Below are 72,089 nucleotides of genomic sequence, written 5' to 3'. Positions count from 1 at the left end.
TTCTACAAAATGAAAATATTCTGGATATTTGTTGCTCAACAATGTGAATATACTTATAACTCACGAATTTTACACTTAAAAATGGTTAAAATTATGCATTTTATGTTTTTACCCATAATTCAATTTGTGTAAATATAAATTATTGTTGTTACATGCCTCTTCAACAGAATAAAGGAAAAAAATCACATGATAGTCACAAATGATGCAAAAAAATACATTTGGCAACAGTAACTACCCTGTTATTATGAAAACATTCCACAAATTAGGATTGGAAGGAGACTGTTTGAACATAGTAATAGCCCTACATAAAAATACCACAACTAACAACATGCTCAGTGTTGAAAAATTGACCGTTTTTGTTCTAAAATCAGGAACAAGGATGCATTATTTCCGTGCTTCTATTCACATAGTACTGGAATGTCTAACCAGAGCAATTAGGCAAATAAATAAAGAAATAAATGGCATGAAATGTGTGGTGAAAGAAGTAAAATATCTGTGTTCAGAGATAGCATAATTTTATACATAGAAACCCTAAGTATTCCACACAAAAAAACTCCAAAACTGTTTAAACTAATAAATTGAACCATAGTGGCAAAATCAACATGCAAAAATCAATTTTGCTTCTCTATATTGCCAATAAAACATTCAAAAAGTCAATTAAGAACAATTATTTTTACAGTAGCATTGAAAAGAAACATTACTTAGTAATAAACTTAATCCAGGAGGCAAAAGGCTTGTACACTGAAAAACAAAACAAAACAAAACAAAACATTGGTGCAAGAAGTGGAAAAAACACAAATAAATGTGTAGACATTTGACATTCATGGATTGAAAGACTTATATTGTTAAGTCATTAATACTAGCAAAGCGATCTACAGATTCAGTTTGATCCCTATTAAAATGATGTATTTTGTGGAATAGAAAAATCGAATAGAAAAATCAAAATGTATCAAATACCTTAATGTAAGAGCTAAAACTATAAAACTATTAGAAGAAAACACGAGGTAAAGAGTCACAACATTGAACTTGGCACTGATATCTTGGATATGACACCAAAAGGACAGGCAACAAAATAAAAATATGCATAAATTTTATTTTATGAAAGTTAAAAATTTTTGTGCCTCTAAAGACACTATCAACAAAGTGAAAAAGCAACCCACAAAATGAGAGAAAAATATTTGTATAACATATGTCTGTTAAAGTTTTAGTTTCCACAATATATTAAGAACTTCTACAACTCTACAGGAACAACAACAACCCAGTTAAAAATGAGGGAAGGCCTTGAATAGACACTTCCAAAGAAGATATATAAATCGCCTATAAACACATTAAAAGATGGTGTCAACATCAGTAATCATCAGGGAAATGCAAGTAAAAGCCACAATGAGATGTCCCTTCACACCCATTAGGATGGGGATTATGAAAAAAAAAAGAAAAAGAAAATAAGAACAGTTGGAAAAGTTGTGGAGAATTTGGCACACTCTTGAAAATGTAAATGGTACATCATTTACAAAAACTGTACTGTGCTTCCTCAGAAAATTAAAAATGGAACTATTTTATAATCCATCAAGTCCATTTCTGAGTATGTATACAAAATAATTGAAAACTGACTCAAGCAAATATTTATTCATCAATGTTCATAGCAGCATTATTCACAGTGACCAAATGATGGAAATACCCCAAATGTCTACTGACAGATTAATAAATAAACAAATTATGGTATATACATGTAGTGGGATATTATTCAGCTTTAAAAAGCAATGAAATTCTGATACATGCTACCATATGGATGAATTTTGGAAATATTGTGCTAAGCCAAACACAAGAGGATAAATATTGTGTGATTCCACTTATATGAGGTACCTAAATGGACAAATTCATAGACACAGAAAGCAGAATTATGATTACCAGTGGCCAAATTAAGGAGGGTATGGAGAATTATTGTTTAATGGATGCAGAGTTTCAGTTTGGGATGATAAAAAGTTCTGAACCTGTATAGTGGTAATGGTTGCACAACAATATTAATGTGCATCATGTCATTGAATTGTACACTTTGGTGTAGTTATAACAGTAAGATGAATATTATACATATTTTATCACAATAAAAAATAGGTATAAGCATTTTGAAACATTCATTTGACGAACATTTACCAAAATGCTATTTTATGCCAGTCACTATGCTAGGTAGGTACTTCATTGAGAATTAATGGTCAGTTGTTATGAGTATACAGCTTGGGATCCAAACCTGATTCTACCACTAGCTAACTCTGTACTTTAGTAAATACTTTTTCCTCTATGAGTCTTAGGTTTTTAATTGTAAAATAAAGAAGTTTGATAAAACCAGACTTAAAATTTGCATGAGAATAATTCAGAGTACTTGGTAACATACCAATTCCTTGTCCCTATTCAAGGGATCATGATTTGGGGAAGGGCAGTCTTTGAAATAAATTTTAAACAAGTAGCCCCAGAGCATTCTGATCCTGGTAGGTTACAGGCCACACTTTGACAAATACTCTATCAGATAACCTTAGGATTACTTTACCTCTAAATTCATATGAATCAATTTCATCCACCGTCAGTCCATAGTTTCAGAAACTTCCCATCAATCACCTATTTTCTTTAGAGTACCATCTCTATTTTGTAACCTGCTACCACTGTTAACAAATTCATATTCATTAGCAGGGACTACTTCATCAAATTAAATAAACCTGAGAGATCTGGCACCAAGACAATGAGAAAGCACAACAGGGCATATAGCAGGGCCAGGGTTACAAAACAGCAATGGACATCTGGGAAAGCAGAAAAGGAAAGCACCAATTACAATGAACAATTATTTATTAGACCTTTCTCCCATCAATCCTATCCTGGATAAGTGAGATATAAAGACTTATTGAAAACCCAGTCTTTTTGATGTCTCCCACCTGAAAAAAAAAATATATGATTTTAAAAAAGACAGAGTTTGAGTTAAGAGCAATGTTAAGTTTTAGGGAACCAAACGTTGGAATATCTTGGAAGACAATACTTCCAATTAAGTCCCCAGGACAATGAGACCCATTGGAAGGTTTTTGTGATATATTTAGACAGGGAATATATTTTTGATGATTTAGCTAGGCCAAAAAACTCTACCTCATATTTAGATGAGTATTTATTAGTGTTTTATCTGAAAACAGAGTCAATAGTCTTCATAGTTTCGATAGGTCTTAAGTTATTCTCTATATATATGCAGATTCTCTCTGCTCCTGCTAAGTCACCTGACCGCAAATAATTCCTTCTCCTATCACTGGTTGGGATCAGGTGTGTGTGTGGTGAGGTGAGGGCAGAATAAAAGAAAAATACAAGAAGGAAGGAGGAAAGGAAAGAAGGAAGGAAGGCAGGAAAGAAGGAAGGAAGCCAGGAAAGAAGAAAAAAGGAAGGAAGGAGGGAAGGAAGGAAGGAAGGAAGGAAGAAAGGAAGGAAAGAAGGAAGGAAGGAAGGAAGGAAGGAAGGAAGGAAGGAAGGAAGGAAGAGAGGGAGGGAAGAAGGAAAAGAGAAGCAGAATTTCCAGTGGTAAAGGAGCTCAAAGTGTAATACTTTTACTTAGTGTGAAATTTTCTGTTTCTCAAGGGAAAGGGGGTGACCATTTACATGCCAGGAATCTCACGGAATTGACGCCATCTACAGGACAATGGTCCTAAAGAGGAAGTGACTCACCAGAAGAGGAGGATTGAGGGGCAAGTTCTAGTATTCACAGAGGCACAGTAAGCTTAACCCTAGAGAGTTTAGTAACAATTTTTCATTTAGTGGATGAAGGCAGTGTTAATAAGTGCCCAAGATACAATCCATTGCTATTTTGTCTATACAATATGTTATTTCAAATTTGTGGCCAAGTCTCCTTGGAAACTATTTTCTTTGGGGCACTCAGCCCAGGCTTGAGGACTCATGATAACTTTAAAGCGCTAATAGCCAAACATGAGTCCCATCGTTGCGCCCTTTTAGGTCTGAATTGGAATAATTTACTTAAGATCTGTGGAACAGTGGTTCCCAAATGCCAATCACACAAAAACTTTCATATGAATGGGAAAAATATAAACAATATAGTGAGTGTTTCTGCAAGGCTAAATGTATTGTATTTAAACAACTTTTTTTTTTTTTATTCTGAGTTTAGGCTCTTTCTTTAGGGAAGGTTGAGAGATTAAAATGCTCTTTTTAAAATAAAATAATGGTGATAGTCAATGTACCTGGTCAGTAATTTGCTTTATCATAACCTACTTGGCAAAATACAACCTTATGTCAGCCCCTCCTACTTTTTCTTTGTGAAACGTTTTTTGTACTGTGAAATCGAAGTCTGGGGATACTTTTGCAAGGATGATCACTGATTTGCCTGAATATATTCTAAGAATTTGAGAATCCTTACTTCAGAAGGAAATCAGAGGCAAACACAGTAGTTCTTTGCATTTCCTTTCCATAAACTGTAAGGGGGCAGGTATGCATTGCATCTTAAGGTGGCAATAATGACACAAAACACTAAACTCTGAAATGCCTGATTTGTGAGTTTTAACAGCACTGCCTAACTTTCTACTGGTATTTTGCCATCTGGAGTAACTTCTTGGTTTCCATAAGCAGCGAAGACATAGAGAACAGGAATATCTTTACTCCCACACATCACAGCATATAGAAAACCTTCAGTAACAACTTCTGATTATACAGGTGATCAGATAATTTCATAAGACCACAAACCTTGAATACTAGAATGGTCCTTAGACATTATAATTCTGTAATTTGAGCTAACATATAAATAAACTGAGGCCCTGAAGACAGTCAGTGGGTTTTTCTAAGCATAAATAGTAAAGCTGTTAATTGTGATAATAGCAATTCAGAAAGATTAGTTTATTGGGCCCAAGTCAAAAGCGTTATATCAAATAAAAACAAATTATACATGATAGTTTAAAATTTTAGTTTTTTGTTTTGTTTTGTTTTGAGACAGAGTCTTACACTGTTGCCCAGGCTAGAGTGCAGTGGCGCAATCTTGACTCACTGCAAGCCCCACCTCCTGGGTTCACGCCATTCTTCTGCCTCAGCCTCTTGAGTAACTGGGACTACAGGCGCCCGCCACCACGGCCGGTTAATGTTTTGTACTTTTAGTAGAGACAGGGTTTCACCGTGTTAGCCAGGATGGTCTCGATCCCCTGACCTCGTGATCTGCCCTCCTCGGCCTCCGAAAGTGCTGGAATTACAGGCGTGAGCCACCACGCCCGGTCGTGTTTAAAAATTTTTTAAATTTCAGTTTGAATTCCTGTGAATAAGAGGTTTTTAGTTTTTTGTTTGTTTGTTTGTTTGTTTGTTTGTTTTAAAGTAGTATCACCTCATTTGCTCAGATAAGCCTGTTTTTTACTACAATGATCCAGATAACTGGTGCAAATCTCTGTTAGACTAGACTCAGGCTTGAAAGAAGAGATAGAAAGGGAAAAAATTCCTAAGACAACTTACCCTCAGGATCATAGACTCAAGACCCACTTTAATAACATCTTTCTTAACTTCATTTTAACCTTTATGTAACCTCTTTAATAAACAGATGAAAATAGTCTTACATCCCTCTTTAATGTCATTTATAGTTTAAAAATAGATTAGGCTGGGCGCACTGGAGCATGCCTGTAATCCCAGCACTTTGAGCAGCCGAGGTAGGTGGATCACCTGAGGTCAGGAGTTCGAGACCAGCCTGACCAAAATGGTGAAACCCCGTCTCTACTAAAAATACAAAAATTAGCCAGGTATGGTGGCGGGTGCCTGCAGTCCCAGCTACTCGGGTGGCTGAGACAGGAGAATTGCTCAAACCTGGGAGGCTGAGGCTGCAGTAAGCCGAGATCAAGCCACCGCACACTCCAGCCTGGGCAACAGAGTGAGACTCGGTCTCAAAAAAAAAAAAAAAAAAAAAAGAATAAATATCATGATTAGAAATGAATAAAAGTAATACCAATTTTAGAAAAAAAATTTGTTTTTACCTTAAAATATAAATGCATATATAAATATAAATGTAGTCTTCTCTTAGAATCCACGGACAATTAGTTTCAGGACCTCCTCCCAGTGCCAAAAATCAAGGATACTTAAGTGCCTTATATAAAATGGCATAGCATTTCATATAACTCACACACATTTTTCCATATATTTTAAATCATCTCTATATACTTGCAGTACCTATTATAAGGTAAGTACTATGTAAATAGTTATACTGTATTTTTATTTGTCTTAATTTTTACTGTTATATTGTTATTTTTACTGCTTTTTTCCTCAAATATGATCAACACATGGTTGGTTGAAACCAAGGATGCAGAAACCACAGATACAAAGGTCGACTGTATAGTTAAGTTTGACCCTGTGTAATCTAGATGGTAAGCTCCCAGTACCTAACTAGTACTTGCCATTAACTGATGCTCAAAAATATTTGTTTATGGATGAATGAAAAATACATGAAACCGTGACAGAAAGGCCAGATTAACATGTGCTGAGAAGTAAATGCGTTGTAAAGAAGCAGAGACAGCCTTATTAAGCAAGCTCTGTAGTTATTATCTTTACATCCTGTTGCCTAACACAAACCATGTTACATGGTACTTATTTAGTATTTAACTATTTGAGTAATTAACTAATAAGAAGAGTGGACATCAACAACTTTTTCTATCATAGTTAATGTTGAAAATATAACATAATGTAGTTTATCATAAATATGAAGTCTATTGCTTAGTTTTATATTTAAGTGCCACTTAACAATAGTGATACATTCTGAGAAATACATCCTTTGGAAATTTCATCTTTGTGAGAACATCATAGAGTGTACTTACACAAACCTAGATGGTATAACCTACTATACATCTAGGTTATATGGTATCGCCTATTATTGCTAGGCTATAAATCTGTATAGCGTGTGATTGACAATATCGTGGGCAATTGTAACACAATAGTAAGTATTTGTGTATCTAAGCATACTTAAACAAATCATTGATCAAAATTTTGTTATATGGCATATGACTGCATTTTCACAGCCAGAAAGAGAAAAAAGTACAGCTCTGCAAATGATATACATTAGATATATTATATTACTAGGCATTCCTTTTCTAAATATCTGTATTTCTCTAGCAGTTTTAATGATCCTCTCTCTCTCTCTAATCTCCCAAACATGCATTTTTGCACCCATCTTTTTCATACACCCATTTTAGAGGAATCAGCTTAGTCATTCCCAGAGGTCTCTCTAACTGAAAATCTAAAATACAGCCAGTGACACAGGTTGTGATGAGGTTAACCAGCAGACAAGGAAACTGAAAAGGGCTTAAGCCTCAATCTCATCCTATTCTGACTATATTTGCTTTCCCAAACTTCTCTTTAGGGGTGAACTCCTCATCATACTGCTAAGTAAAATTCAAATTATCTTTTCAGAGCTGTTACATATAAGCTACTGATTTGGGGTTAACTATCTCATTAATGATTTGTTAGCAAATAATCACCATGTTTAACTCAGAGGCTGAACTGGGCAGTGGCGTTGGTAGTGGTGAGAATTTCCTTGTCCCCACCAGGTCAGGTTCAGGCCTCAAATCCTGTAATATGGTTGGTAACAGGAGAAAAACTGAAGTATTTTGTACTCACTCAGAAATAAGGGGTTAGAATTATAGTTGGTAAAGAACAACCTAGACTGTCATTTAATTTCTACCTTAAGTCCAGCATTGACTGGATTTTTTTGTAATGATTTTTACATGCTTTTGGCTAGGTCCCATTGGAACAATAACCAGGCTGGAAGGATTGGTAAGGAAGTAATAAATTTCTCTCCTGGGCAATACCTTCGAGAAAACCAATTTTCTCTTTCTGTTTGGGTTTCTGTGTAATATTGGCAGGTAAATCATGATGATTTTCCTAAGCTGATTCCCCAGAACACAATTTTGGCTCAGGTATGGGCTTTAATGAAATCATGCTTAGACAGTTTTAAAATACAAACACATGTGACAACTTAAGACCAAGACAAATGACTCATTTTCATTAAGGGGATATTACATTTTTAAGGTACACAAAAGTCAAGTATGCTTCTATTTTGAAAGACTAGTATTTTCATCCAGAGCTGTGCCTTTTGCAAAGAAAATCAAATTTTGTTTCTTAGCACTGAATCAACTGGTAGAATTTACTTAGACTACTAGTTACTGGTTAAACTACCAGTTTCATCATATTTGTTTCATCCATTGACTTCAGTAATCTATTGGCAATGGCAATGATCAAATAAATTAACTCTTTTAATTTTTGCTCCCTGTGTTAGAAAGACTGTTTACCTAAGAAAAAATATAGAAGTTTATTTATAACAACCTCTCTGCTGGCTTTAACCAACAGATAAATGGGGATGGTCTTGCTATTCTTAAGTCCTACTTAATTGAGAGTCAAATATATAGTAATACTGAGATTAGCCTGCTGTGACACCAATTCTCTGACACCAACTGTGTGCCCTATAATTCAGTTGAATTCTGACACTAACTACCCAGATTTAATGCAGAGCCCACAGGAGCAAGTCCTTCACAAGACCACTACCACCTCAGATGCCAGCTGCAAGTTTCAGATGTGCCCAAGCCAATTACGCTTCTCCTTGGTAGTCTACAAATTTAGGGCTTTCTGTAACCTCCTTGGGTTAAATAATTCACTAAAATTACTCACAGAACTCTTAAAAGTGCCACACTGTGATTACCATTTTATTATAAGTAATAAAAATGAACAGCTATATAGGGCAAGGCCAGGAAGTATCCTTAGTGCAGGAGCTTCTATCTCAGTGGAGACATAGTGTGCCAATCTCCTGGTATATTAATATGTTCTCCAACCAGGAAGCTCCTCTGAGCCTTGATGTCCAAGATTTTATCTGGGTTTTATTATGTAGGCATGATTGATTAAATGACTGGACATGTGATTGAACTCAATCTCCAGCCTGGACAAATTTACTAATCACATTGTTGGACTTTCTGGTGACTAGCCCCCATCTGGAAGCTATCTAGCTGCCCTCTTTCCCTTGAGTTACTTCTTTAGCATAACAAATACACTGTTATCACTCAGGAAATTCAAAGGGTTTTTTAAATTCTATGCAGAGAACTATGAGCAAAGACCAGACATATTCTTTATTATGCCACAGAAACACAAGGAGGTACATATGACACAAAAAAAGTTGAACATATTTCCTCTTAGATATGATTTGAATGGCACCTGAAAATTTTGTAAGACCTTAGGTTAGCACCATGAATCTGAACTGTTATTGTATGCTATGAACCATAAACTACCAACTGATGTAGCATTTCATAGGAGTGCTGGATAACAGATTTCTGCTTGTTTAGATTTATTATCTATGTATGCATTCAACATACATTTTTTGTATGTTTACTATGTTGCAGGTAGTGGGCTAGGCATTGCAGACACAAAATGAACAAATCTAATATTCAAGTGGGGCAGACATACAATAAACAAATTTTAAAAATAATTACAAATGAAAAGTCATGAGGGAAAAATTCAAGGTAATGTATTAGAAGTAAACTTGTGCCTCTAGGGGTGGGGAACTCTTTAGCTAGGGTGTCAACTTTGAGAACTGAAGGACTTTTAAAACTGAAGGAAGAGACAAGACAGCTATTGGAAGAACATTCTAGGCAGAGGGAGCAGTTACTGTAAAACACTTTTGAAGTGATTTTAATTCCTTTGAGCAATTAAATTTGGGGGCAGTGCTATGCTGTATATCTGAGTTGACTCATCCATAGGAGGTTAGAAAGGGAGTGTTGCCTCCTCTCTGGGGACAGAGCGAAGAAAGCGTAGGTGGGACATCGACCAATGCAATCATTCCATATGTCCTCGTCTTTGATTTCCCAGCTTGCTGATATTAAACCTTGTTCATACACTGCCAGGGCACCACTATCATCATATTTTCTAGAGGCTACTACTCTTTTTGCTGTAAGTATAGGTGATATTGGATGGTTTGGATAACCAAACAGGGGAGAAAAGGTGTGGCTTTATTAGAGGAAAGTGGTGGTTTTAAAAAATGGAATGAACATACTAAGGTCTACTGGAGTTTGCAGTTTAGATGGCATCTTTAGGGCAAATGACATTGCTGGTGCCTTTGACATCCCTAGAATGATAGGGACACACTCTGTCCCCATATTTGTTCTTCATTTCTTCCATAATAAAGTAATATCTAATAGCATATGGCCACCTGAATAATGACTATAATTTCTAACCTCCCTTGCAGTTTGGCAGGGCTACATAGCTGATTTTTAGCTAGTAGTTTGCAAGCAGAAAAAATATTCACAATTTCTTGTCATCCACTTAAAGGGAAGAGGCATGCCTCCTTTTCCCCATTTCTCAGTCATACTAGCTACAATGTCCATGTGATAAGATATGATTAAAAGAAAACTTTACACAAATCAAATTTATCAGAGTTTGAGCAAAGAGCAATTTGTGAATTGGGCAGCACTCAGAAACAGAAGACGTTTAAGGAGTTTTGCTTTAGTAGTATGAGTAGCAAGCTTTTATAGGTTGAATGTGGAAGCAAGGTAAAGAAATCACTTGATTGGCTACAGATAGGAATTTGCTTTATTTGAGGTTGAAAGTCCCTAGTTATAGGGTTTTGGCAGTTTCTGATTGGTTAAGTTTAAACTTCATTTTGCTGTTACATTGAGCTTCACTTTGCTTATGTAGGAGCCCAAGACACTAGAGCCATTTCTGCATAAGGATCTCTCATTTATTTATTTATTTATTTTAATTTTCAAAAATGTTTGCAGATGGCCAGTCGTGGTGGCTCACGCCTGTAATCCCAGCACTTTGGGAGGTCAAGGCAGGTGGATCATGAGGTCAAGAGATCGAGACCATCTTGACCAACATGGTGAAATCCCATATCTACTAAAAATACAAAAATTAGCTGGGTGTGGTGGCATGCCCCTGTAGTCCCAGCTGCTCAGGAGGCTGAGGCAGGAAAATCGCTTGAACCTGTGAGACAGAGCTTGCAGTGAGCTGAGATCATGCCACTGCACTCCAGCCTGGTGACAGAGCAAAACTTCATCTCAAAAAATATACATATATATGTTTGTAGGTACACAGCAGGTGTATATTTTTATGTGGCACATGAGATGTTTTGATACAGGCATGGTATGTGAAATAAGCACATCATGGAGAATGGGGTTTCCATCCCCCCAGGCATTTATCCTTTGAGTTACAAACAATCCAATTACACTATATAAGTAATTTTAAAATCTACAATTAAGTTATTGTTGAGTATAGTCACACTGTTGTGCAATCAGATAGTAGGTCTTATTCATTCTGGTTTTTTTTTTTGTACCCATTAACTATCCCCACCCTCCCCAACACCACCCCCATCACACTTCCCTGCCTCTGGTAACCATTCTTCTACTCTCAATGTCTATGTGCTCAACTGTTTTGATTTTTAGATCCCACAAATAAGTGAGAATATATGATGTCTGTCTTTATGTGCCTGGCTTATTTCACTATAATGATCTCCATTTTCATCTATGTTGTTGCAAATGGCAGAACCACATTCTTTTTATGCTGAATTTTACTCCATTGTGTTTATGTACCACATTTTCATTATCCATCCATCTATCGATGGACACTTAGGTTGTTTCCAAATCTTAGCTATTTGTAAACAGTGTGCTGCAACAAACATAGGAGTGCAGATATCTATTTGATAAATTGATGACCTTTCTTTCAGTTATATACCCAGCAGTGGGATTGCTGGATTTTATGGTAGCTCAAGTTTTGCTTTTTTGAGGAACCTCCAAACTCTTCTCCATAGTGGTTGTACTGACACCACTATGTACATTCCCACCAACAGTGTATGAGGGTTGCCTTTTCTCCACATCCTTGCTAGCATTTGTTATTGCCACTCTTTAAGGAAAAAAAAAACCTCATTTTAACTGGGGTGAGATAATATCTGCTCATAGTTTTGATTTACATTTCTCTGATGATCAGTGATGTTGAGGACATTTTCATATGACTGTTTGTCACTTGTATGTCTTCTTTTGAGAAATGTCTATTCAAAATTTTTGCCCATTTTTGAATCAGATTATTAGATTTTTTACTATAAGGTTGTTTGAGCTCCTTATATATTATGGTTATTAATCCGTTGTCAAATGGGTAGTTTGCAAATATTTTCTCTCATTCTGCGTGTTGTCTCTTCACTTTGATGATTATATTCTTTGCTGTGCAGAAATATTTTAACTTGATGTGCTCCCCCAATTAATTTTTTAAACAGTATCTTGCACCATTTAGATTAGAAGAATACCCAAGAAATGTTGGTGTTACAGTACAGAAGTCTATGTCCAAAACATCTTGCAAAGAAAAGCCACCATGCTGGCTAATACTTTTCCATGAAAGAGAAATATATTTGTATGTAGTTTAAGCTACATTTCTGTTAACCACAGTTGAACCCATAGCCTAACTAATCCATTCTTGTCAGAAGAAATTGAAAGGTAGAAAATGTGTAATGCTTGAGGGAAACTTTATAGAAGTCTACCCACCTATCTATGAGCAGTATTCACAGAGTACAAATAACTATCACATAAGCTTCAGAAACATTGCAGAGTGCACATTTACATAGATGCATTCTAATACTACTCTATGAGTATTGTTTAGTGGACCATTTTTACTACAATGTGGAAATGTAGTCTGTTAACGTTGGTATTTTTATATTCAGTGGAGCTAAGTCTACTGGACTCCTTCTCATGGGAGCCATAATTTGGACCAAGGAGACCCTGAACTGAATTCAACATTAGTCTTCATTACATTTCTGCAGTAGAAGAAACACCTACCTAAAAAAAAAAAAAAAAAAAAAAAAAAAAAAAAAAAAGACTCAGGTTGATAAATGATATTTTCTGAGTTTAAACTTGATCAGATTAATCAAAGGGAAATTCTTCTACTTTTCGGAATTTAGTGTTTGATGTAATTACTGAATACATCTAAAATCAGTTTTATTCCTCGGCACCTTTTGATCATACATTAAACAGTTCATTTAAATGATACTGTGACTTACTACAGTATTCATAGATTAAATTATATAAGGGGAATGCACTTTAATATAATCTGGAGTAGGGGATTAGATGCAGACATAGAAGAAAGAAGACTGGGCCATGTGTTGATATTGCTTGAATTTCAATAATGGGTGTTCATTGTATTTATTGTTCTTCTTATGAAGATGTTTGAAGTTTCTCATAGTAAAAAGTTTACCGAATTACTTTTTTCATAGTATTATCTCCTTATATACATTTTAGTAAAAAAGTTAAACTCGTTTAATGACAGAGGGCAGTAATGTGATTTCAGAACATTTTTAAGCTGAAATTATGTTATTATGGGTTTTACTTTATGCAAAGATGGTGTGGGTAATTTATAGTATGACTGCTTCCTCTATGCTTCCACGCCAGTGTCATAACTTGAACCATCATTTCTTCAAACTCTTTTTGTTTATTTTTGTCCTTTTATTAGAGTAGCATTTTAAAAGATAATGAATGTTACAAGTCTTCTTACAAGTTGTAGATACTCAACATTGCTTAGAAATGTCTGAAAAATCTCACTATTATGGGCCAGAATCAAACTTCAAGAACTCTTGCTTAAAAGTAAATGCTGGAGTCAGAAGGGGAGGCCTAATGACAGCCTTCCCTATGGAGCAGTTGTTCTATTATTCTTTGAAGAGATACAAGAAGGCAAGTGGAAGGTGTTGAATAGGGCTATGCCTGTAGCTGAATCAGAAGATATGCATTACAGTAAGAAGTAGGATGAAGATAATTATTCAACAAACAATAGAAACAATATAGTATTGGCATATTTATATTACTTGAATTATTTGGCAAAATGAAGTAGTGGTTAAGGCTGAAGAAGTTCTGCAGAAGAGGAAATGGTCTGTGAAGTTCAGTAAAATTACAATTCGCTCTCCCCATCCCCATACCACATCCTTTAATAACTAAGAAATAAGCAAGTGAAAATAGCCACACTTACTTGAGAGTTTATCTCATAGGCCTTCCTCCCCTACCTCCACCACTCCATCAAAATATGGTGGCAAAGACAGTGAAGTTGTTTCTGGACAGACTTCAGGAGGGCACAGAAGAGGTCTCTATAAAATGTGAGGGCATTTGAAGCATGGGGCATGTCTGGTATCTATATCCCATTATTTTATTCAGGTTTACCAAAGCATCAAAAATTCTTCCTTGGGAAACCCTTCACCACTTCCTAGGAAAATATTTTTGCAACAGCCAAAATGTGTAATTCCTAAAAATTTGGTTATTATAGAAGATATTTGGGGTCTTGGAAGTGCTAGGGATATAGGTGAGATGATGAGGGAGTTACTGAAGTAGAAGAAAGAGAGCCAGGCTGAGGAAAGGGTCAGAGACAATTTTCCTGACTTTACACATTTTTTTTGTTTAAGTAGATTTGTTTTGAGAAGAGCACGGGGGGACAGTAGAGGATGAGATTTTATTTTCCCCTGACAATCCAGAGAAAAACTCAGACTGCCACATCTTAACAACCCTTAAGACTAAGAAGAAAATATTCTCTCTGTTCCATCATTACAAATGTATTGCTTTAAGTAGTTCTCAAAAACTTGGTCCACAGTGAAGACGGGGAATAATTTTTAGCAGAATATGAATATAAAACGTCTATCTATGGACGGAGTGAGTGGAAAGAGTGGGATAAAGTTGGGGATGTGGCTTATCTTTCCTTTCAAGAATAGACTGCACCTCTAAAAGAGAGAAAAAGCGAGAATAGAGTCTTAGGGGACTTTTATCCATGCATGTGAGAACACTAACAAAGATCATCAAGTCTATCAGTGTGTTGAAAGAAGTGACTAAGTACACATTGACTTCTGGACGCAGAAAATTTCTATGCAATTACAAAGATAATCTTTATTATTAAAATGAATATTATAAGTTATAGCCATAAATAAATTCCAAGTGCAACATTTTCACAGTATCTTGGGAATAAAATCAAAATGGGACATAAAATGTAAGTTGCGCAAGAGTTCCACAGATGCACCCTCTCAGCCCAAGGCAGCTTGTTCTGTTGATCCTGGGGCAGATGGCTTCTCTTTGTGGAATTATCAGTTAATAGAATTGGCTGCTTAACTGAGTGACAATGAAAACATATAAACCATTTGAATTCAATAATAATAATAATAATAATGACAATATTTTTACATAGAAATCACTACATATTCAAAGTTTTTCTTATTGGAATACTTATGCATTTTTTAATCAAAATTCAACAACTTTATATAGGAAATGTGGAATTATTTATCTTGAAGTATACGTTACTATGGTTGAGGGTGTTTTCTCTCTGCACCACAATTTCATGGAACCCAGAGAGTGATAAATGAGAAGTCTGGAGGAAAGATAAGCCATGGAATGGAGAAGCTCAGAGAAGAGGCTGCTGTCTGGATCGTAGCTGCAGCAGTACTCCTAAATTAGTAAGCTACTAGTTTAGACTTTCCCCTGAAAGTCAGGCCCAGTATAGGAAAGGAGAGTGGCAAAATGAAAAGAAGATGAGCAGACATCTGAGAAACTGATAGCCATGTTCATGGATACATTTCTTAATTTCTTAAAAGTCAGCATTCTCATTATGGCAAGCAAAGTAGGTGTTTGCTTACTATATACAATATGAAAGGCAGTGCTGTAGGACCCACTTTCTTCAAAATATCTTTCCCTCCAGTCTGTCTGCTTCAGTAGGTATTAGCCCTCCACTGAAAGTCACCACTTTGGTTTAATGCGTAGTCCTAAAGCCTGGAATTCAGATATTTCTGGGTAAATTAATATTAAGCTAACATTAGCTATTAGCACCATGGTGTGAATGAATTGATCAGGTTGCTGCCTGGGAGAGCAAGGGAATCAAGCAGAAGACAAAACATATTGATGGGATCGGGGGTGAATAAAGTAAATCAGAGCACTGAATACAAACTTAGATGAGCAGACCTGGGGAAAAAGGGTGTCCTCAGCTCAGCAGCATAAGAACACTGAATACTTGTTCGTTTTTGGAATGATGTAAATGGGCTGCCTAACAAATGGGTCCTACCCTCAACCATTCTTCTAAGAAGGTCAATCATCTCCTGAAAATATTTTCCTTCCTCTTTAAAAAATATGTAATCAAAGTGAAATCAATATGTTAGTCAAATCAAATCAATCATCTTCCAAAGTGACCTTAAGAAGTGTAATTCATGCTAATCGAGACAATAGTAAGCACAAATGGTGTAGATGAGACTCTCACATTACAAGTACCCAGTTATTTCACAATTCCACAAAATTGTTACTTGCAATCCTATTACAACACTAAATTATACTAAAAAAAAAGACACTTTAAAGCAAAGAGACAAGACACAGTTATAGTTACGCTATTTAAAATACAATTTAACACTTACTGAAAACTTATTTAACACATCAAAACATATACCTTACAATGAATTGTTAGAAGACACATAGATACACTTGCTAGCAGCACAAAGTCAGTTTTCTAATAGGGTATTATCTTAATAACAACATATGTGTAAAATCAACACTTGTCCAAAGAAAACTTTAGAAAACCTTCCATCAGTCTAGATATTAGAATTCATTTTGATGTCACCAGTTTTCCCCTGATGTATTAGTATCATAACTGTATGCCTGAAACAACCCCTTTCCTCTAAATATGATAACGCCTTTGATTGGGTTCTACATTCCTTCTGTGAGACATAGAAGTTATCTTCATTATATAGCACACAGATTTTAAGTAGAACTTTCTTAAAGTTACAGCTTTTTGCTAAAACATGTTTCAAAATATTATCATACTTACAACCTAAGATTTAATTATGACTAATATCCTGGGTCTGTTTCCCGCAAAACAGTACCAAACAGGTAGTAGGCAAGTCATTGGCCATTGGTTGCCCAAGGCTGACCAAATTAATCTTCTATACATTTTTCAAAAGGTAAAATAACTGCCTTCCCTAGCTGCTAAGAGCTAGACTTTGGAGGCTTTAGAATGGTATGTCTGGGGCAAAGCTAGACCAAAAAAAATCAATGTGGATTCTAGGGTCCATGTGACTGACCGCAATATGTATGCAATGATGGGGCAGAGAGACTTACTCTGGCTTGGGTAAGTAACTTGGCAGTCTAAGCTAAATGTCCTTATATTAGAGTAAGAAATAAAATGTGATGAGAATTTTAAAAGGATTAGCCAACTTTGCTTCATCTTTTCATTCTGACCTAGGTTTAATGATTCATTAGTGCACTACTTCTTCCATAGGCTCAGAAAGTGCAGGAACCTGTCAACATTACCTCAATGTATCTCTAGAAGCATGATAAAAAAATTCCTCTACTAGGCAGGTCCATACATCTCCAGAAATGTTCTTTAGAAAAAGTGTAAGAGAGCCAGAACTGTGATTGTCACCTTTCTGCTTTCTCCTGGGCTTAGAGGCCATTTGAGTCACCTTGTGTGGACTTTGACAAACTACCTGTCCTAGGTAGATGCAACACGGCATCTTTTATAGTCACAGAGGGTTATCATAGGTAAATATGTATATTGTTCTTAGTTTAAATATGCCAGAGGCCTGAGTTCAGATTTTCATTCTGTGAACGGGTGTGACAAATAATGTTTCATGTTGACACAAAAATGAAGAAAACAGCTATTTTAGTCTTCAAACTCTGAAACAGAATCACACTTGAGAGATAAAAATGATCTTATGTTTACAACATTTTCTTTACACAGGGTAATATATCATCCATCCCACTAAAATATAACCAAACATACGAAAAAGGCATGTAAACTGTGATTACTAATATAAAAAGACACCTACATCTCCTCTGAATATAAAGACTCAGTATCTGCTGTAACAAAACTGAATGCTTATGGTGACTCCAAGCTAATACTCTTTTTGTGCCTGAGGGTCACAGGTAAAAGTACTGACTAGAGTTGAGAGCATATGTTTGTAGGATGTCACAGAAATTTGATATTTTAAGATTTACAGACTTGATGAAAAATTACTACATGGATATGTCAACATCAATAATGGTGGATCATAATGCTCCACATAGGTCCTGCTTTGAAGAAGTGAATTCCCCACAGCAGTAAAATAGAGCAGAACTGAAAAGCTGTGTTTTTTTGTGAGTTCTTCCCCGTGGCTTGGGTATTTCAGATATGTTCTGAGGTACTTGCATTTCAGGTCATATTCAGCTTGGTTTTTCTTTTAGCATAATTCAGTTGTCACAGTGGAAGCTGTATGGTTACTCACAAAGGATTTTGCATGGAGTTGGATGCTGTCATGCAAATCTTGTCTTGAAAGCCGTCTTCGGAACTCATTAGTGGAAAAGTAGTATATGACTGGGTCAAGACACGAATTCAGACTAGCAAGACACAATGCCACAGAATGAAATATTAGAATCACCCTTCTGGCTAGGCAGCTTTTAATTTCATTGGACTTCACCAGGAAATCTAAAGGAAAACTGAAATGATAAGGTGCAAAGCAAATTAGGAATACCCCCGCACAGGTTAGAATCATCTTCAAGGCTTTCTGTTTCTCTCCAAGATCTTGGGCCATGGGATATTTATCTTGCAGTGATAAAACCGTCTTCCAGGTACAATACAGGACAATCAGAAGCGGAGTTACAAACCCAATCAACTCGCCAATGGTCATCATAACAACGGACTGGGCCAGGTTGACATTCCTGGTAGGAAGATCCACAAAGCATTTGGTCCTATTGCCAGGGGTATCATCACTGGTTCTGAGGAGTGGGAAGAGTAAACAAGCAAGGCAGATGATCAGCCAGCCAGCAATGCTGATGTACAGGTCATATTTCTGTTTGCAGTCATGGAAGCGAAAGGGATACATGAGAAACCAAAATCGTCGCACACTGATGCAGACCAAGAAGTAGATGCTTGCATACATGTTGACATACTTCAGGTAGAAACAGAACATGCAGAGACCAGGCCCAAATGGCCAGTCATGATTCAAGTAGTAAAAGATCCTCAGTGGCAAGGAAAGAACTTGTAGTAAGTCAGCAATGGCTAAGTTTATCATAAATATCACAGCTCGTTTTGTTTCTTTCATATAACCATAGAATACCCACAGGGCTAATATATTCCCTATGAGACCTGGCACAAGAATGACAGTGTATGTCACTGCATAAATAAAGTAACGAAGATCTGTATTGTCTCCATCTGGCCCGGTACATGTGTAATTAGCAGGCATGATTCTCTCTAGAGAAACTATCTTTGCCTAATGGTGGTTCAAAACCTAAACTCACAATCAACTGCTGTTCCTTCCAAAAGATTGCTTGCCAGTGGGTTGGAGATACCAAGTATAAAATAACCTTCCTTTTTTTTTACCACATCAGCCTGAGTCTCTACATATTATTCAAGGATTTTTCAAAGAACTATCTGCATTTTTTATTTAGATTTCTCTAGAGTAACTACATGAAAGTCTAGTGTACAAGCACAGATGACAAGCTGTTACAATTTCCCTCTTGTTTATTTTAAGGCCCTCTGGGACATCATGAGAGCTGATTCTCTCCCATTTGGAAAAGGAATGTACCATATAGCAGTTCCTCAAATTCCTATATGATGATAGCCTTCTCTTTACAGGTGTCTGGCAGGCCGTTTTTCTTTTTTTGGCTCACATAGAAGAAAGGATTGCTTTAGTGCACAATGAATCCGCCACTCTTCAGGGATGATTAACTTGGAAAGATCAGCTTTCTGGGACTTTTTCAGCTATATGTCAAAATCTAAAAAGTAGGAAACAAAGGCAGAGCTGCAAGCAAAATAAAATAAGTCAATTATTTCCTGGCCCAGCTTTGAAAAAAAAGAAAAGCCTATGTTCAGAAAAATACTCTAGTTTGAATGAAAAATTCTTATGTAAGGGAAGGGTATATGGTGCAGTTTCTACAAGGCACTTTATAATCACAGAAAAATATAGCTTGAAAGAACATGAGAAGTAATCTAGCCCCTTGTTTTATATAAATATATATATATATAATTTATATAAATATAAATTAATTTATATTAGTAATATAAATCAAAATACATGAACGAATGACACTTGGGAGCTTGTTACAAATTCAAAATCTCAAGCGTCACCCTGGACCTGATGCCTCAAGATCTGTGTTTTAACAATGAACTCAGATGATTCTTCTGCGTGTTAACATTTGAGAAACTATGATTTGGATTACTGCTTTACTAATCTTACTGATTATCTGAATCATCTGGGGAAGGTTAAAAAATAAAATAAAAGCTTCTGGGTGTTTCCTCCAGAGATTCTGATTGAGTACTCGTGGGGTACAGTATGCCATTTGTATCTTTTCAAAGCTCTCCATTTGGTTTTGATATAGCGAGCCCAGCATTTGTCCTTGAACCATCATTTGATCAAAATCATTCCTATATGTCTAAAAATAAGTGGACAACCAGCTTCTCTTTAAATAATCCCATTTACTGGAGTCATTTATTCACCTCTTAATTATCTGAGACAGCAGATATAGCCCCAGAACAGAGAATCAAAATCCATAGAAAGTTGACTCAGTTGGGTCTATGACCCTTGTTCTGAGGTAAATAAAGTTTAGCTTAGGTGACTGGATAGTTGCCTCAAGGCTACTGAAATCTAGGAGGACTTAACTAACTTTAAAGATATGTGTGGGAAGAACAAAAATGAAATGGGAATTATGAAACATCCTGCTTTGAATGATCAAATCCATGTGGTTTGAAGTGTGCTTCATTGAGCCCCCGAACAAATTATTATTGTTATTTTACTTCAATTTCATGGTAAGTGAAACAGCACATTTTGTTTACATTTTAGGTTGTGAAGCCCTGTCCAGAAACCATCCCATCACAGGTAACAAGCAACCACTTGCTCAAAATTCAACTTTATATTACAGTCTGGTTAGGTGCACACTTTATTAAGCCCAGAAAAAGCAGACCTAGTGTGCTGCAAGTGACTGCAAATGATGTGAAACTGAATAGCTCTGTGCACGTATATCAGAGGAAATTGTACCATTATGACACATGAGTAATCACAAGTTCTGGACAGAAGAGAACAGAACAATTTCCTCCTAATTCTGATCAGCACACAGGCAAATCTCAGGGCTTCATTTTTATTTTTGAAAATCTTCAAAGTAATAAAATGCTTTCAAAAGTATTTGCCTAGTTAGTTCTCCTAGGAAATTCACCAGTTTTGCCCTACTGAGTATTCTATCACTTTTTAAAAAAAATCAGTTTTAAAGAGAGGTGCTCCTGGATGTCACTTCAAACCAGGCTCCCAATTTATCTTAGCTTCAACATCTACAAGTTCCCCCAGGTCAATTTCATGAAGAGAGGAAACACATATGTGTAGACAGACAATACAGTTATTGTGAACATTGCCTTTTTGCCAGGAAGTTATTTTACTTAGCTAAGTCTAAATTTCTCTGCTGAGATCTGAAAACCATTTCCTCTTAATCAGACTGCATTCTGTGTCTCTGCTCTGAGAAGTACTCTTTTAATTACTTGGAGACAGCAAGAAGGTTGTTACTCAGCCTTACATCACCAGTCATATTGCCTTTTCTCATATATCTTAATTTGTGATCATTTCATATTCTGGAGAATAGGGAAACCAACTGGTATTGAGGACCCCACAGGCTATTCAACCTGTACGAAAATTAACAAGACCTTTAGCTACTATTCGCTTCCCTGCCCCTACCATCCATTGGGAAAAAAAGAAAAAAAAGTTAGGCTGTGTATTCTTACACTGCTTATACCTCTCAGGGTCTATTTTTATTCTTTCCCTTTTACTTAGGCAGGGTTTTTCAACATTTGGCACCTAGGCTAACTGGAGTGCTTATTAAAGATGTGCATTCCCAGATGGACGACTGAATCTTATTTGTCAAAGAGTAGAGCCAAATGATCTACATTTTAACAAGCGTCACAGATAACCAAATTGGACAGCCTTAAAATCCGAGAATCTTCATTGAGTGATAAAGGGCAATACCAAAACCAGTTCAGTTATTTTGTTAAGCTACATAACCAAACTGAAGTTTTTGCGGGAATTCGCTGTTTTCCTATCTTCATTGCCTGTGTTTTTGACTTTCTCTCTGCTTAAATTGCTCTATACCATCCTTACCTGTTGAAATCCTGTCTGTCCTCCAAGGCCACTATCTTAAAATGCTGCCTTCTTCATGAGACTTTTGTGATATCTTGCCTAGTTGTGATCATATCTACCTGTGAACTCCCAAAGCACTTTGTGTCAGAAGTATGTCCCTTTCTTATTCATTCCACAAAATTGTGAGCAGCTTGCCAGCAAAGACAGTGTTTTCATGACCATTATAATCTTTCACCTCCAAAGTGCACAGCTACTTTACATGTAGAAGAAACTCAATTAGATTCAACTAAATTTAGGTCTAAGTTTAGATCTAAACCAGAGCCTAATGTAATAAGAAAAACCCTTTAGGCTGGGCACAGTGGCTCACACCTGTAATCCCAGCACTTTGGGAGGCCGCATCTGGCGGATCACAGGATCCGGATAGAGACCATCCTGGCCAACGTGGTGAAACCCCGTCTCTACTAAAAATACAAAAATTAACTGGGTGTGGTGGCGCGTGCCTGTAATCCCAGCTACTTGGGACACTGAAGCAGGAGAATCGCTTGAACCCGGGAGGCAGAGATTTCAATGAGCTGAGATCGAGCCACTGCACTCCAGCCTGGCAACAGAGCGAGACTCATTTCAAAAAAAAAGAAAGAAAAGAAAGAAAGAAAGAAAAAGATCCCTTTAAGTCTATACATACTATGGTCTTTTGCAAACAATATTATACAGCCCCATTTTGTTGACTACTGTTTAACTTGTGATTCATAGTGGTTCGCAAACCTTGTTTATCTATACACGGTTAAAAGACTAGTGAAAATATTAAATCACTTATGATGGATACTATGAAACACTGAGCAGACAGTTTAGGATTACATGTAGCCAAATATCTGGCTGGCTATCAGTGTCTTCTGTTTTTAGTACTCCAGGTGTGTATACTCCAGCTCTTAAGAGACAAGTCACAATTTTACAAAGTTCCATTTTACACATTAAATTTCAAATATTTCCACTTAGTTGAAGTGATGAGAAGATCACAAGTTAATATGTTACAGTGGGAAAGCTGTATGTTTCCTGTTCTCCGTGCTGACAGGGCTGTGGGGATTTTCCTCCAGCTTTTCTGAATGTTCACCTTGTGTCTCAGAGAAAACATGAACATTTGGACAAGAAACAGGATTTTTAAAGGAAAGTTATGGGCTTCCAAGCTTACATAAAATAAACTAAGGTCCAAGATAATCAGATTCTTCTGGCCCCTTTCACTTTTTTGCAGTCCTCTTGCAATTTTCTCCTTGAGAGTGTGCCCTATCCACTATTCCACACGATTAATAGCCTGTGAAAAGGGAGGAGTAAACCAACCTTATGGGGTCTGGTAGAAAGACCAAGCATGGAATGGAAAATGAAACCAGTTATCAAGGTCTCACTCCAGGCTCTGGCCAGAATTGTTGGTATAGGTAGCTACCCCATATGGTGTGATTTTAAGGGACTGAAAATCCTTATTTTAAGAAGAAGGAGGGTAAACATTCTTTCCTACTTGGTTTGGGCCCAATTTCCTTTTTGCTTGAGGATAAGCCTTTTGTCCTAGAGAGTTTAGGCTGCAAATGCCAGACTCACACCTTTAAAGATGGGGCCCAGGAACTTAAACCTGGCAAGCTTTCCCTGGAAATGTCAGTGCTTCACACAAACTAAGAATTTCTGGAGCATGTACAATATATCCCAGTAGATCCCAGAGCTTTTGCATCCTTGGCCTCTGTGCTCAGTTACTATATCAGCTTTTTGTTTCTTTTTGTCTTAGTGCTTCGTTTTATTCCTCCTCATTTACTTGTTCTTTACTTATATTTGGGAGTCATTTTCTTCACAATATATTATCCAATATATTATTTAAAATTTCATTTTCAAGAACAAAAAATAATACAGAAGTCTCTAAGCAGACATTAGGGTTTTCAGAAACTTTTAGAAATAATCCTAATTAAAATGATTTAAAATTTTAAAATTTAAATATTAAAATACAAGTGACAAAAACGAATTGTTGGCCTCTCAGTAATTACTCTATAAAGTGCACACAGAGCTTTCAGAAAATACACACAAAAATATGCCCATGAAACATTTTGTATATCAATAACTACACAATTAATTTAAAATACGGGTATCTCATTCTTACATTTTAAATGACAGACACTAGATTCTGTCCTTAGATTAAGTTTTGAGGAAGGTATGGATGAGAGGTGCAAAACATTGACCACTCTTATTACAGATGATTGAAAATAAGCCTCCCTTAGTGGCACAGTTTTATCTTTTGCTAGACTTGTATTAATTTTCTGGATCTTGGTAGCATGTTTCCTCTCCTACTCCTACTAAACAGGATTATGGTTCGTTGTTTCTCAATTTTCTACCATTTTTCCTATACTTTTGATTGAAAAATCAAAAAATTGATTTTCCTATCATCAATTAGGCAAGACTTTGGAAGAATTCACTTTATCCCTCAATTCAGAAAATAAGCCTCCTTTGTCATTGAGCAGTAACGACATGCAAGGAAGCAGTATTGTGGGCCTATATTTCTCCTTCCCGTGTCATAACCCTCCTGATTAGTAGAAACAAACCAAACATTTTGGCAACTTGTGGTTCTCAGAACTATCCTTTTGATTAGTAACACTGGAGTGTCATTAAAAATAAAGATGTCTGGAGTCTTTAAGTAATCTTCCACCAGTGATGACAACTCTATATCTGGCACAAGCCACCTGGCTTTAGTGGAAGCAGAAGGTGACACATAATTTCTAATGCATCTCCTACATGGTCTTTTTCTTTTGTAAGCTACTACAGTTGAGAACAGAGCTATAATTGTAAAATGTTAGAGTAGTAGGAGGTACCCTGGAACTATCTCCAAAGGAAGGTATAGGGGTGTGGTGGGGGCGGGGAGAGATTCCTAGATTAACCTTAAAGACTTGTGGTAAATCTATTGTACCCATGATCCAAGTGCCCAGGTAATAACATATTCATTTGGAGCTCACTCTACTACAAGTCTATAATAAGGATGTTCCAAGTATGAAATATCAAAATCAAATAATAATGTAGGTCCTCATTAGAACTGTTGTCACATTTTTCTCAGATAGCATCATATATATTTATTGGAAGGGAGTGGTGAAAACCATTCGTATGGGACTATTTCATATGACTCCCTCTGTTCTTCCCACAATAATCTTTTAGGTACTAGATTCACAAAGGCCCACACATTTTGCTCTCCTGTACGAGATGTATAAAGTGTCCTAAATGATAGCAGACTTCATCCCAAGTCTTGCCTGAGATCATGTGGGGCCCTAGAGCTTAATGTATGGACAATATTTGAATGGAATGGTATATATTTGTGTCCGCTGCACAATATTCTGTTACTAAATAAATTTTCAGTAATTTACATTATTTGCAATATTTGGTTCATTTTTGGAGACTCTTTATTTCATAGGATAAAAAGTAATACAATTTGATGTTGGGATCTAATGAAGGAGGACTGGCAGGTCAATGTTGTCTGCTTTTGTTTTTTGGCTTTAAAAACAGAAATATATTATCTCTTCTTTTCTTGTAGTCTACAGTTTTAGTTAAAAAGTATCTAGGAAACTGAGAAAAATCCCTTCTTCCCAATCTTTCCAGATGTTCTTGCAGAAAGACAATGGACCTCCATTCTGGATTAACTCAAAGGACACAGTGTTGTCTCCTACCTAAAAGTAATAGACTAGTAAATATCCTGCTGGCAAAAGTAAACTTTCTGTACCTTTTTAGCATAATATCAGTAACACTCAGCAGTATTTCAGAAGGCAAAAACAAATTCACGTTTTCTCTTTTTATAAAATTTTGACAAGAGCAATCGCCCTACTTACTTTTTAATACGTTAAATAGCAAGATTTTCTTATTTTAGACTGACATATTTCTGCAATTGCCTTTATCAGATACAGGTTGAACTATCTTATTAAGTTGTGTAAAATCTTTCAAGTGTCCACACTACAATGGCCTAAAAAATCTAACATTCTAAGCCTTGTTCTGCCTTATAGCCTGATTTATTATTACACCCTTTCAAATGCCCTAGGCTTCCACCATGCCACACTGTTCTAGCATACAGCATGTACCTCAATGTCTCTGTCTGACTGTCTGACTTTAACTTGAACATCCTTATTTTCCAGCTTCCCAGCAACACTTTATCACCTTGATGGGTGGGAAAATTTTGATTATCTAATAGGAGATATTTTGATTATCTAATTTCTTCCCATAAATCTTCCTTGAATCATTTGCATTGGAATTGGCCCTTCTTCCTTTAAATTCCCATAGCATCTTGCATGTACCTGTGCCATAGCCTGATATGGTTCAATCTCTTTAATGATGTAGATAGTTGTCTACACAACCACTAGATTGTAACCTCTTTGAGAGTAGGAACACTGTCCTATTAATTTATGCATTCCTTGTAACAATTAGAATAGTTCTTTACTAAATGCCCATTAGTAGATCTTTAAGAAACACCTGTTAAACAGATACTACATCTGCATGTTTACAGAATCATTATTTTAAATTGTCCAGTTCTGTATCATCTTTGCAGTAGAGCACTTAAAGGCCATTCAAGTTATAAAATCTAAAGGCATATTTAGTAATTGTTAGCTATTGTTTTATTTAATGATATTGGCCACTGAAAAACATTTACATTTGAAAATCCCAAAGTCATTTTTTTAAAAACTTTTTTTTAAACTGATAATTGCATTCAGATTTTTTGTCTTTACACGCTTGTCTCTCCTCTCCTCTCAAGCTTATCTGCCGGGAAATTTGCTCTTCCTTACTGGTAACCTGCCAATGGATAAAAATAACTGCTTTGAACACTGCCCATTGAACTGATTAGGATTTCCTGCATGGTTTCCCCCAAATAATCACAATGTGTTCATTTAAGTGTTTGTGAAGCAAACTGAAATAACTTTAGTAACAAGCAAAATAAACCACCTCCTTTGCAGCAACAATGACCCCTCTAGCTTCACGTCCATTTAACCTTTAAAAAAATCTTCCAGCTAGAAAATTACCATCTTTATCTGCAATCCATGAGCTAAGGCAGAGTACACAACTCAAAACACAGTTATTGCCTCATTTAAAAATCTCAACTCTTGTGGAGATACATTTATGCAGCCACATCGGATTACAATCAAAGAAAGTAAAAACGAAAGCAAGTCAGTTAAAAAAAAAAAAAAAAAAGCATCACCTCCTCTCCACACACATGCACCAAAATGGAGTAGACCACACTTCTTTGTGGCAATGTAGTGCTATTTTTATTTTCCCTGTCATAGCTTGCTGCCTTCATATGGCAGGAAATGACAAGTCCCTGCCCACCATAGCTAAAGGACTTGGCAAGTACCCCCCAAAAAAAGTTGAACAGACACTGGCCTCCAAAACCTGCAGTTTAGAAAAAAATAATATTTTTAAAATTAAATGTACCTGCTGGTTTGCTCCCTTTTATTTGTGCCACGGGCTAATTGTTTATCCCCTACATCATTATTCACTCAGAGAATAAGGCTAGATTCCTGAACACCAGTGGCCCTATGGAATTAATTTGGGCTAGGGTGACTTTATATGTAAGTTAAGCATTGGCTTGCTATTTACTTATATCTAACTTCCTTCCCTTAAATATATGGTGTGAAAATCTAAACAGAGAAAGTATTTCTAAACCATAACTTATGACCATAAATAAAATAATTGTTAATGATGTTATTTGCAATATTTGGTTGCTTTTTAATGATTTTATTTCATTAGAGTGAAAACTAAGCAACTAGCCAATTCTTGAAATTGATTTAAATCAAGTTCAATGTATTTTTTGCCTGTTTCTTTTGTAAAATTTAAACAAGTTTTGGGGGAATGATGTTTACCTCTAAGCTATGGCAAAGAGCCTGAGTTCAGATGTCCCTTTGGCGTACCTAACAACATGAGTATTTGTCAGGTGCAAAGAGATTAGAAACATAACTCTGACGTTCAGAAACCCAATTGTTTGTTTCAGCGATTGTATCAGTAACAGTTTAATTACAAATATGCACTTTCTGGTTATTTTTATTTTAAAATAACCATCAAGTGGTTATATACTTTCATCATTTGTTCTGTGATAGGCCTCTAGTCTACTTACCTACTTAGCTATCTATCTGTCATTTAGACAAGCTTTTCCAGATAGGATCAAGGAAGGTTAAAACAAATAGCTAGCAATCTTAAGTGGAAATTTATCTAAAACTGGGACACTTCTATTTCCCTGCCCTTCCCAACATTAGGAACATCACTGATAACACCAATAGCTCAATGTTTCAACTCTGAAGTATTCTTTAATTCCTCCCTTCTCTCTTCAATGCCTTCTATTTAGACTTCTACTGAGTTTGTCTGACCTTCTCCATAATATTAGTCTGATTTAACTTGTGCTTTGCCTATTTTCTTGCTCTACTTACCTGAATTATTTAACTCTCAAAACCTCTGTAGGTATGCTATCATCACATTCTATATACCACACCAAGGTATACATCTTCATGAAATCTCTTTTGCCTGAGAGGATGAGTAGTAATCTTCATTTGGAACCTCTAAATCTGAGAAAAGTTACCCAAGAAACACATCCTACACACCACACACAGTTAGTACGTTCTATACTTCATAAGTGAGTTCAAACTTTTAGGACATGGGATTCCCCACAGTGATAATGTTTTCTTCAAATAATAAATTTTTTAAAAATCAGGAATCCAAAGGAGTTTGTCTCTCCAAACCTGTCACTGTGAAGGTCTATATGCGTATTTCAATTTTTGGAATTCTCTTTTAGAATTACACTCAGAACATGCATCATATTCTTTAGAATAATTTTATGGGTGACAAATCTTTGATTTTTAAGGGTAGGTAAATTATTGGGAAACAATCAAAAACCATTAATAGCCAGTCTGAACAGTGAAGTTAGAGATCAAGTAGAAAAAATGTCATTTTTATTCAAAAGCATGATATGACGACATTGTTTAAAGACTCATTTTTTCTTGATTAGATCAAACTAATTCCAAAGACAATTTCAAAGAGTATGAGAATATTTGGTGAAATACAGCATCATTAAGATAAGCATACAGCCTTGTGAAGTCACCTTCAAAATGATGACATTTATTTGAAAGTATAAGTTGTGGTCTTTACTTAAATTAGTCATAGACTGAGAATGAGAAGTCTTGAATTCTTATTCTACCTCTGCAATTGAATGCCTGTGTGACCCTGAGAGAGTAACTTAATTTCTGTGGGTCCCCATTTCTTCTCTAAAATAAGCATGTTAAACCGATAACTTTTAAAGGGAATTTTAGCTCTAATATTTTGTCATTTTACTTCTGGGTTTTAAATAGCCTTGGTTCTCCATGCCATATACATTTATTCATATGTATGGGTATATAATATTATATAATATCCAAATATTTGATAAATAATAAGGCATGATTTACAGTAGGCAAGAAGAGCATGGACTCTGGAGCCAGTCTTACTGGATTCAAACCTTGTCTCTGCCACTTCTTAGTTGTGAGGCTTTGGGCCGGTTATTTAAATATTTCTGTGCCTCAGTTGCCTCATCTGTTAAGTGAGATGATAATAGTACCTACCTCTATGAATATTTAATGAGTTAATATTTATAAAGCTCTATAGTAAGTACTATATAAATATATAAAGTAAACAAATTATTAGCATTTTATGCAGTGGAAGATAACTGTGTGCATACACAAATGTTGTGGCCAAAGGTTGAATGCTATCTAAGGTATCTAGGAAAAAATAATTTAATAAATTTTCATGAATATCTTTATACATCTACGAATAAATGTTTTGCTGTTTTGGTTTGTTTTGTTTTTTTGTTTGGTAGTAGTAGTGGTTGGGTCTCTCTCTTTTACTCTCTCTTTCTGTAACTAGACATCATACCTTGATTAGGGATTTTCATGTCTATTAATAAATGGAAATGCACTTGAATTTCCCCCAGTTAATTTGAATTTTGTATCATAACAGGATTGCAAAGATGAACCGGAAATTTCTCCTGTTAATACCTCCAACAGAGGTATAGTACTTCATTTTAGCCAATAGATTATTACTTTTTCCTATGTTTAATCTTTAAACATTTTTCTGGGTACATAGTAGGCATACATATTTGTGGGATACATGAGATATTTTGATACAGGTATGCAATATGAAATAAGCACATCATGGAGAATGGAGTTTTCATCCCCTTGAGCACTTATCCTTGGAGTTACAAACAATCTAGTTGCAGTCTTTACGTTACTCTATAATGTACAATTGATCATAGTCACCCTGCTGTGCTATCAAATAGTAGGTCTTATTCACCCTAACTTTTTTTTTTTGTACTCATTAACTTTTAACAATAGAAATATGCCACTGTCGGCTGGGAGCAGTGGCTCACGCCTGTAATCTCAGCACTTGGGGAGTCTGAGGTGGGCGGATCACGAGGTCAAGAGATCGAGACCATCCTGGCCAACATGGTGAAACCCCATCTCTACTTAAAATACAAAAATTAGCTGGGCGTGGTGGCACATGCCTGTAGTCCCAGCTACTCAGGAAGCTGAGGCAGGAGAATCGTTTGAATCCAGGAGGTGGAGGTTGCAGTGAGCCGAGATTGTGCCACTGCACTCCAGCCTGGCCAGCCTGGCGACAGAGCAAGACTCTGTCTCAGAAAAAAAAAAAAAAAAGAAAGAAAGAAACAAAATATGTCACTGTCTGTGTAGGCTACCCTACCTAACATGAATCACTAATATATTAATATATGAATGTTACAAACAATATGCTTCAGACAGGTGCCTACTTTTTTATCCCTGTCTCACTGAGCTTTCAACTGTACTCATCCTGATTACATCAGGGGAAAGGGCTCAATTGGTCTTGAACAGAGGTTCATTTCCCTTTCATGAGAAAGTCTCACTAGAAAGAAATAATGGGGTGGCCTAAACGAAAAAACAAAAAAAAAAAAAGAAAAGGAAAAAAATGGGGCCGCTTTAATTTGGCTTCCAGATACCCATAAACCCATATATTAGTTTGGTGCAAAAGTAATTGCGATTTTTGCCGTTACCTATATTAACTGCAAAAACCACAATTATTTTTACATCAAACTAATATTAAATACTTGTATAAATCATGAAGGGGATATGTGCACTACAGGAGTTTTATTAGCTGTTAGAACTCTTACCTCCTGGTTTGAACTATAACATAATGCTACAATGATTGGGGTGTTTTTTCCCCCATGTTTAGGTGAACTGTACAGTCATTTGTTCATGATTTTTCAAACTAGGCTCAAGCATTAGACATGTTCCTTTACAATGATTAGATATAAAGGTTTGTGCTTGGGCAATACACTTCTTCTAAAAAGAGATTCCAGACAAAGAACTAAAAAGCAAACAGCATAAACACTTGCTGCTCTGAAATCTGCATCTTCCAAATCTGCCCCTAACCTAATACTTACCAATCAATGAATAGAAATTTGCCAAACATTCAAGTGATTCACCTATGGCTACTGTAATTTTTCTTGTCCACAAACAGCATCAGCTTTCTCAACATACACACATATTATAATATTGTATGCATGTAGAGTGGCCAGTGTGTGCTGAGTGAGATTATATTATATAAGTTTAACATTGAAAGCATGTATTTAATCTGTGCATAGACTTACTTTCAAAATGGGAATAAACACTGTGTACCCTAGTTTCCCAAATCACCTTTTGAAGCTAAAAAGTAGGTCAAACAGCCCATAAAAATCAGCGCCAGGACTAGTGTTAGATGAGTGAGGCACTTTCCTTGGACACAAAATTTAAGGGGTTGAAAAACAACTCAGTGATGAAGAGAAATAGTATTTCAATGCAGTATTTTTAAAATTGAAATGGATAGAAATATTCACAGTAAACAAAATGTCAAGATAGTAAATAAAGACAGGATCAGTATGACTGAGTATTTTTTCTTTGTCTCAGGCAAAAAAGACTCAGCAGAGCACTATTGAAAAGAATGCCACATTTTATCAAATACTTCAGAAACTACAGCTTTTCATGTTCTGTAAGAGTGTACATCTTGATTGCTAGAACCAGGATATTGCCTGGTAATGGTAATCTATCAAGTAGACCAGCAAATGTGCAACATGTGGCTAGCAAAGGCTCTAATTATCTGTCCAGGACCCACAGGGTAAAACAGTATTATTTTAGGAAAGATGCCAAAATAGAAGTCAAGATCATATTTGACTACCTGCTGTTTCCTTCGGTGCTGATGGAACTTCTTAATCAGAGCAATAGGGTCTCCTGACGAAGCATTGGAGAATCTGGCTCGATTAATTCATTCATGCCTTAAAAGACATAGAAAAGCAGTGGTCAGGTGCAGCATGGAGAAGACGCTCAGAGAGGGCTGGGAAATTTCAGCAAGTGGATGCTGAGATCTCAAAAATCAATTACCACAGGAAAAGGAGAGTATATTGAGTTACACTTAGTCATTAGTGGTAGTGAAGTAGAGTGAGTGAGAATCCCTTTAGCAGTTGGCATCTCTTTTTGACATGGCAGCTTTTGGAAAGAGTGAGTGAAGGTAGGAATGTCAGTGGAAGGGTTCATGTGTCACTTCCTGGTCACAAGGAGCCCTTAACTATGGTGAACTATGTTAGAAAAATCACACAGCCTCTTGTTAAACTCATAATAAAGTTGAAGTGTAAAAGCTGTCTTTTTCTCAGTTAGTGATCTTTTCTAAATAGTTGGCATGACCACAACTGTTTCATTGATTATTAAGTACATGTGGAGGGAGATCCAGCTGGCCAGTGGTTGTCAGCACAGCTGATGCTAGGAGACAAATTAATTTCTACACAAAGCTGTCTTACATGTACCCTTAAAATGCTTGTAGATAGTTTCTTGTGTACAGTGATTTAGGGACACCAAAAACCATACCCCAGCTTCCTCTGCTCTGCTTTACCTAATGATCACTTGCTGAAGCTTTTCATCTTGCCAGAAATGTCCCATTATAGATTCAATCCTTTAAGAAACTATGTGTCCAGAAATCTACTGATAAAGTGAAAATACTACAAGAAGGGATTATGTATTAGACTATTAACTGTAATCAATCAGCTAAGCTAGATTTTCCTTTAGAAAGTGGAAGAAATGAAATACAAAGAATACATTTTACTTGGTAGAATGAATTAAAGGAACATAGAGTGGGACAGTTTTAGGTGGGTGACATATTAGGATTACTTGAGATGCCAGATCATAAGGGTTAGCAAAGGATCTTGCAAAGGGAAGGAGAAGAAGAAGGCAGGAAAGACAGAGGGAAGGCATCCAATGCAATATTTTCCACCTACACAAATTTGCTTCAAGTTAATCCTTTTAACACGATGATTTTTATTTAGAATGATAACTTTTGAAGGAATCCTTTGAAAGAGACTTGCGTTCTAATGCCAGCTTCATTTGAGTAATCTTCAACCAGTCGTTCTGTTTTTCTCTCTCTCTCTTTCTGTTTCTTCCTCATGTAAAATGAACAAAATAATAATGCCTACTCCTGGGGAACATTGTTAAGATTACAAGAGATATCATAAGTAAAAACCAGTAAGTCCGGGTTTGGCACATAACAAGTGCTCAATAAATACTACGTATCCTTTTCTTCTTTCCTCTAGCACCTAGTAAGTAGAGTACTAGACACATTAAAACACCTTAATAAATCTCTTTTAATAGAGGAGGAAAAAATAGCGATCAGGATTTAACACACAGTAAAGTTAATTTTAAATTATTTTTGTCTTTGAGAGAGGGTAACAGAGTGGGAGAAACAGACCAAGTAGAAGATGGGAAACCAAAAGGCAGGTCCAGAGGCCCAAGAATCCAAAGCAGCTCGTCATGGGGACTAGGAAAGAAAACCTAGGCCGTAAGTTAAAGTGACAAAGTTATATTCCTTGCTGATAGTTTGTTGTTTGTGAAGACAGAACCAGAACAGCTCAAGCACCATTTTAGTGTGTCAGATATTTGAGATCAAACTAGAGTAATAGTCTGCAGGGACAGAGTTTAGTGACTGAGCAGGATCATAGATTAATCATAAACACCAGACAAACGTAGCTGGCTAGAAGCAGATTTTATTGAAATAGCGAATATTCTTAGGTACTTTTTAATTTTTAATCATTTGATTTGTTATACTTTATGAACAGGAGTCAGTTAAGATATCAAAGAATGGATTTTGTTTTAGAGAGTCACTTCATTATTTTTTTTTTCCAGGATAGCCATATACTTTAAAACTAATCTGCTTTACTTGCAAGCTTTTACAAATCCCAAGATAGGTGATTTAGGCTGAGAGAAAAAGGGTGTATGGAAAAGAGCACTAATCAGAGACATATGACACCTACCTTTTAGTCTTGATCTTATCACTAATTAGTGGTATGACCTTGGGAATGTCCCTTCTATCTCTTGATCTCAGTATTTCATCTGTGGAATGAGGGAGCTACTAGATTATCCCTAAGGTTACTTTGCACTTTTATAGTCTAAGTCTAGTAGAAAGGTTGATTAGACAGATGGACCCAATTCTTGATAAATATTGGGGAAGAGGCAAAGAAACCCTGTGTTCTTCCTCCCCAGTGCATTATCCTTCAGGCCTGACTGAATCATCACACCACAACTTTAACTGCCTGGGCTCTATATCCAATCCAAGACCCATAGTCGTAAGCAGGCTTTTCTAGTTGGCACAGATTTGTTCCTCTCACGGACTACTTCCCATCAAAATATCCCTTATAGCCAGTGTTTCTACTTTTATGCTTAAAACTATTGAGATGTGATAAGTGGATTTAAGCTAATACATTAATGAGACAGAACTAGAAAATAGTATCCAGGACATTCACAGGGAGTGTGTAGGAATTTTCCTAGCAGCCTTTCTTAAATAAAAACATAGGTACCATTGCAGTTCTAGACCAAATGGAGCACAGTAGCATGAAAGGAGAGTAGGGGAGAGGTTATAGTTAGCTTGAATCTCTCATATCATACACTGGAGCCTTTTCAACAGCCTATATATGGAGTAATTAAACAAGTTCAGTCAGTGCATATTTAATGAGCACCTTGGGTAGCATGTCGTGTCCATTGATAAGTTCAATGGTGATGTAGATAACGATTAATGAGCCTTATAATATTTTCTCATTTTCTGGAAGAACTGATTCAGCATTTTAAATAAAAATTAGACTTTATTAATCTTGATTAAACCTTCACTAATTTTGTATTAAGTTCTATGAATGCTCTGCTTTATACAAACAAGGCAGCTGAGGCCCAAAGAAAGTAAAACTCATCCTGAGTTATATAACAACTTAATGGCACAATCAGAACTAGAACCTAAGTTTTAATTCAAAAGGCTTTTGTTCATTTCCTCACATCACACTTCCTCCCTACTACACATTCTATACTATGTGTGTAGCTATTTCTCTTTCCTTCATATGGTCAGACTATCTAAATGTAACCTTTATGTTGTTAAAGACTGTCAATTTTTTACGTCAAATACCAGTGCACAAATCACCAGCAACAAGTGTCCCTTTGTTTTTTTTCTACAATGGTATAGAAACCAATATTCTTAACTGTATGCAGAAGAAACCACAACCTATTCCTGTCCGTTCCCCATCTCTCTCTCTCTAATTCTACCTTACCCCATGCAGAAACAAAGATATTCTCTTTACATTGAGTTCATTCATTTCTGTTGGCATTCAAGACTGGAAGAAAGTGACTAAAATAAGACAAATGTTATTTTTACTCTTTGGCCCATTTCCTGCTGCTGCAGTTTGCTAAACTATCAAGCTAGGACAAAAGAATGGAGTGATGAGATGAACAATACCTTGCTGTAAATCAAGTAATCATGCTATATATCGCAGAAGATAACAAGAAATGAGACATGGCCCCCGCCCTGGAAAATCTGGCAGAAGTGACACAACAGAAAAAAAGAGAGATGTGTAAAATCAATTGCTAGATTGGGCAGGTCAAATGTTAAGCTTGTAGAAAGCTGCCATATATTTAGAGTAGAAACATACAACATACCTTAAAGTGGTTGGACTATTCCATACAGCATTTCTAAAAACAGCAATTCACTGATCCATAAAAGTTATGCCTCTATTTCTCATTTATTCAGCTGCAAGCCTTAGAACTATTTTGCTCCTCATAAGCACTTCAATCTGCAAGCTTAACCAGGCATAATGCTGACATGTGCAAAGGGAAATTTGTCAGGTGAAAGGCAAGTAAAACTCAATGTTCCTAGAGTGATTTCAATCCATTAGCACAAGGCATTTTGCAAATTGCACAGAGGAGCTCTGGCAAAAGAAACACAAAGTTCCTGTTCAGTATCTACATGGGGATCCATACCCTTAAGAGAGAAGTGTCCTCAATTATACCATTTTCTCAGATAGAGAAACTGAAAAATGAGGGAGCTTAGTGCCTTGTTCAGGATATACCTCTAATCAGTCCCAAAGGAGCATAAGTTCAAGCTTGTGATTGGTGCCTGCTGAAAGCATAATTTAGAAGAGAGTTTAGAAATTGATGTCCCAAGGTTCTTCCTCTATTTCCTCTTGGATAGGGAGCACAGACAGAGGAGGCGAGTGTGTAGAGAGCAAGAGAATATGTTGGGAAATAATTAGCATTATCAGGAGACAGACGAGCCTAAAACTTTGTTATTGTGTTTTTCTTCTTTTAACTCAAGATTCGATAACTCACTGGATCAGATGGTTACCACACTGAGCCCCTAAACTTAAGTATGCGATTAGATTCCAGTTAATTCTCTCTGTAACATAGACACAGAGTATGCTCTGAAACAAGAACAGGTGTCGTATAACTCCAAGTCCTTGATCGTAAGGAAAAAGCTTACTCACAAATATAAAAATAGTTCTATCCTCTTTCTGATGGTTGATGTGTAAACTTGATTTGCATATGAAGGATCCCATGTTTTCCCCCAAATTCGAATTCCTTATAGCCAATATAGAATGCACTAGGAAGCCAGCAAACAAGTAAACACATAAATTAATCTATTGCTGCAGAACTGTTTAGGAGAGCCTCTGTGTACAATTTTTTGAGCCCTTTCCTTTTGTTGATACTAACTTGCATCTAAAACCACACATTGTGTTCTAATTTCTAACACAGGCTTATATCTGGAGTTCAGAACCTTTGCTCTTAAACCTTAGCATGCCATAAATTAGATTACACAGAATAAAGCAAAAATTCTAATATGATTTTCTTTTTCCATTATGTCAGCTTAAGTGTAGATGAATGGTGATTCTGTTTAAGGCAAAAAGTTCCGTGAAGTCACACATCTTCTTCCTAAATCTCTTTTGTATAATCAGAATTAATTTGTGTTAGCTTATCCTCCTCAAGTAAGTAAGTTATAAGAGGCAGTGGTTATATCTCGTAAAAATAGAAAACACATCATAAAGAATGGTTGAAGACAAATAAAACATTTAATTTTTGCTTTTTACAATTCTCAATTTTATTCATTTCATTCCCTATTCCCTGCCTCCTTTTCCTTGTTCACCTAGCCTAAATTCAATAAAATGACAGCCTGTTTTGAAATGGGTACATCCTGAATTCTTCTATTACCACCTCTCTTGATTCTCAAGTGGAAAGGGACAAGATAGTGAGTTATAGCTTTATCATATAGAGAGAGCATAATATAAAGAAAGAGCTTTGACAATCAACAGAATTGGGTTTGAAACTCAACCAAGATAGGTATGTTTATCACATAGATTGTGGTGGTGGTTTCCCAGGTATATATTTATCTCCAAACTTACCAAGTTATATATATTAAATATACATAACTTTTTGTATGCTAATCATACCTCAATAAAGTGGTGTTGAAAAAACAGTTGCGTATCATTGGACAAGTTATGTAATTTCTTGAACATTAGTTTCTTAATCTTTAAAATGGAGAAAATAAATATAGTTGTTGTCAAAATGATGTAAGGCATCTTGCCCAATGCTTAGCATATCATAAGTGTACAATTTTAAAAATATATATTACTTTTGATGATAGGACACTAAAAATAAAAGAGCCAGTAGTAGATAAGCTCAAAAAACCTGCTAAATCTTAGTTTCTGAGTAGCTGCTTAGATATTTTATAGCTTTTTCTAGAGTTATTACTAAAAATATACCTGATTTAGAATAGAGTATAAGCTCTACAGGAAAAAAAATCTGTATCAAGGATGGTTTGAATCTGATGCTGACCCTTAGTTCATGATGAGACTTTGGACCTGCCTTGAAACTCATGTATGGAGCTGTGAGGCGGCTCTGGGAACACATACATGTACGTCCAAAATCCAAAATCATATTTGAAAACTGTTATTTTCCCTTTGCTAAAGAAACTAGACTGAACTCCCAGAGATACGGGAATAGAAAAAGGCCAAAGACTCAGAATTCCCCATGAAGAAAATAAAGTCATTACGCTTATGAGTGAGACTGAGCAAACCAAACCTAATTTTCATTCTACAATAAATTATTACAATCTAAATGTAGTTCCTCACTCAGGAAAGGGTTGCATGAAATTAAATTTTTATTTTTAAAACAAATTTTTAGATACGAAACCAAATCAATTCTTTTTAATTAATGTGCTGAAATTTTGCAGGAAAATATAAAGAACTGATCACCACTTCTTTTCTTTTATTATTATTATACTTTAAGTTCTAGGGTACATGTGCATAACGTGCAGGTTTGTTACATATGTATACTTGTGCCATGTTGGTGTGCTGCACCCATCAACTCGTCAGCACCCATCAACTTGTCATTTACATCAGGTATAACTCCCAATGCAATCCCTCCCCCCTTCCCCCTCCCCATGATAGGCCCCGGTGTGTGATGTTCCCCTTCCCAAGTCCAAGTGATCTCATTGTTCAGTTCCCACCTATGAGTGAGAACATGCGATGTTTGGTTTTCTGTTCTTGTGATAGTTTGCTAAGAATGATGGTTTCCAGCTGCATCCATGTCCCTACAAAGGACACAAACTCATCCTTCTTTATGGCTGCATAGTATTCCATGGTGTATATGTGCCACATTTTCTTAATCCAATCTGTCACTGATGGACATTTGGGTTGATTCCAAGTCTTTGCTATTGTGAATAGTGCCGCAATAAACATACGTGTGCATGTGTCTTTATAGCAGCATGATTTATAATCCTTTGGGTATATACCCAGTAATGGGATGGCTGGGTCATATGGTACATCTGGTTCTAGACCACTTCTTAGAAGTATTTCATATTATTTGACCCAATATGACAAGAGGGTTAAAGCATGCAAATGTTAAATAGATTAAATTTAAAATTTTCAAAGCAACATCATACAGTCTTTAGAGGGTCTATATTTGGGTGATTTACTATCGATTTTCATTTCTATTGTGTGTCCAAAATTTTTCCAATGAGTGTCCAAGTGTGTCACTAAATGAAAATTATGAAGAGAAGATTGCATCTCTATGTATTGTGTTCAAGAAGCCCATACAACAGAGGTTCCACAGCATTTGAGGAGGAGCCAGCCTGATTAACCACCATGCCCATGTTCTTCAGATATTGATTTAGCCTATAGTTTTACTCTGGCCATTAATGTTTGGCCCATGTACCAGTCAAGGAATAACTTATAACCTGAGGTGATCAACTTTAATAATTTTTCTCTATTGGACTATGCCACAGATATTTTCAAATTTAATGATTCCCAGAGATCAGTTGGTTTTAAAGTTTCTGAGTAAATTTTCCCCTGGAAAAGACCCAAACAGACACAAAAATAATATTTCTTAATGTAAAATTCTTAAAACTGTAACTTAGAACTAAAGCAGTCGTTAACAAGTAATTATACATCAAATATAATACAGGTTATAGTCTCTATTCTGAAAAACAGCCCTTTTCTCTCCGCAGGTTACAGAATGCCCTCATAGGGTTTACTTAAACAAACTTCCTGAAAAAAAAAAAAAAAAAAACTGAGGGAGGTTTAATCTATTCTCTATAATCAAAAAACCTTTCAGCAAGATGTCAGAGCAAAATTGGGTATCCCCAAATCCAATATATGATCACTCACTCAGGATAACTTGGGCCACAAATCTGCCTTCCCTAAATAAACCGGATGGATTATCTAGACGGACCAGTTTACAGTCTAGTCTTTTACATTCATACTCTGCTTCAGCTAAGTAGAATTATTTTTTTAACCCTAATAAACTTTTAAAAGTCATAGCATTTCAGAGAGAAAGGTATTACTATACCAGATGTCTTCATATGCACTGTGACTGCTTTCGATACAAAACTCTATTTCTACGGTCAGTAGTTCTTCTTCAGAGAGACTAATGCTAGGTCAAATCACTGAACTTTCCTTTGTTAAATTGAGTTAGTTTTATGAAGTATTACAAAATCAGAACTACGTAGTTTTAGCCCTAACTTTCTTAGAAGAGAGAGAAGTTAGCAGGTAATTTATAATTAGAAGGTATAAACATAAAGGGGGAAAAAAGGTAAAAATAAAAACAGATCCCAATAAAAACTGGACCAAAGAACACAGAAGCAGAATGCTATTGTCATAAGGATGTGGGGAAAAAAAGTTAAAGAAATATTTCTTTAGAAAATTAAAGGAGTAAGTCCTTCAGTATGAAAATTAATAGGGGCCATGAAACTATAGATTAAAATAAAATGCAAATTTAAAAAAATAGACTCTGTGGGCTTTTTCGTCTCAGAATATATTTTGCTTATAATATTTAATTGTAAAAACGTATCTGAGAAATAATAAATCAGTCTATCTTCTACATGTTATTCATTTTTCAGCACAACATTTGGCCTGACACTTCAAATAGAGTAGACACCTAAAATAACACACTTTTAGTTTTAAAGAAGAAGTAACTTGTAGGTCATCAGCATTACCTAAAACAGATTAAATACTTTGAACAGTAAAGGATTTCATCACCGTCATCCTTTACTTAAGTTGTTAGAATTATTTTATCATACAGAAATACGTCACTGGGGCCAAGTGCAGGGGCTCATACTTGTAACTCCAGAACTTTGGGAGGCCAAGATTGGGAGATTGCTCAAGGCCAGGAGTTCCAGACAAGTCAAAACCCTGTCTCCACAAAGAAAGTACAAAAAGTAGCCTTGCATGGTGGTGCGTATCTATAGTCCCAGCTCTTTGGGAGGCTGAGGTAGGAGAGTCATCTGAGCCCGAGGGGATCAAGTCTGCAGTGAGCTGTGATCATGCCACTGCATTTCAGCCAAGGTAGTAGGGTGAGACCCTGTCTCAAAAAAAAGTCATTTATTTATAAGAAATATCTGGTAACATGTGATTGACTTATAAGAAATACTTGAATCTCATCTGCCAAGTAAAGCTGAAAAAATTTTTAGCTAAATAATAATAACAATATTAAAGCCTTTCATCATTGCTGAGAATGTAGATAAAATCTTATTTTCTGCCCTAAGTAGCGTGACATTTTGTAAAAGCTTTTTAAAGAAACAAATATTACGTCAGGAAGTAGGAAAGGAGTTGATGGGCATTTTTGACTTGGTGAGACATTTGCATATATTTTAGGTTTCCAGTGAGGTAGTATTTATGCTATCCAAGACACAACTGAGTCTGAATTGGCAACCCTGGCTCCCACGGTGGGAACAAGTCATGCTTTTGCATGACCCACATAATTGAAACTGATAATGGTTAAATTTTAGTTTCCTCACTAGATAACTAAATTTAGTGAACTTCTTGACCCATAACCAAGTTTCCAGAGTCTATACAGACTTGATTTTGGCTAATATCTTGCATATCTGATTATTTGTCAGGAGCTCTGTCTGCATCTTGATCTCTGGCTGCTGCTAATGCAGCTGTTGCTGCAAAGTAAAGTGATGCCTCTGGAACACACTCTTTGTTAATCTTTCCAAGACTATACCAGAAGAACCCACTTTAATTTTCAGCTCTCAGATAGCCCTTTGTTATATGACAAACATTAGTAATATTCAAGCCACTAATTACTGCATTCCTTTTCAGGATTCACATACTATGACATACTGTATGTATTTATCTTCCTCATGCTCTCACCTTAGTTGATCAACCGCATGTGCCTGTTTCTGTCAGACAAGATACCCTAAAATCTTCACTCCTTTCTCAAATCTGGAATCTCCTACACCTCAGGACCTCCTGGATACTCTCTCTTGTCTAATGAACTGGCTGCATTGTTGCTCTGATACTCAATACAGCACATACACTTCTAGTATATGGCCAGGTCTTTCTTAATCTTGTATTACAGCATCTAGCATCAATTTGCACTTTGATTTTTGTTTGTTTGTTTGTTTTGTTTTGTTTTGTTTTCTATGAGCACAGTAGGAAAAACTCTTTCCTATTATTGGAAGGAAACAGTGGTAAAGCCCAGCAACTCAAGGTCTGTTACAATATTAGGGCCTTTGGGGGAAACCTGAAGTGTGCCTGATATTGAGAGATTCTTGAATGCTCTCAAAATGAAATCTTTTAATATTTCCCAATGAATAATGAATTCCCAATGAATAAGAGACCTGGATTCTACCTTTGTCTCTGTCACAGACACACAGTGGTACTTGACCCAGTCACTTCACCTCTATGAGTCTCATTTTTTCCAACTGCACAATGTACACTATAAACCTACTTTACTTTCCAAAGCATAAAAGTCTCAGATGTTTGCCATTGCTCTGAAAGTGACCAGAGCTGAATCTGTTTCTGACAATTTCTTATTCTCTGACTAGGGATCTGGAGACTGATTCTTGAGACCTATAGCATACAAAGAAGGTTTTGGGTGGGGAGTCACTTTAATGGGCAAGGGAAGAGGTACCTACTGTGCCCCACTTTTATCAAGATTGGGTGGAAATCAGGAAAAGGAGTTTACTTCCCTTTTTGGTTCTGGGTAGCTCATTGGTGCCAAAGTATCTATGAGCAGAATGCAGGTGTGTTTCTTTGTCCTCTTCCTTTCAGTTACCTAGTACAAAGGGCCATAATAAAGTGCATTCATTCCTAGGGGTCTTCGGGTGAAATTCAGTGAGATATTGGGAGCAGTCTATGACTCACTTTGTGTTTATTCATCTTTACATTATTCGGCATCATATTAATCTGGCCCCAACAAAATAGATACACTAGATAGTTCCTATCTCATACACATATTATTACAAACATAGCAAAGTAGAGCAGTACACGTGTTCACAAGTGCAAAGCACATTATCTGTAATTAAAAGTATATCCTCCTTGAACACAAACTTCTTGGCATACCCAAATGTTTGCTAGTGTGACTGGTATAATCTTGCCCTGGGTGGAAGAACTTTAATCCTCTCTATAAGTTTAATGTTTTTGTGTTTATATCTGATATTTACAGAAGCTAAAGGAAAAATGAAATACTCTTTGCTGAATGATCCAAAGCTCTCTAAAGCATATAGTTCTGCTTATTGAATAAAATTATAACTTTTTCTTTTATGAAAAATTTTGAACAGTATAAAATAAAGTCCATGTACATTACTGTTGACAGGAGAGGATGGAGCAGGAAAGTTATTTGAGATTTAATCATGGGTCATGTTGTAACACATCCCTCCTCATTTCTATCTCTCTCTCACATAGGAATTCATGAGTTTTTTCTTTTAGTCTCTGAATGCAGTTCCTAGCAGTTACACACCATTTATAGTGTCATCATATGGTTTAAAGTCCAAAGGCACCGTCCTAAACATTTCCTCTTGGAGCACAAAAAGGAGACAACATGCAAACAAGGAAATAATTTCACTTACATTTTGTCAAAGTCAATTTTGAGTATCTAGAAATGTAAATTAAATTCAAAATCATTTTAACCGTTGTTGATTTTTTAATGTGCTGATTACTTACTTTCGTAGATAGAGCTTATCTATGAAAAACAGAGCAACTGTGCCTGTTATCTTTCTTATTTCCCCTTTCTCTCATTATAAACACGTTTTCTTAAACGTGTTTGAAAGCAGAATCTTTATATCTATCATTAATTACAACAATTAACTTTTACAGGGAAAATAAGTAACTTACACAAGCTGATAGGAACATGCATTTATATTAGCTAAGGTCCTGAAATATTATATCTCTCATTTTTCAAATAATCACTCATTTTGAAAAGGACACAAAGTTAACCAGTTTAATTATGCAGCAGATAAAAATAGCACCCCCAAAGAGTTATAGCAAAGAGTAGATAAAAATTATCCTGCACCTTTATGTAAGCAACTCTACTTAATACAAATGGGTTAAATTGCAAATGTTCATAGGACTATTTTATTCAATATCAATTGAGCTAAACACATTATTAAAAATATCTCCATGTCAAACTTAAATTTTCCCAAGTTTAAAGTTGCCTCCCTCCTCTGGCAGCCCATCATACACTTGTTTTTGTTTCTTCAAATACCAAGGAAATGACATTTAAGGATGGTCCAAGCTCATTATATCCATAACCATCCTTAGACTTGACAAGTTATACAGATCTTTGTGTGAAGAGTCCAGTTCTAGATATTAAGGGAAAAATGCACAGATGAGAGCTAATTATGCATAAATAATTAGAACCTACCATTTCAGTTTCTTTCTGTTTTCTTCAGAGATCTCCAAAGAATTCATGTGACGCCCACTCCAACAAGGATGCTACTGATCTGTGCATCAATTTAAGCTCCCTGTTCTGAAAATGACCAATCCAATTCTCCTTCACTAGCCAAAGAAAGAAAGAAAGAAAGAAAGAAAGAAAGAAAGAAAGAAAGAAAGAAAGAAAGAAAGAAAGAAAGAGGAAGAAAGAGAGAAAGAAAAGGAAAGGAGAGGAAGGAAGGAAGGAAGGAAGGAAGGAAGGAAGGAAGGAAGGAAGGAAGGAAGGAAGGAGTGAATACGGGAGAGAAGGAGGGAGGGAAGAAAATAAATAAAAGTAAAAATAATACAAAATAAAAGAAAGCCAAAAGAAAAATTATGAAAGCAAAAGGAAAAAAATAAAATAAAATTATCAGGAATATCTAACCACTATCATGTTGAACATAGTAGTAAGATGTCAGAGTGAAATATGCAAGCCACTCTCTGTGTACACTGAACATTTCCGTTTTCCAGGGGGCAGCCAGCGTGCTCTTTTGCTTTCATTCTCTCCGCCCCCGCCCACCCCCGTTAATGATGCAGGGCTACACTACAGGCTGCATGTAGAGCCTGCAAAGCTTCACACTTAGGAAAAGAAATTCTTCTTTCTATTTCTAGGGCCACAGTTCATTGTCTTCTGTGGTTGCACTCAGCTTTGAGCTCATGATAACACACAGCCTATTTGCCTATTGAGTCCTTTGCTGAAGCTAGGAGCCCTCGAGTTGCTTCCATAGATAGTGGACCACCGCAGTCTTAGGGTGATCCTTTCTCACAGCCTCTCACTTGCATTCAGTTACCAAAGCGAAAATTCTCAAGAATGTTCCCTAGAAAGCTGCCAATAGAAGAGGTAAAGGTGAGCATGATCTCTGCCTAGGGCATTCTTGAATACACAAACCTCTAAAATTCTCACATTGAATTAAATACCGCACTCCTTAAGAGGAATCTGGAGCTATAATCCACCTTCCACTTCCTGTCCACCCACTTCCCATTGCCCTCAGAGTCCCTGTTACCAAGAAATGCAGGTAAATCTCCATTTCTTCTTAGTAGTTAGGCAGGATCCAATGAAAAGAGGTTGGTTTTCTGCAGCCCAGACCCATTGCCACAGGCTCTTGAAGATGGTATTCCAAGGAGTCACAGAGTTCCAGACCCCTGAGACCAGTGCCACACTGTATTAGGCACTTAACACCCCCCTTCCCCACTCCCAAAGGTAGATGAACAGGAAGCAACTTGAGGTAATACCCATGACTTGGGTAATATCTCTACATCAGAGTAAAGGGACTTTTCACATAGGCCATGGAAGAAGAAAATATGTTATTGCAGGTCCAGTCTCATGCCAGGACATACCTGTGTGGTACATTATAGGGAATACCTGGAGGGCTCTCCACCTCAAAATATCACCTCCACTTTGCCTGAAACACCAATATTCTAGAGGCAAGAATTTATTTCTTCCTTAGGTCTTGATTTTAAAATTCTCATTCTCCTAGAAATACACTTACTTGAAAATGTTGGTATGAATGAGTTTAGAACTGTAAAGGTAGGAGTACATGTTGAGAACAGGATATAAAGGAAAACTGAAGAGATCCAAGGATAGGAAAACTGAACTGCCAAAAGCAAAATAACGATTTTGTCATAGGCTAGCTTTAGTGAGAATTGTCTTGAGCAACTGGAGAAAAATATAAGGGGAAAAAGGGTTTTTGTTTTTGTTTGTTTGTTTTGTTGTTGTTGTTGTTGTTGTTTTAGGACAGCTTCTTGCTCTTTCACCCAGACTGAGGTGAAATGGCCCGATCTTGGCTCACTGCAACCTCTACCTCCTGGGTTCAAGCAATTCTCATCCCTCAGCCATCTGAGTAGCTTGGGATTACAGGCATGTGCCACTACTCCTGGCTAATTTTTGTATTTTTAGTAGAGATGGGTTTTCACCATGTTGACCAGGCTGGTGTTGAACTCCTGGCCTCAAGTGGTCCACCTGCTTCAGCCTCCCAAAGTGCTGGGATTATAAGCATGAGCCACTGAGTCCGGTCAAAGAGTAAATTAATCTAAATGTGTATTGGGCCAGACACATTTACAACAGACAGAAATATATTGCCCTGGCATTGTCTTCTGATTCTGTGTTTTGGGGTCTGGCAGATGATGTGGGTAATACTATGTTTGTTTGTTTATAGAAATATTTTTTCGACCTCCTTTAGTGTGTCTAGAGTTTATTGTGATGCGCTCTTTCCTCACACAGCCTTAGCTCCATTCAGCAAACATATATTGAATAACTCTTACGTGTAGAGCAGTGGATCAAATTCAACTGGGGAGGTGAGATAAAGGACAGAGTGGCAGAGGGCTGATGGCACTTAGGATACCATGTCCCAGCAACTCTTTAGAATCCAATTAAGCAGATAAGATATATATATATATATATATGCAATTGCCCCCAAATATAAGGCAACATGAATATAATAAGGGCCTAAGAACGTCATATCTAGTGCTGTAAGATTTCAGAGAAGTCAAGGATCTCAGAGAACTATAGTAATGGGTACAATTTTATTATAGAAGTTAGGCAAGTCTTCCAGGAGAAGAAGGGTTTGGGCTGCGCCTATTAAGAACCACAAGATTTTAGTAAGTAAAGAACAGAAATATTATTTGTATTTCTTAAAACCCATAGCTCTTGATGTGTTTTACTGGCTCACCTCTTGGTATCCTCATTTTCCTCCTGCTTGCTTCCACCAAATAAGCTTTGGATGCAGGCATGTCTTTCTCCTTTTGTGCAACACATCTTTTGAATTTTCAGCCTCAGATAGAACTCACAGGAGCCAAACTTCTTGTGTTTTGAAATAAAACACCCAGTAGTCAAATTCCCTGAGTGATACTCTCTTATCTTCTCTATTTACATCAGGAAACTTGAGCCTGACTAGAAGCAAAGGAAATAATCCTACAGGAACTTCTGAACTTTCACTCCAAATTTATTCAGTTATAACATATCAGAGTTGAAGGGGATATGAGTGATGTTATAGTCTAAGCTCTCATTTTAAAGATGAAGAAAGTAAGAAAGAAGGAACCCAGTTCAAGTCTTATAGTTAATTAATGATAAAGTTGGGATCTGAAGCAGGATTTTTTGACTCTCAAGAGAATGTTTTTACCAAAATCGTTTCCATCTGGCCAATGTCTCATGGCATCTATGAAACAGGTGACTTATTTGTAGTTACATTACTTGTGGCAAGGGTTTTTCTTTAGTTACGGAGGCAAGGTCAAATATTAAGTGGATTCAAAAACTATACTTCATGACTCTGCATATATATATGTATATATATGTATATATATTTGTGTATATATATGTGTGTGTATATATAAATATGAAGGAGACGTTTTGACTCATTTAGATCTTCTTAAAAGATCTAGAAAAAGAAAAAGAAGAAAAAGGTTAAGTCTTCTTAATTAAGAATAGAGACCCAGATAATTATTTTATTCTTTCCCTGTAGAGCAACTCCAAAATATAAAATATATTAAAGTGGAAGCAAAGTAAAATTTCAGCTCTTAATATTGGTTTGAGGAAATAATTTCCTTTATAATGAATGTTTCATTATTATTTAATGTTTACCTTGTGATTCTAAAATTACTAGGTCTCAAGTTGACTTCTTTGTTACACTGTAAATAAAAGATTACATGGTACAGCATAGATTATGATTAATGTAATTTTTCTAAACAAATTCATACCATCAGGCCTACAATTTTAAATACAAGGGATCCTCCCATTCCAAGAATTTTTAATATTTTTAATAGTTATGATTTAATCATGACTAAAATTTATTTAGCATTCTGTAATATGCAAAGTGCTTTATGTCTGGCTATGCAATTACGTAGAATTAACTCATCAACATCAATAAAATATAAGAGTGCTACAATTAAAGAATTAAAAAACATTTTAAAGATCAGATATTCAAATTATTTTGGGTGGGAGTTATGAGTTAAAGTACTAATTGTATTCTTTCCTTGTTTAAGTAACATATTTTTTTGTGAATGACAAAGGTATTTTATGGCCTGAGAGTTGGCAATGTGCCAGGCATTGTGTTTGATATGAATGTGTTTTACAATCATTTTATTTATTCATCAAAACAATGCTATATTTTAGATTTAGTTCTGACCCCATTTTATAGTTGAAAAAACAGGCTCAGAGATGTTAAGTAACTTTCCCCAAATTACACAACTTTGATAGTAAAAAAAAAAAAAAATGCTCAGTATGGATTTGGAGTTTTGAAATTAAGGAGATTTCAAGCCAAAAATGTCACTGCCAATACTCAGGTTACAGTGATACCTTTGGTAAAGTGCAATATTGCAACAGAATTTTATTAATCATTATTTTTTTAAAAATCAGAAAATAAAGGAGGAACTTATTAACATAGATTCAGCGAATTCACAGGGCTAAGAGAAAAATCCCCAGGCTTGGGATGATGCGGTTATGGCAGCATTAGAGAGATCCTGTATTACTCAGTACCACAATTTCAAGCAGTTACAGGGTAGACCACCTGGTAAACTCCTTCCTACCTTGCCAAAGTTTTCAGTTCTATCTGCTACCAGTATGTTTTGTTTTCCCTTAAGGGATAGTCTCTGAATTGATTACAGAAGATGGTGGGAAACAGAATTTATTTTGCAGAAATACACTAAGTCTAGGAGCAAAGTGAAGGGGAATAAGTGGAAAGTTGTTTCTATACCAGATAAATGCTCCAGTGTCCAAACGCAAAACACCACTTTACTCAAGATCATGATTCTTTGCAAAACCAATGTAGTAAATTTTAACTTGCTAATTGAATTTCTATTTTTTTTTTTTGCAAAAGATAAAGGAAGGAATTAATGGTTCAAAATACAGTGCCCAAAATAAAAATTAATGATGTGACTGTATGTTAGGGCAAGTTTGCAGCCTGAAAGGAACCTAATATATTATTGGAAAAATGTCCAGAATATATTATACTAAAAATTATAGTTTAGGTGCAAATGAACACTGGATTTTCCAATCGAAAGTAATACTCAGGGGAATAGAGTAAAGGAGTGTTGTTTGGATATACATACTAAGACAAAAATCCAAGCCAGGAATGGTTTTATTTTTATTGATTTTAAGTCCTTACAGTTAGCAACAAGCAGAACTTGGTGATAGGAGATTCAGCTAGAACCCACAAAAGTCACTTTATACAGCCTGCATTCCTGTATGCACACGTGGACAAGGCCCTACAGAGAAAGAAACACTGTTATGAATAGACAGAGTGGAAGGTCATCTGTCACACACAATAAAATACTCAATGCAAGTGTTATAACCCACAAAAACCCACTCACATACCTGCCACTGGTTTGAAAAGCTAATATTTCAAGTGTGTTCTTTTTGACTATTCCCCTTCTGTGCCCTTTTTGCAGAAGTAAACTCTGTTGGGAAGGGTAAATGTGTAGCCTCAAATTCCTCATTAAGATTTTATTTTATTAGTAGTTAGTGTAACTTTATCAGGTAAATCCACTCTCAGTAGAGACCCTGACAATTTCAGTACAATTAACAAGAAAGGAATACTAAAGAGAAATGAGAAGAGTATGGAGAAGTATTTACCACACAATTTTTCTTAAGCCAAACATGCTGACCACATTAGAGACTTGTGGAATATTGGAAGTAAAAGGATTCTTAGACATCTTACTGGGCATAGGTTTTTACTGGTTAGCCTTGCGTACATTTCAGACGGTCCTTGAATCCCTGAAAGCATTTATGAAATCTGTGTGCACTCTTATGTGCATTTTTCTTAAGACAAAGTTCATAGTTTTAATCAGATTCTTAAAGGAGTCTGGGATCAAAAACATGTTAAGCGTCACTGGACTAATGAACATTGCCACCTCAGACTCTCTGCTATCAGGAAGTGCAACCTGGCAGGAAGGGCCTAGCATAAGGGTTTTCAGATAGTAACCCCCCGAATAGTTACAAACCGCTGATCTGTCCAACTTCCTCATTTTACAGGTGATGAAATTGAAGTCCAGACAGTTACAAACTTTGTCCAAATATGGCATAATCAGAGTTAGTTCAGTGTTAATTATTTTGAGAGATGATCTCTCATATGTACATCTTTCTAATTGCCTTGATATTTCTTCTGAGAGTCACCGTCGGTGCTAAAGTGAGTACTTCTTGTTTTAGAGGCAGGCTTATGATGATACTTTCAGACCTGAGTAAAGGCAGGAGAGGATGGGTGATAAAAAAGGAAAGAAAATATTGACTGCATTGGCTATATCCATGATATTTAACGCCGAGACCAGATCGGTCGGGGAGACCCTAACCCAGCAGCGCTAGAGGAATTAAAGACACACACACAGAAATATAGGGATGTGAAGTGGGAAATCAGAGGTCTCACAGCCTTCAGAGCTGAGAGCCCTGAACAGAGATTTACCCACATATTTATTAACAGCAAACCAGCCATTAGCATTGTTTCTATAGGTATTAAATTAACTAAAAGTATCCCTTATGGGAAACGAAGGGATGGGCCAAATTAAATGAATAGGTTGAGCTAGTTAACTGCAGCAGGAACATGCCCTTAAAGACATGGATCACTCATGCTGTTTTTTGTGGCTTAAGAATGCATATAAGCAGTTTTCTGCCCTGGGGGTTCCAGGTGTTCCTTGCCCTCATTCCCACAAACCCACAACCTTCCCCCTTGGGCGTTAGAGCCATTATGAACATGTCACAGTGCTGCAGAGATTTTTTTTATGGCCAGATTTGGGGCCAGTTTATGGCCGGATTCTGGGGGACTTGCTCTCAACAATTTAATGTAATTTTAAGCTTAAAAATCTCAAATTGTACAAAAATGAGTGTGTGTGTGCATGTGTGTGTGAAACAGAAACTCCGTGTATGTATTTTACTAAAAAAGATTCTATTGCTACCATAATCTTCTTTATAGTACATGATCCAAAAAAAGTTAGAAATTACTGACCTTATTTTAAGATAACTAAGTCCCAGAGAGAAGACACCCACTCATTTTCTATAGCTTGGAAGTGGAAAAGTCAAGACTAGAACCCAATCTCTCAAATTTGGTTTGGTTGTATTTACGTTGTCCCAGACAGTCTCTTTCTTCACTACCATATCTCTCTAAATAGTATACATTTTGGCCTTTCCCCTATTTAATATTTGGGAAAGGATCTGATCAGATGTCCTTAAGACTAGGGACATCATTGACAAAATACAGAAAGGAGTTTTTAAATAATAAAGGATTTTAAAATGAGGAATATTTTTAAAGGGCTTATTTAAAAAGTCTTTTCTGTATTTAGTCTATGGTGTCTCTAGCCCTTTCTGTGCAGGGAAGTCTTCTGAGCTCTAAATCATTCCACTGATATATTTTCAAATAACTCTAACCACTATTGCTGGGGTAAAAAGTTTAAGCTACACAGGTTAGGTTTTTAATTATAGACACTCTAAAATGAACTCTATTTAATTTAGACAGAAAGTGATTAATTAAAGATGATTAGATAAATCACCAAATCTCTAGGAGAGACAAAGAACCAAGCTTAAATGTCACTCAGACAGAAACAACTTAGCCAAGATCAATGCCCAGTCATACCATGAGAGTATTCTAGCAAAAACACTAGTATAGTCAATATCCACCATTCAATACTTATGACATTTGGGAATGCATGTAATAGTTTTCCCAGATTCTCTAAAGGAATGAAATGACTCACTCATAATTATTTCCAGAATATTCAATCTTCCCATAATGGCTCCAGCCTCATATTGCTTTCTTCCATCTCCAGGTATCATAAATATTTCTTCACTTGACCAAACCTGAGTAACTTGATTATATGGCAGATGCATATATATATATATGTATTTTGTATCCATGTAATGTATATTTTAGTTTTTCTGACTTAATAGTACAAGAAGCCAACCTAGAAAGGTGTTGAAATGAGTGTTGGGGACCCAGTATAGAATGTTTTCCATGAGAGCTAAGATTGGTCAACTCTACTTTACACTGCAGCATGTAACAGGGGCTAGGATTAGTGGGAGAATAAGAAAATCTTTCAAGAAAGAATTTAAAATCAAAATTGACTTGTTGAGAACCTTAGGGAACTCCTCAACCATCTACCTTCATAGTGAATTGGTCTGATAGAAAACTTTTTGGAATTTTAGCTTAATAGGATTAATAAAATAAATATTCAAAAAGGTAAATTAACTTAAAGCCACGTCTGCAGTCCTTAAATTGGAATATCTGTTTTTATAAATAATTGTCTGTACTTCTGCATGTGCCCACAAAGAATTGATTATGTCCGCTGGGTGAGGGGGCTCACGCCTGTAATCCCAGCATTTTGGGATGCCGAGGTGGGCGGATCACGAGGTCAAGATATAGAGACCATCCTGCCCAACATGGTGAAACCCCTTCTCTATTAACAATACAAAAATTAGCTCAGTGTGGTGAGGCATGCCTGTAGACCTAGCTATTCAGGAGGCTGAGGCAGGAGAATCACCTGAACCCAGGAGGCAGAGGCAGAGTTTGCAGTGAGCCGAGATCACACCACTAAACTCTAGCCTGGTGACAGAGACACCACTAAACTCCAGCCTGGTGACAGAGCAAGACTCCATCTCAAAACAAACAAACAAACTAAAACAAAACAACAACAACAACAAAACCAGAATTGGCTATGTCAGGAATGTAAGAGATGAAAGAGGCAAAACCCCACCAACTCATGAATGCTTGCCTGGTCCTGTTTCAAAAGTACAGTGAGGTAAAAATAAATTAACAGAAGAAATAGAATGAGGATAGATAATTGGGGGCTATGTATGAAGGGAATACAAAAAGACTGAGAATTGAGGAAAAAGAAAGAAGAAAAGATGAATTAATGGTGGAGATGGTGAACAGATCCATTTTAGCCAGAGTGAAGAATAAGAGAGGTTCATAGGCAACATTCTCTGTATCTGTGCAGAACTCTGAAAAGGGACAGATATTCTTGGATGATTAAGGAGGTAGAGCTGACCGTAGGCTACAGTGTATTGATTTTTCCACCTTGTACCCTAGCTCTGACTTAAAGGGTCAGAGATCAGTATATTTTAAAGATGCTTTTTTTGGGACATATGGAGGTGAAGTATTTTATAGGTATAGTCTCCGTATATTAGTTAAATACAGTAGAAAATCAAGAATGATCAGGAATAAGCAATTCTTCCTTGGGTTAGAGAACTGGGCTAAGTTGGTTCTATTGCTCCCTTCTAATCTCAAGGGTTTACTGAAGCTCCTTTTTTGGGGGGAAAAGGAAACTAATTTGAAACTTTCGATTAGAGTAAAATAATCTCACCCAAAACAGCTGTTTATATTTCAAGTCTTTTGTGCACATCACCAGTCTCCATCTTTAAAATCTGGAATGCATCTACATGTTTTGAGCACATTTTCCCAGTGTTTTTGCTTTGGAAATTATACTCAGCAAGAGATGATATCTTTGATGTTGACCTGCTTTCTAATTTTTAGTAGATCAAAGCTACTTGAAACCATTTATCAACATTTATTAGCATTTACCATTTTATTTTTGTTTCCCGTCACCTAATAAACAAAGGTCATGTCTAGAGACCCAGATAGAGCACAAACTCAGTTCTTTTCTGTTAGCCCGACAAGATGCTAGTCCCACAGTAGTAACTAAGATGCTCCCCTTACCCCATGTAGGAAATAGCTGAGTCCAAGGTTTCCCATCCCAAAAGGCCATAGTTTCTGTCAAGTTATTAATCAGCTATTCAATAGGGGAGCTCCAAACCATCTGCCAATTTATGGAGCCTCCCCATGTATCCATCTCATCACTGTTCTTTTTGTTCTGTTTTCTATATGTCTTCTGTGAGAGAAAAAAAATAGTAGGCACTCTAATTCACAGGGATTATTATTACATTGACCCAGTCATCCTTTGACCAATCCCAGATTTCAGTCAGGACTCTTTCATATTCAAGTGACTGAAATCCAATTCAAATTGCGTTTACCAAACAAAAATATGTTGGCTCATCTACCTAAGAATTTCAGGACTTCAAGCATTGCTGGATTCAGGTGCTCAAACAATGAAAACTGAAATATGTTTCTTGTCATATCTTGTCTCTTATTTCCTCTGTCCAATAACCCTACAAGACAGCAGATTACTATACTCTCTTTATACATGAGGAAAATTAAGCACAAAGCATTTAAATGCTTAGAGGACTCTTCAAGGTGATAGCTAAGTAAGGTATGTATTAGATACTTCCCATCTTTTCAGACCTACATTTTATTATGGAGCAACCAGCTGCACACAGATATAAGCTGACAACACTGTGTCTCAATTATACCATGGGTCTCATTTTTTGCCTCCGTATTTCTCTGTGCTACAAGAAAGGCCTACCAGCAAACTTGGAACTGTGATGGAGTTTGGTAAGTTGTATCATTGCAGATCCAGCAGGATCTTAACAAGGGCTGGCTACAGTAAAATCGACTTTAAATAAGAAAAATGTCTTACTTGACTCTCATATCAAAAAAAAAAAAAAGTGAACGATCACTTAAAAACAGGAGAGATGTGGGTAAGCAGTATCACATGTAAAAAAGATTGATAAATTACAGCTGACTCTTAGCTCAAGCTCAGTGAAAAATGATCAGTAGCCACCAAAACCCACAAAAAACTAAATATTACCTTAGTGTGCATTAATGAAAGCAAACTGTCTAGAACAGTGGAGGTAATAGTTCTATCCTATTCTGATATAATCAGACCACTCCTAAAATAGCTTACGAAGTTCAGGCAGCTACATTTCAGGAGAGAATACAATAAGAAAGCATCAAAAATGGTTAAAAAAAAAGTATTGACAAGATAAAATAGTTGAAAAAAACTGAGGATGTTTAGTGTGTAGAAGAGAAGAATATGGGAGTTTTGAATGGAGCATATCATAATTACCTATAAATAATTCAGTGTCTGTTAGACAAAATAATAATAATACCTTATTGAGTAAATACTATACATCAGCTACAGAGCCAAGTCCCTTAATGTGAACAGATTTATCAACACAATCCTAAAGGGAAGAATTATAAGCTGTGTATGCAAACTCCCAAAAGACATATACTTGCTGAATGTAAGAAAGACCATTCAAATTATTATTTTTGTCAAAAGCTATTAATAACAAGGACAGCATAGGCAAGCAAATACTTGTCCTTCTCATGAACATATGAAAACAGAAGCTAGAGTATTTATGATTGGGATTGCTATGGACTGAATTGTGTGTCCCTCCCCCAAATTCATTATGTTGAAACACTAACCCTCAATGTGACTGTATTTGGAGGTGGGGCCTTACAGGATGTGATAAAAGTTAAATGAGATCATAAGGGTGGGGTCCTAATGTGAAACAGCTGGTGGCCTCGTAATAAAAGGAAGAGGCACCAGAGCTTGCTTGCCTGCTCTCTCTCGTTCGCTTTCTCTCTCTCTCTTCCATGTGATGACGTGGTAAGAAGGCAACCATCTGCAAGCCAGGAAGAAAGCCCTCATCAGAAAATGAACCCTGCTGGGACATCGATATTGGACTTTCTGGCCTCCAGAACTTTGAGAGAATCAATTTCTGTTGTTTAAGCCACCCAGCCTGTGGTATTTTGCTACAGCAGCCTGAGCAGACTAAAATAGAAATATTATAGAAGAGATTTAAGTAAAGGAAGAAAATTTAGGCTACATCACATTCTCAAAATGTTTGAAAAATCTCTGGGGGATCCACAAAGGCAGGACTCCAGGCCATCAACTCACTGGGTTCCATGTTAAAATGTTTTACATAGATAATTTTTATGTAATATTTTATTTGAATAAATATTTTGAATAATCTTAAACTATTTGAAAAAATAGTTGAATTTATTAAACTTTTTTATCCTTTCCAAACTTGAAATCATATGGTCATATAGCACTGTGGCTAAAATTAAAGTGTCTGGAGTTCTACTTTATTCCAAACTTGATTCTGTTACTCATTAGCTCTTTGATCTTGGACAGGCAATTTAACACCTCAATGCCTTATTTTCCTCATTTGTAAAATGTAGATAATATAGAATCTACTTTAAGGTGATGTCATGAGGTATAAGCAAGTTAATATAAACAAAGCACTTAGCGAACTTTAATACATGTTAGTTATTATTAACATTATTATGTGAAAAGCTACAATGTTAGTGTATAGGAATTTACAAATTCACCCTGTGATTAGTTTCTCATTCTTCAGGTATCCATCACTAATATAATCTCTTTGCTACCATATACAGGGATCTCATCACCTTCCTTCTGAAAAGGACAAGACATGTATTTCAGTAGCACATGACTGTGAAGGAACTAAAATAGTTAGTAATTCTAATGCTGGATGTATCTTTATTGGGGAAAAGTAAGAAAATCTACTTTGCTTCACTTTCTGTATTTGTATATATTCACCAATGTGATGTGTCTTAGAAAGTACTAAAGAATTCCCTTCTCCAAACCATTTTCCTATCCCTGCCTATTATTCTTTCCTGTCCCACTAATTGGAATTCTATTACTTAGGTCAGGAACTGGTAAAGTATGACATACAAACCATATCTTGCCTTTATATACCATAAATAATATGTTTAGAGCATACAATTCAATTATGTTTACAATATTTACAGAGTGATGCAACTATCATAATAATGAAATTTTGGAACATGCACAGAAGGCTAAAAATAAACCACAAGCAGTCACTCCGTATTCCCCTCCCCTCCCCACTCCTGGACAACAACTAATATACTCTCTGTCTTTATAGATTTGTTTTTCCATTCTGAACATTCCATGTAAATGGAATCATACTATATGTTGCCTTTCTGTGACTGAATTATTTCACTTTTGTAATGTTTTCAAGGTTCATCCACATTGTATCATGTATCAGTACTTTGATATGTTTGTTGCCTAATAATATTCCATTTTATGGATAAACCATATTTCTTTACATCATTTGTCAGTACATGGATATTTGCATTGTTTTCACTTCTGAATTATTATGAATAAAGCTGCTGTGTTATGCCATTTTTGCATTGCTATAAATAAATACCTGAGGTTGGGTTATTTACAAAGAAAAGAGATTTATTCAGATCATGGTTCCTCAGACAGTACAAGAAGCATGGTGCCAGCATCTGCTTCTTGTGAGGGCCTCAGAAAGTTTATAATCATGGCAGAAGGTGAAGGAGGAGCAGGTTTCTCACATAGAAAGAATAAGAGCAAGGGTCAGGGAGGTGCCACACACTTTTAAACAAGCAAATCTCAAGTGAACTCATTTATCACCTAGGGGATGGTGCTAAGCCACTCATGAGGGATACACCCCCATTATCCAAACACTTCACATCACGCGCTACTTCCAACACTGGGGATTGTATCTCAACATGAGATTTGGAGGGGGCAAATATCCAAACCATATAATTCTGCCCCTGGCCTCCCAAATCTCATGTTCTTCTCACATTGCAAACTACAACAATCCTTTACCAATAGTGCCCCCAAAGTCCTAACTTGTTCCAATGTCAAGCATAAAGCCTAAGTCTCATCTGAGAATCAGCCCCTTCCACCTATGAGCCTGTAAAATCAATACAATATTTTTACTTCCAAGATACAATGGTGATACTGGCATTGGATAAACATTTCCATGTCAAAAGGGAGAAATCAGCCTAAAGAAAGGGGCAGTAGGCCCCATGCAAGTCCTAAACCCAGCAAGACAGTCATTAAATCCTAAAGCTCCAACATAATCCTTGACTCCAGACTGCATCCCTTGTTAGAGTTAAGTGTCTGTGGCTTTTAGAGGCAGAGGGTGCAAGCTGCTGGTGAATCTACCATTCTGGGGTCTGCAGGACAGTGACTCCCTTCCCACAACTCCACTAGGCAGTGCCCTTGTGGGTAGTCTCTGTGGGGGCTCCAGCCTCAAATTTATCTCCAACCTATGAGAGCACAACAAGGGCTGCAGCCTGCAAAGCTACAGAGGAGAAGCTGCCCAAGGACTTGGGAGCCTACCGGTTGCACTAGTGTGTCCTAGATGTTGGACATGGAGTCAAGGATTATGTTGGAGCTTTAAGATTTAATGGCTGTCATGCTGGGTTTAGTATTTCTGTCATTGCTCCACCTCTGTGACAAGCTTCTGCCTGAGCACCCAGGCTTTCTGATACATTCTCTCAAATATAGGTGGAAGCCACCACGGTTCCTTCATACTTGGCATTCTGAGCATCTGCACACTTAACACTATGTGGAAGCCACTAACGCTTATGGCTTGTGCCCTCTAAAGCAGTGTCCTGAGTTGTACCTCAGGTATTTTGAGCTATGGCTGGAGCTGAAGCAGCAGGGATACAGGGTGCAGCCTCCTGTGGTGGTGCCCCAGGACTGTTCAACAAAACCATTCTTTTCTCCTAGGCCTCTGAGTCTGTGATGGGAGGAGTTGCCTGATAGATCTCTGAAATGCATTTGAGACCCTTATCCCATTGTCTTGGCTATCAGTACTTGGCTCTGTTTTTGTCATGCTAATCTATCTAGCAAGTGGTTGCTCCACAATCTACTTAGACTTTTCTCCTGAAAACAGGCTTTTTTTTTTTTTCCCTACCACATGACTAGGCTGCAAATTTTTCAAACTTTTATGCTCTGCTTCCCTGTTAAATAGAAGCTCCAAATTTAAGTCGTTTTTTGCTCCCACATCTGAACTTAGACTGTTACAAGAAGTTAGACCACATTTTGAAAATTTTACTGCTTAGAAATTTATTCCACCAGACACCCTAACTCATCACTCTTAAGTTCAAATTTCCACAGATCCCTAGGGTATGGACAACAGTGCAGCCAAAATCTTTGCTAAGGCATAATAAAGGTGATCTTTGCTCCACTTCCTAATAAGTTTCTCATTTCCATCTGAGACCTCATCAGCTTGGACTTCACTGTCGATCGACTGTCAGCATTTTGCTCACAATCATTTGACCAGACTCTAAGATGTCCCAAACTTTCCCTCAGCTTCTTGTATTCTTCTCAGCCCTCCAATCTTTTCCAACTGCAGCCCTTTACCCAGTTCCAAAGCCACTTCCACATTTTCAGTTATCCTCATAACAACATTCCATGCCTGGTACAAATTTTCTGTGCTGGGCCATTTTTGTGTTGCAATAAAGAGATACTACAGAAAAGAGGTTTCATTGGCTTGTGGTTCTACAGATAATAAAAGAAGTGCGGTGCCAGCATCTGCTTCTGGTGGGGGCTTCAGGAAGCTTACAAGCTTGGGGGAAGGCAAAGGCGGAGCAGTCATCTCATATGATGAGAGCAGGACCAAGAGAGAGAGTGGGGAGGTACCACACACTTTTAAACAACCAGACCTTGAGTGAACTCACTCATCATCAAGGGGATGACACTACACCATTTGTAAGGGATACAGCCCCATGATTCAAACACCTTCCACTAGGTCCCACCTCCAACACTGGAAATTACATTTTAACATGAGATTTTTAAGGGACAAATATCCAAACCATATCAGCTTCTATAAACATTTATTTGTGTATGAGATTTTACATGACTATGTTTTCACTCACTTAATGATGGGAAAATGTTCTCAGAAATATGTCCTTAGGCGATTTCATCATTGTGCAAAACTCATGAAGTATACTTACACAAACCTAGATGGTATATCTGATTTGTTTTATGCGACCACCAGAGCAGGCGCCAGAGAAAAGGCAAGTAGGCAAGGTAAAAAGAAACTTTATTAGCTAGCCAATGTGAAGGAAGAAAGGGCGAGGTTCACCGGTCTCAGGCGGTGGAGGCCGAGGAAGTCACTCCCACATTCTCGGGTGAGGTTCCTAGGTCCGCATATGAGGAGGGACCGAGGAAGTTCACTCCGGCATTCTAGGGCGAGGTTCCTAGGTCCGCATATGAGGAGGGGCCAAGGAAGTTCGTGCGGCACACCTGCGGGGAGCAGCTTTTCTGTCTAAGGCTTGGGAGTGGGAGGGCAATAGGCGGGACACCGGCATGTTGGGGGCGTTCTGTAGGTGCCACCAGGTAAGTTTTGGTTTCCTCCATCGGACGCCATGTTGCACCTGCGCAGTTGGTCTGTATTTTTCCCGGGCGCGGGCTGCATTTTCCCGTGCTGGGGTAAGTTGGTGATGAAGAACCCAGAAATGCGCCATCTTAGTCGTCTTTGTCCTCTCCCCCTGTCCAGACAATATCCTACTACACAACTAGGTTATATGGTATAATCTATTGCTTTTAGGCTATAAACCTGTACAGCATGTTACTGTGCTCAATACTGTAGGCAATTGTAATGAAATGGAGAGTATCTGTGTATCTAAACACAGAAAACGTACAGTAAAAATATGGTATAAAAGATGTCACACCTCTATAGGGCACTTACCATTCATAGAACTTGGAGGCGTAGAAGTTGCTCTGGGTGAGTCAGTTAGTGGTAAGTGAATGTGAAGGCCTAGGATATTATCATACACTACTGTAGTTTATATGAACTGTATATTTGGGCTACACTAAATTTATTCAAAATATTTTTTCTTCAATAAGTTAACCTTAACTTACTGTAACTTTTTTACTTTACAGACTTTTTAATTTTTAAACATTTTGACTGTTTTGTAATAACACTTAGCTTAAAATACGAACACATTGTACAGCTATACAAAATTATTTTCTTTCTTTATGTCCTTTGTCTATAGGCTTTTTTTTCTATTCTTGTTATTATTTTCTTTTTTACTTTTCAAACTTTTGTTAAAAACTAAAGTCACAAAACATGCACATTAGCTTGGACCTCAAAAAGGTCAAGATCATCAGTATTATTGTCTTCAATCTCCACCTTTTGTCCCACTGGAAGGTCTTTAGGGACAATAACATGCATGGAGCTGTCATCTCCTATGATAACAATGCCTTCTTCTGGAATACCTCTGAAAGTACCTGCCTGAAGCTGTCTTACAGTTAATCATTTTTCTAAGTAGAGGTATATGCTAAAATAAAGACAGTATATACATCCTAAAATGAGTAGAATATATATATTAATCATAAAACAGTCATCTGTTATAATTATTAAATATTATATAATTTACATAATTGTATGTGCTATACTTTTATATGACTGGCAGAGCAGTAGGTTTGTTTACACTAGCATCACTGAAAACATGAGTAATGCATTGCACTATGATGTTAGGGTGCCTATAATGTCACCACGTGATAGGAATTTTCAGCTCTATTATAATCTTATGAGAATACATTCACATATGTTGTCTATTGTTGACTGAAATATTATTATGTGGTTCATGATTGTATATAAAAAGGTGGAATTGCTGGATCCTATGTGTTAAACCTTTAACCTCTTGAAGAATTGGCAGACTCTTTGCCAAAGTAACTGCACTGTTAAACAATCCCTCCCATAATATATAAGGGATCCAGTTATTCCAGATCCTTGTTAACACTTGTTGTCTCTCTTTTGCATTATAGTCATCCTAGTGAGGGAGAACTGGTACCTTCTTATGTCTAGATTTGCATTTTCCCCAGTGGTTAGTAATACTGAGCATAATTTCATTTGGGTATTGGTTATTTGTTTATCTGTACTAGAGAAATGTCTATAAATGTTCTTTGCCAAATTTTTATCCATTTGCTTGTCTTTTTCTCTTGAATTATAGGAATTCTTTATATATTCTGGATATAAGACATGTAGGAGGTATATAATTTGTAAATGTGTTCCCCCAGTGTATGAATTATCTTTTTGTTTTCTTGATTGTGCCCCTTGACATTTAAAGATTTTTCATTCTGATAATGTCCAACTTGTCAGTGTTCTCTTTTATCATTTATACCTTCCTCTCTTGTAACCAAGAAGATATTAAACAAAATCATGATATATTGCTATGTTTTCTGCTAAGACTTTATAGTGTTAGCTATTACGTTTAGGTCTATGATCCATTTTTATTTCATTTGTTTATATCTAATACTTTTACATGTGAACATCCAGTTCTCTCAGCACCATTTGTTTAAAAGGGCTATTTTTCTGCAGTAAATTGTCTTGTCCATAGATGTACAGGTTATGTCCAAACTCTTGAACCTATTTCATTGACTAATATGTCTATCCCTGTGCCAGTGACACATTGTCTTGATGGCTATTGCTTTCTATTAAGTTTTGAAACCTCGAATTGTGAGTTCTCCAAATTCACTCTTCATTTTCATGATCATGGATGACTTTTCTTTATTTAATTTACCTATACCTTTTTTCATGATATTTTGCAGTTTTCAGTGCACTTCTTTGTTAAATTTGCACTTCTTTGTTAAATTTATTCCCAAATTTCTTTATTGTTTTAAATGTTTTACAAATTATTCATATTATATAAATTGTATATAAATAATTATAAGTGAAATTGTATTCTTAATTTCATTTCTAGATTGTTAATTGCTAGAGCATAGAAGTATAATTAATTTATGTATAATGAACTTGTATAAGGCAATCTTGCTGAACTGGTTTCTTATAACAGTTAGAACTATTATTACCTCTAATAATTTTGTAGTAGATTCTTTTTCTTTGTACAGGTTTTGTCAATTGCGAATACGGTTTTTAAAATTTTTAATTTTTATTTTGGGTTTGGAGGCTCATGTGAAGATTTGTTACATAGATAAACGCATGTCATGGAGGTTTGTTGTACATATTATTTCATCACACAGGTAGTAAGCCCAGTACCTAATACTTATATTATCTGCTCCTCTCCTTCCTCCAACTCTCAAGTAGAATACAGTGTCTTTTGTTTCCTTCTTTGTGTTCATAAGTTCTTATCATTTAGCTCCCAATTATAAGTGAGAACATGCGATATTTGGTTTTCTGTTCCTGCATTATTTTGCTAAGTGTAATAGCCTCCAGATCCATCAATGTTCCTGCAAAAGACATGATCTCATTATTGTTTTATGGCTGCATTTCAGGTTGTACATGTACCATATTTTCTTTCTCCAATTTGTCATTTTTGGGCATTTAGGTTGATTTAATTTCTTTACTACTGTGAATAGTGCTGCAGTGAATATTCAGATGCATGTGTCTTTATGGTGGAATGATTTATACATCCTTCTTTCTAATCTGGATGACTTTTCTTTTTTTTTTCCTATTTTCTTTGACTAGGACCTCCAGGATAATGTTGAATATAAGTGGTGAGAGTGGACGTCCATATCTTGTTCCCAGTCTTGGGGGAATGACATTCATACTTTCACCCTTTCATCATGAATATAATTTTAGCTGTGAGTTTTTTTTTAATGTTCTTTAACGTGTAGAGAAAATGTCTTCTATTTGGTTGGGCATTTTTGTCTTAGTAAGGTATTGGATTTTGTCAAATGATTTTTTTGTGTGTCTATTGAGATGTTTATGTGTTTTTCCCTTCAATTGATATAATATATAACATTGATTTTCAGATGTTAAAACAATCTTCCTTTCTGGGATAAATTATATTTGTTAATAGCTTATAATCTATTTTATATTTTTTGAAATTCATCTGTGTCTATATTTATAAAGAATATCAGTTCGTTGTTTTATTTTCTTGTGATATCTTCATCTGGCTTTGAATGCAGGGTAATGTTGGCCTCTTGGAATGGGTTGGGAAGTGCTTTCTTCTATTATTTGGAAGAGTGGGAAAAGGACTGGCATTAATTTTTTAAACATTTGATATAATTCGCCAGTGAAGCCATGATGTACTGAGCTTTGCTTTGTAAAAAGTTGTTGATTATTTTTATTTTTATTATTGTTATTATTATTAATTCACACTCTAACTTTGTTATATAGGTCTATGCAGAGTTTCTGTTTCTTCACAAGTCAGTTCTATAGTTTGTGTCTTGCTAGGAATGTTTCCATTTTATTGAAGTTATCTAATTTGTTTCTAATTTGCCATAGAGTTCTTCACAGTATGCTTTTATAATCCATTATATTTTCATAATTGATTGCATATTTTATCTGCAATTTTAGTAATTTCAGTCTTTTTTTGATTAGTATACATAAAAGTTTGTCAATTTTTATTTTTTCAAATAACCAACTTTTAGTGGCATTTATTTTCTCTATTGTTTTCCTATTCTTTCTTTTATTGATTTCCACTCCTACATTTCTAGTTTTCTTCCTCCTGATTGCTTTAGGTTTAGTTTGATCTTCTTTTTCACTGCCTTAAGGTGAAATATTAGGCTATTAATTTGAAAATGTTTTTACATATAGGAGCTTATGGCTATATATTTCCCTCCAAGCACTACTTTAGCTCCATCTCATAATTTTTGGCATGTTTGTGGGGTTGTTGTTTTATCTCTCATTCAACTCCAAGTAATTTCGATTTTTTTCATGTTATTTTTCTCTCTGACCCACTGGTTATTCACGAGTCTGTTGTTTAATTTATACATACGTTTAAATTTACAAAATGTTCTTCATTGTCTATTTATAAATGATTCCATTGTGATCAAAGTACATACTTTGTATAGTTTCAATAATTTTAAATTCACTGTGGTTTGGTGTGTGGCCAAGCACAGCTTTGTCCTGGAGAATATTCCATGCCTACCTGAAAAAAAAAGTTCTCTGCTGTTGTTTGTAGGAATTTTCTATAAATGTCTATTATCATGTTGCTGACATCTTCTATTTCTTTGTCGATATTTTTTTGCCTAATTCTTTTATCAGTTATTGAAAGGGGAGTATTAAAGTCTCCAACCATTATTCTTAAAATACCTATTTCTCTCTTCAATTCTTTCAGTTTATGTGACATGTAGTTTACAGTCTTCTTGTTAGATACAAATATCATAATTGTTATAGTTTACTGATGAATCGACCCTTTTCATCACTATGAATGTCCTTCTTTATCTTTAGTGACAATATTTATGTTAATGTCTGTTTTGTCTGATCTTAGTATAGCTCCCTAGCTCTTTTTTGGTTAATGACTTCTATGGTATACGTTTTTCCATTCCTTTACATTCAACCTATTTGTAGCTTTGAACTTAAAGTGTGTTTCCTGTAGACAGAATATATTGGGATTTTTTTTTCTATTTAATTAAATCTGCCAATCATTTTATTTTGATTAGATAGTTTAATCCATTTAAATTTAATGTTACATTGATATATTTGGATATTTGTTTGCAACTTACTAATATTTTCCATGTCTCCTGTATTTTTTGTATCTTTCTTTCTTTTAATACTATGTTTTGTATCAAATATTTCTGAATTTATCACTTTAATTATTTTACAGATTCTTAATGATTCTTACCTATATATATATATTTTAATTTATTTATTATTATTATACTTTAAGTTGTAGGGTACATGTGCATAACGTGCAGGTTTGTTACATATGTATACTTGTGCCATGTTGGTGTGCTGCACCCATCAACTCGTCATTTACATCAGGTATAACTCCCAATGCAATCCCTCCCCCCTCCCCCCTCAACATGATAGGCCCCGGTGTGTGATGTTCCCCTTCCTGAGTCCAAGTGATCTCATTGTTCAGTTCCCACCTATGAGTGAGAACATGCGGTGTTTGGTTTTCTGTTCTTGTGATAGTTTGCTAAGAATGATGGTTTCCAGCTGCATCCATGTCCCTACAAAGGACACAAACTCATCCTTTTTGATGGCTGCATAGTATTCCATGGTGTATATGTGCCACATTTTCTTAATCCAATCTGTCACTGATGGACATTTGGGTTGATTCCAAGTCTTTGCTATTGGGAATAGTGCTGCAATAAACATACGTGTGCATGTGTCTTTATAGCAGCATAATTTATAATCCTTTGGGTATATACCCAGTAATGGGATGGCTGGGTCATATGGTACATCCAGTTCTAGATCCTTGAGGAATCGCCATACTGTTTTCCATAATGGTTGAACTACTTTACAGTCCCACCAACAGTGTAAAAGTGTTCCTATTTCTCCACATCCTCTCCAGCACCTGTTGTTTCCTGACTTTTTAATGATCGCCATTCTAACTGGTGTGAGATGGTATCTCATTGTGGTTTTGATTTGCATTTCTCTGATGGCCAGTGATGATGAGCATTTTTTCATGTGTCTGTTGGCTGTATGAATGTCTTCTTTTGAGAAATGTCTGTTCATATCCTTTGCCCACTTTTTGATGGGGTTGTTTGTTTTTTTTTCTTGTAAATTTGTTTGAGTTCTTTGTAGGTTCTGGATATTAGCCCTTTGTCAGATGAGTAGATTGCAAAAATTTTCTCCCATTCTGTAGGTTGCCTGTTCACTCTCATGGTAGTTTCTTTTGCTGTGCAGAAGCTCTTTAGTTTAATGAGATCCCATTTGTCAATTTTGGCTTTTGCTGCCGTTGCTTTTGGTGTTTTAGACATGAAGTCTTTGCCCATGCCTATGTCCTGAATGGTACTACCTAGGTTTTCCTCTAGGATTTTTATGGTATTAGGTCTAACATTTAAGTCTCTAATCCGTCTTGAATTAATTTTCGTATAAGGAGTAAGGAAAGGATCCAGTTTCAGCTTTCTACTTATGGCTAGCCAATTTTCCCAGCACCATTTATTAAATAGGGAATCCTTTCCCCATTTCTTGTTTCTCTCAGGTTTGTCAAAGATCAGATGGCTGTATATGTGTGGCATTATTTCTGAGGACTCTGTTCTGTTCCATTGATCTATATCTCTGTTTTGGTACCAGTACCATGCTGTTTTGGTTACTGTAGCCTTGTAGTATAGTTTGAAGTCAGGTAGCGTGATGCCTCCAGCTTTGTTCTTTTGACTTAGGATTGTCTTGGAGATGCGGGTTCTTTTTTGGTTCCATATGAACTTTAAAGCAGTTTTTTCCAATTCTGTGAAAAAACTCATTGGTAGCTTGATGGGGATGGCATTGAATCTCTAAATTACCTTGGGCAGTATGGCCATTTTCACGATATTGATTCTTCCTATCCATGAGCATGGTATGTTCTTCCATTTGTTTGTGTCCTCTTTTATTTCACTGAGCAGTGGTTTGTAGTTCTCCTTGAAGAGGTCCTTTACATCCCTTGTAAGTTAGATTCCTAGGTATTTTATTCTCTTTGAAGCAATTGTGAATGGAAGTTCATTCCTGATTTGGCTCTCTGTTTGTCTGTTACTGGTGTATAAGAATGCTTGTGATTTTTGCACATTAGTTTTGTATCCTGAGACTTTGCTGAAGTTGCTTATCAGCTTAAGGAGATTTTGGGCTGAGACAATCGGGTTTTCTAAATATACAATCATGTCATCTGCAAACAGGGACAGTTTGACTTCTTCTTTTCCTAACTGAATACCCTTGATTTCTTTCTCTTGCCTAATTGCCCTAGCCAGAACTTCCAACACTATGTTGAATAGGAGTGGTGAGAGAGGGCATCCCTGTCTTGTGCCAGTTTTCAAAGGGAATTTTTCCAGTTTTTGCCCATTCAGTATGATATTGGCTATGGGTTTGTCATAAATAGCTCTTATTATTTTGAGGTACGTTCCATCCATACCAAATTTATTGAGCGTTTTTAGCATGAAGGGCTGTTGAATTTTATCAAAAGCCTTTTCTACATCTATTGAGATAATCATGTGCTTCTTGTCTTTGGTTCTGTTTATATGCTGGATTATGTTTATTGATTTGCGAATGTTGAATCAGCCTTGCATCCCAGGGATGAAGCCCACTTGATCATCGTGGATAAGCTTTTTGATGTGTTGCTGAATCCGGTTTGCCAGTATTTTATTGAGGATTTTTGCATCGATGTTCGTCAGGGATATTGGTCTAAAGTTCTCTTTTTTTGTTGTGTCTCTGCCAGGCTTTGGTATCATGATGATTTTGGCCTCATAAAATGAGTTAGGGAGGATTCCCTCTTTTTCTATTGATTGGAATAGTTTCAGAAGGAATGGTACCAACTCCTCCTTGTACCTCTGGTAGAATTCAGCTGTGAATCCATCTGGTCCTGGACTTTTTTTGGTTGGTAGGCTATTAATTATTGCCTCAATTTCAGAGCCTGCTATTGGTCTATTCAGGGATTCAACTTCTTCCTGGTTTAGTCTTGGAAGAGTGTAAGTGTCCAGGAAATTATCCATTTCTTCTAGATTTTCAAGTTTATTTGCGTAGAGGTGTTTATAGTATTCTCTGATGGTAGTTTGTATTTCTATGGGGTCGGTGGTGATATCCCCTTTATCATTTTTAATTGTGTCGATTTGATTCCTCTCTCTTTTCTTCTTTATTAGTCTTGCTAGCGGTCTGTCAATTTTGTTGATCTTTTCAAAAAACCAACTCCTGGATTCATTGATTTTTTGGAGAATTTTTGTGTCTCTATCTCCTTCAGTTCTGCTCTGATCTTAGTTATTTCTTGCCTTCTGCTAGCTTTCGAATGTGTTTGCTCTTGCTTCTCTAGTTCTTTTAATTGCGAAGTTAGAGTGTCAATTTTAGATCTTTCCTGCTTTCTCTTTTGGGCATTTAGTGCTATAAATTTCCCTCTACACACTGCTTTAAATGTGTCCCAGAGATTCTGGTATGTTGTATCTTTGTTCTCATTGGTTTCAAAGAACATCTTGATTTCTGCCTTCATTTCGTTATGTACCCAGTAGTCAGTCAGGAGCAGTTTGTTCAGTTTCCATGTAGTTGAGCGGTTTTGATTGAGTTTCTTAGTCCTGAGTTCTAGTTTGATTGCACTGTGGTCTGAGAGACAGTTTGTTATAATTTCTGTTCTTGTACATTTGCTGAGGAGTGCTTTACTTCCAATTATGTGGTCGATTTTGGAGTAAGTACGATGTGTTGCTGAGAAGAATGTATATTCTGTTGATTTGGGGTGGAGAGTTCTATAGATGTCTATTAGGTCTGCTTGCTGCAGAGATGAGTTCAATTCCTGGATATCCTTGTTAACTTTCTGTCTCGTTGATCTGTCTAATGTTGACAGTGGAGTGTTGAAGTCTCCCATTATTATTGTATGGGAGTCTAAGTCTCTTTGTAAGTCTCTAAGGACTTGCTTTATGAATCTGGGTGCTCCTGTATTGGGTGCATATATATTTAGGATAGTTAGCTCTTCCTGTTGAATTGATCCCTTTACCGTTATGTAATGGCCTTCTTTGTCTCTTTTGATCTTTGATGGTTTAAAGTCTGTTTTATCAGAGACTAGTATTGCAACCCCCGCTTTTTTTTGTTCTCCATTTGCTTGGTAAATCTTCCTCCATCCCTTTATTTTGAGCCTATGTATGTCTCTGCGTGTGAGATGGGTCTCCTGAATACAGCAGACTGATGGTTCTTGACTCTTTATCCAGTTTGCCAGTCTGTGTCTTTTAATTGGAGCATTTAGTCCATTTACATTTAAGGTTAAGATTGTTATGTGTGAACTTGATCCTGCCATTATGATATTAACTGGTTATTTTGCTCGTTAGTTGATGCAGTTTCTTCCTAGTCTTGATGGTCTTTACATTTTGGCATGTTTTTGCAATGGCTGGTACCGCTTGTTCCTTTCCATGTTTAGTGCTTCCTTCAGGGTCTCTTGTAAGGCAGGCCTAGTGGTGACAAAATCTCTAAGCATTTGCTTATCTGTAAAGGATTTTACTTCTCCTTCACTTATGAAACTTAGTTTGGCTGGATATGAAATTCTGGGTTTAAAATTCTTTTCTTTAAGAATGTTGAATATTGGCCCCCACTCTCTTCTGGCTTGGAGAGTTTCTGCCGAGAGATCTGCTGTTAGTCTGATGGGCTTCCCTTTGTGGGTAACCCGACCTTTCTCTCTGGCTGCCCTTAAGATTTTTTCCTTCATTTCAACTTTGGTGAATCTGGCAATTATGTGTCTTGGAGTTGCTCTTCTCGAGGAGTATCTTTGTGGCGTTCTCTGTATTTCCTGGATTTGAATGGTGACCTGCCCTACTAGGTTGGGGAAGTTCTCCTGGATGATATCCTGAGGAGTGTTTTCCAACTTGGTTCCATTTTCCCCCTCACTTTCAGGCACCCCAATCAGACGTAGATTTGGTCATTATACATAATCCCATACTTCTTGCAGGCTTTGTTAATTTCTTTTTCTTCTTTTTTCTTTTGGTTTCTCTTCTCGCTTCATTTCATTCATTTGATCCTCAATCGCAGATACTCTTTCTTCCAGTTGATCGAGTCGGTTACTGAAGCTTGTGCATTTGTCACGTATTTCTCGTGTCATGGTTTTCATCTCTTTCATTTCGTTTATGACCTTCTCTGCATTAATTACTCTAGCCATCAATTCTTCCACTTTTTTTTCAAGATTTTTAGTTTCTTTGCGCTGGGTATGTAATTCCTCCTTTAGCTCTGAGAAATTTGATGGACTGAAGCCTTCTTCTCTCATCTCGTCGAAGTCATTCTCTGTCCATCTTTGATCCGTTGCTGGCGATGAGCTGCGCTCCTTTGCCGGGGGAGATGCGCTCTTATTTTTGGAATTTCCAGCTTTTCTGCCCTGCTTTTTCCCCATCTTTGTGGTTTTATCTGCCTCTGGTCTTTGATGATGGTGATGTACTGATGGGGTTTTGGTGTAGGTGTCCTTCCTGTTTGATAGTTTTCCTTCTAACAGTCAGAACCCTCAGCTGTAGGTCTGTTGGAGATTGCTTGAGGTCCACTCCAGACCCTGTTTGCCTGGGTATCAGCAGCAGAGGCTGCAGAAGATAGAATATTTCTGAACAGCGAGTGTACCTGTCTGATTCTTGCTTTGGTAGCTTCCTCTCAGGGGTGTACTCCACCCTGTGAGGTGTGGGGTGTCAGACTGCCCCTAGTGGGGGATGTCTCCCAGTTAGGCTACTCAGGGGTCAGGGACCCACTTGAGCAGGCAGTCTGTCCCTTCTCAGATCTCAACCTCCGTGTTGGGAGATCCACTGCTCTCTTCAAAGCTGTCAGACAGAGTCATTTGCATCTGCAGAGGTTTCGGCTGCGTTTGTTATTGCCCTGTCCCCAGAGGTGGAGTCTACAGAGACAGGCAGGTTTCCTTGAGCTGCTGTGAGCTCCACCCAGTTCGAGCTTCCCAGCAGCTTTGTTTACCTACTTAAGCCTCAGCAATGGCGGGCGCCCCTCCCCCAGCCTCGCTGCTGCCTTGCTGGTAGATCACAGACTGCTGTGCTAGCAATGAGGGAGGCTCCGTGGGTGTGGGACCCTCCCGGCCAGGTGTGGGATATGATCTCCTGGTGTGCCTGTTTGCTTAAAGCGCAGAATTGGGGTGGTGTTACCCGATTTTCCAGGTGTTGTGTGTCTCAGTTCCCCTGGCTAGGAAAAGGGATTCCCTTCCCCCTTGCACTTCCCAGGTGAGGCAATGCCTCGCCCTGCTTCAGCTCTCGCTGGTCGGGCTGCAGCAGCTGACCAGCACCAATCATCTGGCACTCCCCAGTGAGATGAACCCAGTACCTCAGTTGAAAATGCAGAAATCACCGGTCTTCTGTGTTGCTCGCGCTGGGAGTTGGAGACTGGAGCTGTTCCTTTTGGGCTATGTTGCTCCGCCCCCTCTTACCTATATTTTTAAAGTTATTTGCTTATTTATAGTTTTAGGGTTTAGAATATATATTTTAACTTACCAGAGTCCGCTTTAGATTTATACCATTTCAATTCCAGTAAAACGTAGAAACATTACTCCTATATAGCTTAATTTCTTCTTTTATTTTTTGTGTGTATATAACAAATCTATTATACCCAGTTACAATGAT

At 36.6% G+C, this 72,089-nt stretch overlaps 1 protein-coding gene across 1 annotated transcript; it reads right to left on the bottom strand.

Moving 5' to 3' along the window:
* Window positions 1-14,853: 14,853 nt before the first annotated feature.
* GPR174 (G protein-coupled receptor 174) lies at window positions 14,854-45,046 on the bottom strand. The gene is made up of 3 exons (XM_015127725.3): window positions 44,530-45,046; window positions 32,267-32,363; window positions 14,854-19,744 (listed from the first exon to the last, which is right to left on the bottom strand). The coding sequence occupies exon 3, from the start codon at window positions 19,184-19,186 to the stop codon at window positions 18,185-18,187; it is 1,002 nt and encodes a 333-aa protein (XP_014983211.3). The 5' UTR covers window positions 19,187-19,744; window positions 32,267-32,363; window positions 44,530-45,046; the 3' UTR covers window positions 14,854-18,184.
* Window positions 45,047-72,089: the final 27,043 nt, after the last annotated feature.

The sequence above is a fragment of the Macaca mulatta genome, chromosome X (assembly GCF_049350105.2).
Source record: "Macaca mulatta isolate MMU2019108-1 chromosome X, T2T-MMU8v2.0, whole genome shotgun sequence".
Classification (NCBI taxonomy): Eukaryota; Metazoa; Chordata; class Mammalia; order Primates; family Cercopithecidae; genus Macaca; species Macaca mulatta.
The sequence above is the reverse complement of the archived record's forward strand: the minus strand, read 5'-3'. Positions and strand labels throughout refer to the sequence as shown.

Bases quoted from the DNA above. Each gene is read 5' to 3' on its own strand.
- GPR174 (XM_015127725.3), bottom strand. From the start codon at position 19,186: ATGCCTGCTAATTACACATGTACCGGGCCAGATGGAGACAATACAGAT.